At 40.8% G+C, this 72,089-nt stretch overlaps 4 protein-coding genes across 5 annotated transcripts in view; 3 read left to right on the top strand and 1 right to left on the bottom strand.

Annotated features, from left to right (window-relative positions):
• Nucleotides 1-30,662: 30,662 nt before the first annotated feature.
• ccdc43 (coiled-coil domain containing 43) lies at nt 30,663-33,995 on the top strand. The gene is made up of 5 exons (XM_038704396.1): nt 30,663-30,857; nt 31,709-31,802; nt 32,575-32,710; nt 32,909-32,961; nt 33,182-33,995. The coding sequence occupies exons 1-5, from the start codon at nt 30,684-30,686 to the stop codon at nt 33,367-33,369; spliced, it is 645 nt and encodes a 214-aa protein (XP_038560324.1). The 5' UTR covers nt 30,663-30,683; the 3' UTR covers nt 33,370-33,995.
• moto (minamoto) lies at nt 33,991-42,216 on the bottom strand. The gene is made up of 8 exons (XM_038704371.1): nt 42,135-42,216; nt 41,719-41,827; nt 41,206-41,378; nt 39,175-39,279; nt 37,531-39,049; nt 36,429-36,563; nt 35,469-35,646; nt 33,991-35,391 (listed from the first exon to the last, which is right to left on the bottom strand). Exons 2-8 carry the CDS (start codon nt 41,779-41,781, stop codon nt 35,201-35,203), a joined length of 2,364 nt encoding a protein of 787 aa, XP_038560299.1. The 5' UTR covers nt 41,782-41,827; nt 42,135-42,216; the 3' UTR covers nt 33,991-35,200.
• Nucleotides 42,217-43,470: 1,254 nt separating this feature from the next.
• On the top strand, nt 43,471-46,344 carry fzd2 (frizzled class receptor 2). The gene has a single exon (XM_038704384.1). The coding sequence runs from the start codon at nt 43,661-43,663 to the stop codon at nt 45,293-45,295; it is 1,635 nt and encodes a 544-aa protein (XP_038560312.1). The 5' UTR covers nt 43,471-43,660; the 3' UTR covers nt 45,296-46,344.
• Nucleotides 46,345-69,377: 23,033 nt separating this feature from the next.
• Nucleotides 69,378-72,089, top strand: part of mylk5 (myosin, light chain kinase 5) — a 10,261-nt gene continuing 7,549 nt past the window's right edge. Inside the window, exons 1-3 of one of the 2 annotated variants that reach the window (XM_038704407.1) lie at nt 69,378-69,893; nt 71,486-71,635; nt 72,028-72,089. The exon at nt 72,028-72,089 is cut by the window's right edge and continues 91 nt beyond it. In XM_038704407.1, coding sequence (XP_038560335.1) covers nt 69,758-69,893; nt 71,486-71,635; nt 72,028-72,089 — 348 coding nt within the window. In that variant the 5' untranslated portion in view covers nt 69,378-69,757. Of the gene's footprint in view, nt 69,894-71,485; nt 71,636-72,023 lie in introns of those variants that run through there. The other variant, XM_038704414.1, reaches the window with a different exon arrangement.

The following is a 72,089-nucleotide window of genomic DNA, read 5'->3' on the forward strand; positions in this document are numbered from 1 at the left end:
GAGCTGTGTCCAGCAGGGTGGCTGGCTGCTTTCGGGGCCTTTCATCTCACAGAGGTGATGGGTGATGAGGGCTCCTCTTCTCCACATTTAAAGTCTGTCACAATACATCCTGCAGTCCTGGTAACTTCAGGACACTGCTGGGCTGCTTGGACCTCTGGGAAAATGTGCGTCTACTGCTGTGAAACGATAAAGGGCACAGCAGATACTTAATAAGGGACAGCCAGTCCCGCATGTCAGTCTGAGCATAAGGAACCCCCTGTTGTGGCAGCTGTTTGTTCTGTTAAACTCTAAACAACAGCATTTCTTGCACTGGAGAGTTTTAGGATACAAATCAAAGGTGTTGTTTATGTTGCTACTCTGGCGTCAAGTGGTTTCAAACTCTGCGTGTATGTGCATGCACTTGAGCATAAGTGTGTGTGTGTGTGTGTGTGTGTGTGTGTGTGTGTGTGTGTGTGTTTGATTTTGCCTTTTGTGCAAGCAGAACTATCACCGGGGTTACAGGCCTCTCCTAGAGGCAGGAGGAGCAGCTGGACCGATGGTGTGACCAGTTCAGCGCAGAATCACAGCCCTGGATCAGAAACAGAGACAGAGGCACAGACTGAGGTTTAAGAGTTGCAAGAAGTGTCTGGCAGTCAGAGAAACATCCAGACAAAGACACCAGAAAGGAACTCCTGCCTGACCACTGGAGCCGCAGACCAGCAGACTGTGACTGAGTGACAGCGCCACACCAAGCCAACTGGCTCGTTGAAACAAGATCTGTTTTCCGACCCCATGGGGACCCGCTGAAGAACTCACTGCCATCCCTATATCTGAATCCCATTCAGGACTAGTGCAAAGAGAGAATTAGGGACAGGGTTTAGTTTTGGTGGTTTGTGTTTTTGCCACATGTCAGCCAATTGAGTTTCAGGGAGAGTAGTTCTCAGAGGTAGCTCCAGATAGCCTCTTCTTTAACCCCCACCCCCTCCCCTGCTCCCCCATCCCCAAGATAGAGTGTCAGAGGACATATGGTTGAGCCAGAAGCACCTGGCATCCCCTTCAAACCGGCAGGCAGATTGAAATTGTAGCAACAGGGGCTGGGAGCAAGAAGAAAGCTTACAGATATCTCCAAAGAATGGTCTGGAATTCATGGGCTTACTGCCACTGAGAGCACAGGGATGAGAAGGTAATGATGGGGTACTGGGAGGGAAAAGAGGAAAAATGGGGTAGGAAGGTTGGCGGCTTAGAGGATGAGGAACAGAATCTGAGGAATCCTGTTGGACACCACTTTAATAATTACATATATATATATATATATACTTTAACACAGTCTTCACTCAACATAAATGACATATTTTCATCTGAAAAAGTGTTGCAGGGCACACATCTAACATTTTGAAATGTCGTGGGCAACATCAAGTACTGTTGCTCAGTGTGGTTGGATGGTTGCCAGGTTGCCATGGCAATATTTGCCACTTCGTTTAACAATCTAAGCAAAAACCAAACAAGGCAGAAACCAAGGAAAGACTGCAAAAAAAAAAAAATCACCACTTGATTGATCCCTGAATGGAACAGCAGCAGCCAAGCAAAAACCAACACAGGTTCATTCTTTGATCACTACTTATACTATCTTCCTAATACTATCTACACATGCAGGACTTGTTGCAACATGTTTTATGGATGTTACGAACTGTGATTCCACAGTTTTATGTGGCTTCACCCATTCAGGTTGAACCAATGAAATTTTGCCTCTGCAGCAGCACTTTCTGTCTGTGTAACTAAAACTCCTGTCTAGTTTTGACAGATCAATATGCAAATACGTTTGTTTCATTACTTATTTCATTGCAATGTGCAGTCCATTGTGCTCTGACTAATAAGATGGATGCTGACTAAATGGACTTTGTTAGAAGCATTTCCACCATCATGTTTCAATTGAGTACTTGCCATTTTTCTAGTATTCTGAACAGTGACAGTTGTCAATACCGAAACTCACAATGCATATTATTTACTCAGTTCAAAGATTGCAAAATGGAGTGGCTCCTGGAAAGATGAATTTTTTCCTGCAGTGGTTAAAATGAAAAAAATTGATTATCAATATGCACGCCCATAAGTGTGTACTGTATACCCTCTTCTGCCATGCATCATCAGCATCATACCCTGCTGTTTAAAATAGATTACTGTGTGTACTTGTCATAAATGATGGATTGTCATGAACTGAATCCATACTCTCACCAACCATCTTGCCGATGAGCAGGGAGTGACAGAAGGAATAGATAAACACAGTAAAGCTGACAGAGGAGGCAGTTTGGTTTCTCTGTTTTCTCAAACTGGACACGGTGGATCACACTGAGAAAACCATGAACAGAAGGGAAAGATATTGCTGTGCATCCTCCATCTTTTTTGGTTTATTCTTGCAAGGTGATAACTGGTGCCATTCACACTGGATATTATTGGTAGCCTGTTGTTAAAAACACCGAATAGATCAAGTGGTAAAGACTGGTGAATGGAGAAAAGAATGGCTATTAATTACTCTTGGTGGATTAAAAAACACAATTGTCTGAATAGCTATAGGCATAATTGTTTGATCCCACACACAAAGTAATTTTGCAAGATTAGCTTTACTGTAGCAACGAGAAAAGTCTATTTTTCAACACAAAAGACATGTATGTATAAGGTTTTACTATACTGCAGATATGTATCAATACAGTACAATATGTATAAATACAGTACAGATGTTCTCCCATTGAAGGACAGCTATTTCTATAACCTGCTATACAATATACAAATATTAGAAAGTGATAGAATAGAATAACTACTCTAATAATAAATTCTAAATTTAGGTAATCTAAAAGCTGCATTTAAAAAACGTTTTTGTAAATGTGCATCTTAAAATAAATTTTGTTACTCAATTTCAGAAAAAATAAAATAAAAACTGTAGCTTTTAGTAACTGAAGTTTTGTCTCAACCAATTTTATAATTAACACTCAACACATCTTAACAAATGAACAGCTGTAATGCCTCCTCTTCTCTTTCATTCCCTCTTGTAGGCTAACGTTATAGCTACCACTTTCCTACTTTCTCTTGTTTAGTGAGAAATGTGAGTTCTAGCTAGGATTGGAGATATATGAGATATTCTGGTTTTGAACTGCCCGTGGGAAGAATGTACATGTGAAAATCTGTACATTCTTGGTTAAAAGCCATGTGAAGTCTCTTTTCTCTTTCGTCTCCTCTCTTCCTCTGTGTATCTCACTCGCAGACTCGATTTGCAAAGCTGAGGGCCATTAACGGCTCTGGCAATGTTTAACAATGCATAGATTTGATTGGCTGAGCAGCATCACATGAGACAATTAGAGCACATGCGATTGGTCTGTGAGTTTCCTGTGCCGCTGAACGAGGACAGTAAATGCTCGAAAAGCTGCGCATTTTAAAATAGAAAAGCTCCGTCGCGAGGTAGTAATTCTCAATAATAGATCGGCTGTACGTCCGGGTCTGGACAATACGGCCGCTGGGTCCGGATCCGGACCACAGTCCGCCTATCAGTGAACTCTGCACTATACATTCAGACAGCCCTACAAAATGGCAAGCTCACTATATAGCCCACTATATATCTCTTTTTGGCATTCCTCTTCCCCTTAGTCATGTGATGCTTCTTGTCTTCACTCATCTATGACCCGCCTATCCTCCCTTCTGATTATGCTGGATGTTGGATGGAAAAACCAAGCACCCGCATCAACCTATTTTAAGCACTAAAGATGGGGAGGCCCCTTTCCTCCAACCCAAATAGTATTCTTAATATGAAAACCTTCCTATAAAACACATGGCTATCGCCACTCACAGATTGCCTCTGACTGCTTGTTCCTTCCCTGTCCTCAGGGCCACTGTGTCTCTGGACTATGTTTGTGACTGTATTTCTAAACACAGTGACAAAGGCTATGAAAAGCTTGAGACTGAAACTTTTAAAAAAGGAAAACCCTAGTTGCTGAACTCTGTTCTCTATCCCTCATTCCGTTTCTACAAAACGCTTCACTTGTCACCACAGACTCCCAAGCTCCTTTAATAAATGCTCCAAACGAAAATGCATGACTTTGAGTGGCAGAGTGTGACTGTTTAAAACCATTGGGATTTTGGTGTAATCCAACAGAAGACGCAGGCATAACCCGCCTTTAAAGTCGCATTGTCACTCCACATCCAAGTGAAGAACCTGGAGAGAACAGGCTAAGGATTGTGAAGAGAGGCTCTCGCGTCAGAAAAGAATCATGTGTACATGTTGGCTTTCCTGGGAACCAGCCTCTAATTGATACATGTTGAGGGGAGAGACCCATATGTTTTGGTAAGGCCTTACATCTGACATTAAGCTTAAAATAGAGTGAAATGTGGGTTATTTCCACTGAGGGGGTCCCACGGATGAAACTTTGAGGACTGTCAGTGACTAGCTGCTGCTTGCGTCAAGTGAAGAGGTTGCTTAGGAACCGTTCAAGGAGAGTACGCTATTGTTATGTGTTTGTCATCACGGCAATGAAATTCTGTAATACAAACGTATTTTTAAAGAAGGGCAGAGACCCATGCTTCAAGGACTCAGAATGGGTCAAATGGTTAAACTGAATGGAGTTGTAGATAATTCTGCAGTGAATTGCATCAATTTAAGTTGTTTTTCAAGCTAAAGGAGGAAAAACAACTTTCCCAAACTTTCCTTTTCCTCTTTGTTTTTTTCTCTCTCTTTCCTTTGTCTTTTTAGCAGACAGCTGTCTGAGACAAGATGCTGCTTCCACTGGAGACCTCACTCTTTTCACTCATATGCTCACTGGCTCCTAGTTGCCATGGAAAAGCCCAGAAATGGGGCAGATAACAGTTCAATGAGGGAGCAGAGACTTTGGAGAGTCTGGAGGGAGGCAGAAAGTTTCTAAGGCCCGTCCTGTCAAACCATCAAGCTCTTTTGATGCGTGAAAACGGAAAGGAAGACAGAGTGAGAGAAAGATTTAGAAAAACTGAAAATTAGATGAGAGCAGAAAAAAATGGGAGGCAGAAACTAATCTGTTGACTGAAGTCAAATTTGTGTGTGGAGAGTTAACAGCATTTCAAAAACTGATATACTTGACTAAAAAAACAAGATCCATCTATGCTGGGAATATTGTAAGCACCAGGTGTGATTTAAAGTGAGGAAATTGAAACCCAGATGAAATACGATCAAGACAGCCAGAAAAATGACTCAATGAAACAGAAAAATCAGCATGATATACTGTCTCCAATGTAAGAATTAAGTGTCTATTATTTAGGTATTAATAATTTTAAACGTCTGTGTTGACGGTTAATTACTACACACAGTGAGTCAGAGCAAGTGAAAACGAGACAGGCTTGCACCAAAGGCCTATCTATCAAACCAACAAGTCAAAATGTAATCATAAAACTCAGAAAAGGGCTACATTTTCTTAAGAAAATTTGAGTGTGCTCGCTTTAGCTGAGCGATGGTGCTTCAATAAATGTTAGAGGCCTGAGAATCTTTACATAACATAACTAGAGAAATCGAACTTGGGACCTTCTTACTGGGAGTTAAGGCTATTAAGGATGAAATTATATGCATTCCCAAAGAAGCCATCAAGGGAAACGGGTAAAAAAAAATTAAGAATTACACCACCAACATCTGAGAAATTACTTAATACAAGATAAACTGACTGATTATGAATGTTGCCCACAGCTCCAAAGTAGGAAAGAAGACTATGAAATATGCAAACAAACAGATTTGGATGAATAAATAAATACTTAAAAGTTTGAATCTCTGACACACCAGTTGGGACTTGCTGGTGACAGCCCCACCTCTCTTTTTACAGAGGATTTTGAAGTAGCACTGTCAGGAGAGGCCCCTCAGAGGTTCTTGAGTAAAACACCTGTCTGAAATCAAATTCCCTTTTATTTGCCTTCTTCCCAGAGAGTGAGGAGCAAAGACTCCATTGTCTGTTAAAAAACACTCAGCATCACGGCACAAAGTTTAAAATAAAAATATTTCGCCGGCACTTTTGGTGCTAAGTGGTCATTGCTGAGGTGTTTGGGCAATGATTTTCCTAAAGCTCACGCCAACAACAAGTGTGCATTGTTTTCAGATTTTTTGTTAATGCAGCTTTTCTTTTGCCTTTTCAGATTCTGTGGCTACTGCTGGTAATGTCACCCACTGAGTTCTCGTTATTATGACTCTATATGTTTGAAACAAACTGTAGTTGCTGCTGCTGATAATGTAAAATGCATGACTTCCTTTGCACTGCAGGGACTTTCATAAGCTGGGTATAAGATGAAATACTGTTGCCCTATATTTAATGGTCAATACCAAGCATCTAACCAGATATGTACCAATACTGTATTTACAGTGAGTGGGTTTATTAACACTCTGAAAGAAGCCAATCAAATAATCAGATAAATGCAACACTAAGGCTATCATTGTCAATGTCGACATGAAAATTATTAAACTTGATAAAAATAAGAAATATATATGTGTAAGACTAAAAGCTAGGCTTTTGAATTAATTATAATATAATGTAGGTTTAGTATTGATTACAACAAGTCAAAAAAGGCAAAATAGGTCGTTTGTCTATGCCTCCCAAAACAACACATATGAGCATTTCTGGTACCAGTTCAGTGAAAGGCGACTGGACCTTAACTATGTTACATAAGTCACATGACATTGAACAGGTGGTTAATGTTGTGAAACGTTGGCAGTTCGGTTAGGTTTAGGCAACACAACTACTTGGAAACATCCTGGTTTGGTAAAAAATAAGTACAGGTTAGGGTCATGTAATCCTTACATGATGAATATCACGTAACTCGTGATGGAAGTCAGTAAATATTTAACTAAACCCATCCGTCCACCTTTCCCCCTTATGTGGACAATTTATTATATCTATTATATTTATAATATGTCACCCTTGTTCCCCCTTTGTTACCGTTGTACGGTCATTATAGGTCGCTGTCAGAATAAACTAAGGGTGCTCCGATCAATCAGTCACCGATTGTAATCGGCCGATAATGGCTTGAACTAGTTTGATCGGTGGTCGCTAAAAAGGCCGATAAGAAAAGCCAATCTGATGGTGCAATAGGCCTACTCGCGAGACAAATTTTCAACGGCAGCTAAAATGGTTTCACTACACGGTCTGAGCAGTTTTCAAAGCTAGCTAGCACCAAAGTCCTTTTCAGACAGGAAGCATTGAAGCGCCCAGTTAATCATTTACAATGAGAGTTGAGCAGCATTCAGACAAGCGGACAAGCGGAGCAACAAGCAGGAGCGATTATGTGAAACTGTCACGGTCGTGCTCATCTCACACACACGCAGCCCGCAACTGGAGTTTAATAGACACTCAGCTCATCAGGCAAAAGGAGAGAGACTGATCCTTCAGTGTGAGTTTCCTGATGCAAAGAGAGGCGCCATGCACTCAATCAGTTTGACTGCCTATTTCTCTCCGTTTTCGTAATAAAACAGAGACCTTTTGCTATGTTTCCACCTCCCAGATTAAAACAGCGAACCAGAAGATGTTTGTTTGAAAATGTTGCTGACCCGGTGGGCAAAAACAGAGGACTTTATGAAAGGATGACACAGACATTTGGCTTTCTGATTCGATCTTATCAGTCATGCAACACAAAACACGATACTGACAGAGTTTTAGTTTCGGTATATATATCAAAATACATGGACTGTGTAAATAACACTTAGGCCTCTCAGTTAGCCTACTGTGCATGTCGCTGTATTTACTTTGCAACAACTCCGAGTCTGTTTTCCGCCGCTCTTTGTATTCCCTTGTAACAGCAACAGTTCAACTTCATTGTTGATCAATGCATAAAAAATACCTGGTGTGGTTCGTCTGTATTACTTTCTTCTTTCGCCAAATGTTCTGCAACTGCAGAGTAGTCCATCTGCTTCGTGTGTACACCAGCTCGCCATGCCCAGTGTACCTGAACAGCCACTAGATGTGTGTTTTCAGTCGTTTTATTATTGAAAGAGATCAACTTTGATATGCAGCTAAAACGCTGCTGTGGACGGAGATAGTATTCGTTATAAAACTGTTTAAAAAACCATAGTAGTGTGGATGTAACCTCACATTACCCCACTCCTCTCTCTACTCCTCTCATGTCAATCCTTCCGTTTTCCCCGAGATTCTCACGTATGTTTCCGTTCTCACATACAAATAAAAACCTGCTGGCTGTATTTAAAGTGTTTGCTAGTCTCTCCTCTGGTAGTAGGCCCATGTATGTAGACTGTGCTTTTTGCACATGGATTTAATAAATAAAAAACTGAAATGATATAAGGCCTATAGCCTGTAACGATATGAAATTATAATGAATATAGTAACTATAAGTAATTATAAGTAATATTAACAATATTTACTAACATTATATACTAATACTAATATATACTAATGTTAATAATATGGAATTAACATTGCACTTTTATTTTTTTTAAATGTCCATTATTTTCAAATCTCATTGATGACAGTTATGACCAACAGAAATACATGAAATGAACACGACCCCTTAACCCGGATTTACTCTCTACCCCTAAAGCCCACAGAACATGCCTGAGCTTTCCAGAACAAAAAGTGGCTACTTCAGTGTAGTTTATCATCTCCTTTATCTCCTAAATATTTTGGCTGCAGCCTTTTTTGTTGCAGTTTCATAGTTGAAGTAAATTTACAAAGATGCTGTTTGTTCTGTTTTTGTAGTTAATTCCACGGGAAAGCTATATTTGTTAAGCTATAAGATGTTCACAGTAACCACGCAAAGGCTGCTAGACTCTAAGACAGATTGAACGGAATTTGTTGCCCATGTTTCCTGGCAATAAAATAAACAGTTGTCATTTCGTGATACTTTATCATCTGTTAATTTTAATACTTAATACATTGTTTTTAGGAATACTAAAATATACAGTATACTGTTTAATGCTACATGATAAATCGTGCCAAAAAATACTGATCGGAGCACTTCTAGAATAAACATAAATATGGCTGTAATAATGTGCTGAACAATTTGGTCATTTTTCTGGGGTGGACAGGCTGACTGTGCTCTGCCTCCTGGTCTCAACTCTGGGTTGTTTTTGCTGCACTAAAAAACTCAGCGTCAATTCGTCAACGTGAAATTTCAGTGTTGACGCGTCGTTACAAAGATGCCGTTTAAGGGAGAGATAGCAATCTACTTATTAACAACCTTTCAGGTTGTTCATTTCTAACTGCAATGCACTACATGGAATGCTAGGGGCAGTATCGCTTCCACTGTCTGCCATGACTGTTTGTCTGTAAGACTGCTCACGAAGAACAAGCTTTCATGCAAGAAGCGGGAAAGCTGCGGAGAAAGAGGTAACAGCAGAATGGTTTTTGCAAGTTTTGTACTTACGTACTTAAATACACTTTTGAGAGGTTTTGAGGCAAGAATCGAAAATGTGCTCAAACGTTTTCAGGTTTGAGAAGCTCCACAAGCACCTGCGAGGTTAGCTTTGCCTGCCGGCTGGCCGGTCTCCCCCACATAGCCCTCTGGTCCAAGTTATTCAGACCACTGTAGCAGCAACAACAGAGCAGCAACGACAGAGGAAGAGCCACAACTGTAAGATAGTTTTAATGTTCGTACCGCTGTTATTCTGTCGTTACAATGTCAGTAATGGTTGAAGATTTTAAAGTAAATCAAGAAACATCTGGCTTGTGATGTAGCCTACAGAACATTCTCCACTTACAAAACTTATGAGCACTTTGGAAAAATAAACTACAGAAGTAGTATGAAGGGGACTGTTGCTTTATTATTCTACTTAGACATTACATTGTTAGTGTAAAGTTGTGGTTATAGTACTTGCTTTTAATGTGCTTTTATTTTATATAGTTCCAGAGCAAAAATCTTTGTTTAAAAGTTAAAAACTACTTGGCAATAATTCCGATTATCAGCTTATTGTTTTGGGTGATAAAGCCTGGCTGTTATCTTGGAGTAGCCTCTCCATAGTTCTTTTCCTTGGTTCTGAGGTCTCATGGATGATGCTTGCTAAGAGAACGCATTTTTTATTTGTGTTAGCAAACACGTTAAGTGCAATAGTAAATTAATAGGAGTAGCCTACCCTGTCATGTCTTCTTCCCTATTTTCCCCCTGGCGTGTACATTCAGAATAGTAAACCCTGTTCACTTAATAGTAACGTTAACTAGTTAGGCTGTGTGTTAGAGATCAGTAATTCACTTGAAAGATATTTAATTACTTAAATGGTTTGATTAGGGTTAGGGTTAGAGGGTGACAAAAATAATCGTGACTTGACCCACACTACACACACAAAGTCTGCAACTTTGTGGTCCAACTTCTGGCAATGATTAAGATAAGAAGGGGTCAAAGAGGATGTATAGGAGGATAAAGCTGGATGATGAATGATATTAGAAGAGTGAGTGCATTTAAAGCCAGGAGAGATTAATTCTTCCAAGAGACTAAGGAGAAACAGGGTGGCTCCATCTCTGACACTGAAGATCCTTCAATTCAAGCCGTATTCATCCCTCCTTCCTCTACTAGGCCAACAGACACCATGATTGACATCATCCTTCCATCTCTGTGATTACAGCATGTCTCCTTTGCCACCTCTGCACTATCTGTCTTCTATCTAAGCCCAAAACACAGCTGTCTGCCATACCTTCTCTCCTGGCTCTGTCCGAAGAGGGAAGGTAACAAGAGATTGTTAGAAAGAAAGTACATGTGTGATCAGGCAGGCTGTGACATGGAGCCTCTGAATTTGTCAGTTCGTCACAAACACCTACACCGACAACTACTAGGCCGAACACACCAAAACTGCTCATGCAACCACAAAGATCATGTCTAACAAGAAGGATAAACCTTTTAAATAACAACTTCATACTTCAAATCAATTTCCTAGCAAACCCCAAACCTCCTTTGCTATCCTCTTTTTCTCACTGTGTAATACAAGTGGGAGGCCCTGAAGTGATGACAGAGAGCTCTGGGGGGAAAGAAAGAGAGAGAGAAAGATAAAGTTTGATGAAAGACCATGGATGAGAAGAAACGGTAAGACACAGATGAAAGAAAAATGTCACACTGAGTTGTCATGGGACCCTCTCAGAGGCATGCATGTCCAGCAGGCTTGGTGTTCCATGTGTGAATATGATGGAGTACACAACAATGGCCTCTGAGGAGCAGCCATGCTCTGAGGGCACCAACACCAGCAAGAAAGCCAAATCCCAACAGTGCTGAACACCACTGCCCTCTGGCCTTCTGCATTTTCAGGTCATTTGAATGTCCAAATAAAACTTGTGACGGTCTTTCATTTGTAAATACTATTAGGTTTCATGTAGTGACAGGTCATTAATTCTAAATGTACAACCAATCCTAGAGATGCCTTTCCCCCTACAATTACATATTACATATTTTCATGAAAATGATACAGGGTCATAAATGAATAAGAGGTATGTTTGCCTTGATTTCTAGCTCCAAATAACTGACAAAAGAGGACAAAGAGTGTAAATTAAAACTCTAGTCTTCAACATGTTCATTTAGAGACCTATGGGTGATAAAAAATCTTTTCATATATCCACATTTTCCTGAATATGGTTATTGTTCACAAGGAAGCACCAAGCTCAGTACAGCAGGGAGTGGGGAGATACAACATCCTCCTAAGGAGAAGGTGGACAATGACAACCTAGCTTTGAGTGTGTCATATATATGGCATATATATGACATTAGCTCTTTGGAGACCATTTTTTCATTTTAACTTTAACCACCCCTTATCACCAGACAAGAACGTCAATACTGGAGGATTTTGTAAAACCCCAGATTACATTCAATGACTGATGAAATTTTATGTCCATTGCCAACCTTTTTTAGATTCTCGCTTACAATATCAGTTAGGGCTGAAACGATTCATCGATTAAATCGATAAAATCGATTAATAAAATACATCTTTTAATCCATGTAACTTTACAGCACAGTGTTTCCCAGGGACATTTATTACTGTCGCACATCGCGCTTTCGCTGTGAACACGACGTGATTATAATGGCACTGTTTGCAAAGTGGGGGAAGAGAGAGAAAATAGAGAGGGACAAAGAAGAAAGTGTCCAAAGTATGGGATTATTTCAAGCTAAAGAAAACAACAACTCTGTAATGTTGCAGTCCATCCACCGTTGAGTTGAATGCCAGTCAAAGTAAGCCGCAGTCCTCAGCTGAAAATGTACACACGTGCATCTGTTGTTCTCCTGGTTGGGCCGTGAGTTGTAACCTTACAGTCAGGAGTTAACTGGGTGTCGGGAAGCTGCACCTTTTAAGTCCCCTCCAGCTCTATCTGTAGCTCAGACAATCCCTGCTACCTGCGTGTGCTAATCCATCCTTTCACCCATATTCTTTGTCTTTATAATCGCCATCTTTATAATAACAAACAACAGCTGTTTCGTGTGCAGGATCGCTCATTTCCCGTTTCACATTTCACGTGTGTTTTCTTGACAAAATGTGGTTTGGAGACCAGCGTTGGGTGATACAGCCACCGCCAAGCAAAAGTACTTCTTAAGCGACGCATCGAAGAATTGCCGAAATAATCTATCGTGGTCGAACCTTCAAATACTAAAACCATCGTTAGCTGCAACCCTAGTATCTGTGCATGGGAAGGTTAAGGAAAGATTGGGGGTATGGTAAATAAATTATGGTTAAGGTGCGGTCATGTTTGGGTAGGTAAGACCTGCCTTTTTGTGTGTTGTGTGTCTTGTCAATACATTTTGAGTTATAGATTAGTTGTGGTATAATGTTGTACTGTCTTCCCATTTTCCTGTTTCCAACAGCATGGTTCACAGTATTCACAGAATCTCATGGCATGTGTATACAAGGTACCTATGATCCTATTTTGTTAATGTTTTACTCTACATGTCTTTAACTTGCAGGCAAAACTCACCTTTTCCAAGATTTCCAAAGTTACTTTCTTACTATTTTCTTTGAAAGAGAGAAAGTAAAGAATAGTGTGAGCGTTCCAGATGGAAAAAAAAGAAGACATTTTACCTCTGCACCTCCTTCTGTAAACTCAACTAGCATCGACCAATGGGAAATCAATGCACTGACGGCTGCTGTGAGTGTCAATGAAATGTTTGGAGGTGCAATCCAAAAAATGCACCCACATGGCTTCACACTCAGACAAACAGAAGCAAATGAGGACACACACAGGCACACACACCTATACTTACGCAAACACATACACACACACATACACAAGCACAATTAAACAGAAACAAATCAACAGGGTGTCTTTTAGGTTGATTACTTCATTGCCAGGGATTTTTTCAGACCCATGAGATAGCATTCGCTAAGTGTTTCTGCATTAAGGAAAAATTTTTAATCCAGGGATAAAAACTACACGCCATCAGAGCAGGGGCGTCCCTCTCTAACTTCAAGAAGCTCTTGAAAACTCATCTCTTCTGAGAACACTTCCTCTTATAACACCTCTAACTCCTAACCTCTAACATGCACTTCCTGTGCTCTTCCTCTTCTATCCCCTACAATTATCTTGTATTGATTGCACTTTTTTGTTTTGATTGTACTTTTTGTAAACTCTTCCTTCCTTCCCTAGGTATTTACCCCATTGATGAGCTCTTACTAGTACTTATTGCTGCTCTTACTAGTATGTATTGTCAGTTGTAGATCTGTAGTTGATGCTCTGTTGATGCTTGTATGTTGTTCCTCAAATGTGAGTCGCTTTGGATAAAAGCATCTGCCAAATGAGTAAATGTAAATGTAAATGTAAATGTAAATGTACACACGAAAAAAGTTTTAGGGAAAAAGTGATACCTGTTTAACTTGACTTTATAAGGTTTTCTTCACTGTCACACCAGGGTAAATGGAAGATGCAGCTCTGTACTTTAACACATCGACTTAAATATGACTCATATATTTCCTGAACACCATCTGGGTGTTCTTAACTTAACCCCAACCATCTGTGTCAGCACACAAGTCCCTAACAAGAAATTCGACTTACAAAGGCAAATATGATTGAGGAACATTTTAGCCTTAAAACACATTTGCACCGAAGAGAACAGAGACGAATAAGGGAAAGAGAAGAAAAAAGGAGAGGACCAGGATCAGGAACAGTGCAGTAATACACTGAGTAACAAGACAGTTATTAGTTACTATTTTCAATAGTTTTCCGGTAGAGAGTTAGGTGAGAAGATCAATACCACTCTCATATATGTCCATTAAATATGAGGCTACAGCTAACGGCTTAGCTTAGCATAAAGACTGGAAACAGGAGAAAACAGCTAGCCTGGTTATGTCAGAAGCTACCAAAATCTTCCTACATGCAACTGTAAAGCTCACTAATTAACACGTTACATCTTGTTTGTTTAATCCGTAAAAAGACCAAAGAACTGCAGTTTGTCATTTTACTGGGTGTTATGTACTGGACTATTTGTGAGGGTAGTATAGTTATGTTTTATATGTGTAGCATGAAGGGAATACCAACTTTCATTTTGTTGTACAACCCTATGTTGTATGATGACAAATAAACTACCTTGACACCTTGATCTTTGCATCTAGCTCTCCATCAGAAAGCATATTTCCCCAAATGTTGAACTACTTCTTTAACATAAGTACGATGCCCAGGTCACACAGCCTGCATGAGAAGCCAATGTGTGCATCACAGAAACTCTTGCTTTTCATTTTGGTGCCCATGTTAACAGGTTAGAGCAGCCACAGCATGAGCTATGTGTGATTATCATCAACTGCTTATTTATTTCCCTCAGTATATGACCATCAACCTTGCAGATGGTGATAAGATAGACAATATCACACTTGATGAAAATATTATATAAATATTATATATAAATAATATATTATATAAAAATAAATATTATATTCTACACAACTAATGAGGACTAATGAGAAGAGCTGGCGAGCTCTAGGCTGTTTAATGTAATAATAAATACTTTTACTGATGTCATACATTACCCACCAAGCCCCCTCCATTGTGAATAAATAGCATGAAAGCAGACCAATTAACTAAGTAAAGACAATGATAAAGATAAGCCAGGGTCACTAGCTGTGGCCCATTTGCCTGCCTGATGGTCTGCTGAGTTGCTGCCTTCTGTTGTTTCATTCTTCCTCATGCTGTTCAGTTCTTAATTTAGCCTTCACTGAGCCCAGGATGATTACAATGGCCAACAATGGGCCAAGGTGTACTCTGATGCTGTGCTCTACAAGCAGGAAGTGGAAGAGGGACAGGGGAGTAAATCAAGATACATCCCTGGGTTGATAGATGCTGAATGGAACTGATAGAGAACATGTAGCAAGGTCGGCATCCATTAGCCATGCCTTGAAGTCACAAATTGGTAACTCTACAACAGAATGGTCAGTCTGTGCTGTTAACACCACAGTCTCACACTGGATATTTCATGCCAGCATTTATGAAAACACACATTCACAGAAGCACGTAGACATTCAAAAAACATGTCTGTGCATCACATATAAGGTGGCCTGGTTCCCTGTATTGATGCCATATATTTGAACCACTTCACAAAACATACACAGCGGTAAACATGTTGTGCCCCACAAAAGATGCAGTCATCTTCATTGATAATAAGTAATAAATATGCATATATATATATACAATGTTGAGCAAGTCAAGGCAATTCTGAAAAAGCTGCAACATATTGTGGATAAGCTCCACTTCCACACATTCTGTCAAAACACAAAAAACAAAATTGCCATACAACCAAAGAATCCATATTAAACTGCTCAATTTAATTATTCATTAAGTGATGATACCAGTCAAGTGAAAAAAAAAACATGGTGTACAATGTAACCATTTCTTACATAAAATCATAATAATACCAATACTCTATGGTCCATATGCCTATTCCCAACAAACACAAGCATAAATAAATGGCAGAACAAACACACGCATGTAAGAATAACAGTTTGCATACACAGACATGCATCACTGATGCATCACAATGTTTTCACTTTGCACAGACAAAGCTCTTCCCGTCTGCCTGACAGGAGTGGAGGTCTTGCACCAACGAAACAATGGAAGCTCTAACAGCTTCTTAGCTATAAAACCCAGATCTCTTTCACTGCCCTCAGTCCTCCACTATCCGAAACCTGCACGGCAATGACGGCGCCAATGTCATGCTGTCACCTGAGCTGAGCCATTATTACACAGGCATTTTTAATAGCCCTATAGATTAAAGTCCAGAGGAACAAGACACCAACAGATTAAAAAAAGAAAGATAGGAAAGAGGATGATGAATTGCCTCAGATTGCCAGGAAATCATGCATAAATTACTAGGATGTGCTTAGGTATAATAACCAGCGCTGTTTTAAGTGATCGCTCGCTCACTGGGAGCTGTTGTGTAAGGAGGAGTGCGTGGAGATGTAGGGGGAAAGAGATGGGTGGCGGGTAAAGAAAGGAGGCTGTCCACTCAATCACATCACCGTCAAGGGTATTGCCCTGACACTGTCTCCACTCTGCGCCCCAAGCATCCCCACAAATCTCCTGATAGACAGACGCAGCAGTCAAATAGCACCCTCATCCCCGCAGCCGGGGCCCCCAAGGTTCCCTGGGCATGTCTCTGTGGCTCCACAGGCTGCCGCTGGGAGCCCCGGCAACAACTGATTATTCAGGATCTAGGCTAACAAGAATCTGCCATGTGGATTTCAAAACAACATGTTCTGGTTGTGAATACATCATGAAGCCGGAGGAACAGACTGTCTTCTGCTTCGTTTTCTCTGGATGTGCTGCACTTTTAGTTGCTGAGCAGATTCAGAGGGAGCAGCTTCAGGTAGGAGGACTGAAGCCAAACTGTTGACTGTAGCATCTGGGTCCACATAGCACTGGCTTATATTGTAGAGAGCAGTATGTAGACATTTCACAGTATATAGTACGATACAGCTGTTTAAACACCCTCAGACCTCTCCCCCTGTTAATAAAAGCCCTAAAATATCTTAAAGAAATATACCATGTTTTGGGGTGATGAGCCGAATGAGAAAACAGAGACAAATATCAAGACTCGTCCCTGGTAAATCATTTTGATGATCACAAAAAGTAATATGTTGACTCAACTTATGTTATCCAAACTAGCTATAAAAATTTAAATTTGTATTGTTTTTTTTAGGTGGCCACTAAAGTTTAACAAAATCAGTATTGGATGTAATCAAGAATGTTTTTGTGGGGAGCCATGCTTTTGAGATTTTTAACTCATCATGCATAGTCTATATACATATATAATATATAATATCGGTAAAAAAAAAAACAGGGAAACCCTATTATTTTGAGTATGTCATTATTTGTCTGAATGTCATCATCAAATTTCACAAATGTATGATTTCTGAATGTGTAGCTTACTCATCTCTTGAAGGGTAAGCTAACCAATGGCACAGTCTCCAGCAAACTTGAAGGATAACATATGGATAAATATTATTGTTGGTTTCTCTCCCCTTCCATAATGTGTACCCTGCCACATCAGTGCTACTGCCTGTGCCATCTGCAACAACTCAAACAGCCAGCGAGCTTGGCAGGAGTTAAGGCTAGCCACAGTTGACTCTCCACTGCAGGGGGCCTAAGAGGGGCCATCTCTCGGACTGGTACAATACTTCAGGGCCCAGCCATTCGTCTCCCTTCACCACATCCTTCTTCATCAGCATCACTTGGTGTGCTCCTCACTTAAAACATAATACTGCAGTCCCTGTTCTTTTAAATATCTGTATCTTTCTCTCTCTCTCCCTCGTATTGCTTACAGCCCAAGTGGTGTAGCGCAGCAGGGAGCTGGGGAGCAAAACAAACTTGGGCCACTTAACTCAATAGTATTCACAATGGCAAATTAGGCAGAAATACTGAAGTGGTTGCCAACCATCCCACCCAATCAAGCACATGCACACAGGGAGAGCAAGAGTGTGTTTCTCCTCCGTGACTCATTATAGACCTGATAATAAGCAGAAAATGTAGGTGAATGGGCAAAATTGTAAAAGGATACACTGGTTAATATTTACATGGCACTTTGTCTCCATCATATCCTATACTGCACATGGTTGTGAGAGAATGATTAATAGTCCCACTTTTCCTCCCATTAATCCACGAAGAAGCTTTAGAGCATCCCTCCTCCTCTGTTTTTCTTTCTCTCTTTTATATCCCCAATGACCCCGAGTTCAAAATAGAAATACAGAGCTGGGTTTGTGTTTGTACAGATGAGAGCTCTCTCCAGCAGTATCTGAAGGAAATGAGAAGGCAGGGAGTTGAAGTCTGTCAGCCCTCGTCTCTAAATAGCAAGTGGCAAAGAAACAGAGAGAACAATAGAGTATGTGGGAAAGGGATGGAGTGTCGTTATGCTAGGACAGCCGGGGCTTCGGGGATGAGTCGGGGAGATGGGCACCAAATGAAAACATACAGTCACTCCATTCAAACAGCACATGCATGCACACACACAAAAAGGACAGTCAAGCAGATATGGAGAGCTCATCTGGCATTGCCACGCTAAAACTGCAGCCTGAAGTTTAGCTTAGCTTAGCTACATAGCTTAAGTCAGTTAGCTAAGGTTTACTGGATCACACCAAAAGCATCCCACTACACTGTGGAGCACAGAATAGAGGCCACTAACCAAGGAGCCACTTGCCAAATCATGGATGGCTAAAGTGCTGTGGTGTACCATCCAAGCTTGGCACCATATTCATGCAGTACTGCCATCACTGGTCTGTGCAACATCACAAATACACCAGGCATACACACAAAGCATGCAACGTGAAGAGGCTGCTGACCTGAGAGGTTTGAACCCGACTCCAGGGTAAAAGCTGTCAATATCTAATACTCTCATGTACTACTATGATATAGTAAACTTAAGTACACACTCAGTGATCCATAGAGACCCACACAGGGGACAAATTAGATCTCTGTTTTAAGTGGCAGTTTACTTCTGTACCATTAACCTTGGAGAAATGAACTAATAAAAGTGTGCTTTTGTACCCTTTTGTTGACTCCATCTAATTTGTCCTTCAAATGAATTTCCCTAACGTGCTGTGTCAGAGTCGACCTAAGAATAATGCAGGAATAACACATTAATTCCACTGGTGTTGTGTGTAAGTAGATTCTAGCCTTTGAAAAGAAAAACCAAGAAATCAAGTAATAGTGGAAACAAAAAAATCGTGCCTGCAAGTAAACAGCGGTTTGGAAATCCATGTAAAATAAAAAACCTGAGCCCACATACAGATACATTTGTGCCTGAAAACTGCAATTCATTGAATTTCACACAATTGTTTTTTTTTTGTTTAGGCCATGATTTGCATTCATAATTGTCTGCAATGCATGTAGGGTGAGATATCTAAGCACTTACTCACACCCCCCGGTTGCCTTGTACTGTGCCAGCTCACGATTGCCCACCTCTCCACTCCCCCTGGCCTGCGCTCACACTGCATGTAACTTTCCTGGCCCAAGCCCGCTTACGTCATGACGACACGACTTGTTGTGTTGAAGAAAAGCACAATGGAGGTCTCCTCTGCTAGCCAGTTTTACATGTCTTGCTTCTGTCCTACCACAGTGCTGGAAATCAAGACAGCACAAGAGCAACTGTAAAAATAGAATGTGGGTGGGTAAAGAAAAAACGAAGTAGCATAAGCATGTGAGATATTGATATACATCCCTTTGTACTAATTATTATCTGGTCAAATTGGGCAAAATCAATAACAACATGGAACACATATAGCTTCTCCTCACCCAGAATAACAAGTGATAAAGGCAGAGCAAGAGAGAGATATTTGAGAGAAGGGCAACAAGAAGAGCAAAGGGCAGGGAAGAGGGACTCCTGCTGCTAAAGGGTGAGCTTGTTAGTAAAAGGAGAAGAAAACTGAACTGTGCTCAAATACACACAAATGGATATAACACATATATTCGACAAGCATGTGTGTCCCAGAGTAATCTTAAAGAATGTGTCCCTTTGACATCAATACAACTGGAGCAGGCTTTGTTTGCCATTTTGCCTGCCGTCCATTCTGCATGCCAACCAATAGACCGTATACCTTGCACTTGGTGGACGGAAGAATGGGAAGCGGAAAGGAAAGAAAAACAAAAGCGATTGATATAAATGATCTGCCGGTCGAGAGAGGCCCCCAAGCAGGGACAAGCGAAGGTCCGCTCGATAACAATTGATCGTGGGAGGCCCAGGCATTCGTCTTAATTCTGACTAATTAGGGTAGCGGCTGACGAGGAGGGGGTTAGAGGGACAAGTTGTTGGTGTGTGTGTGCATGTGTGTCTGTGCGTCAGTGGGACCTCCCAGATTACAAAATCAAGCCCCCATGTTTACAAAGCGTGGAACAAGTGGAGGATTAAGGAAATCAGTTTAGGAAACAACAACCGTCACCACATTAGTGTTGCTGCCAAAATAATTCCCCTGTCTTCAGTGGGTTGCCTGTCAGGCAGGATGGGAGTAAATCCTCTCACTTTTTTTATCTTGTTTGTGTGAGAACTGCTGATTATCTTCTGCCAGCAAAAGTCTGGCCTTTGCTAGCCAAGAGGCAGCAGAAGAGAGACGCTATTCTTGCCTCATCCATTCCATAGATAGACATCAAAGCCTTTTAATTGGCAAGAAAGAAAAGTTAGACTTTATCACTGGAACGATTGGGAAAAAAGCACGATTTAGGTGCATGGTCCTCAGTGTGAAAAAGGATGGCATGTGAGCTCCTGGTGTGAGGGTGAAAGAGACAAGACTGTGGACACTTGAGGCAAATTGTTTCAGTGTGCAATCCTACAGTAGTAGATAGCAGTGGGAACCTGAGAACGGGAGATGTGGGTTGGGAGGTGTCTCAGAGTTTAGAGGCAAAGCCCTTTTTAAAAATCACAGCATTCTGGAGCAGACATGAGCGTGTGCTGAGCTTCTGAGAGCCCAGCTTAGACCGAGATTTCTATCTGTCACTCCCTGAGGATGTTAGCAGCGTGAAGTGGAAAGTGGCAGGAGGGAGGTATCGCCATGAACGAGGGGCAGCAGCGAGGACAATTCTACCTGACTGGAGATCACAATCTGACGACAGAAGCACACACACAGAGACATTCGTGTGAAGGTACTAGCCACACAGACAAAAGTGACAAAATATCGGTGAGCAAAAGTGACAGACAGGCAGCTTATCTGTATCAGACAAGAGCCCATTGTTGAGGAGAGACAAAGAAGCTCAGACAGGCCCGGCTGACCTTTGCCCTTTGTCACTCACTCTCAAAGGCCAGGAGAGACTGACAGATAAACTTGAATATCAGCTACTCCCTCTTGTTCTTTGACACATAAACTTCCCTGCCCTTTCCACCTACGGCACCCTGTTCCCTGCCAGCTATTCATATCCCGGCCCGCCTCGCTTGAGCCACCAGACCCCATGGGCAGTGCTCTATCAGGAGTTCATGAACAGAAGCACACAAACGGTGTGGTGTCTGGGTATCCACACCCAGACTATAAATACCTCATCAGCTCCAGACGAGGTGTCATTCTACTCACATCAAATTAACCAACCAGGGTGGACATGTCCCCTGAAATCCTTATTCGTCAGCTCAAGTGTGATGTCCTAATGACTGCCTGGCCGTCGATACCAGTCCACATAACAGTGGGCCCTGAGGGGGACAATTAGGCAGAGTAGGAGATGTTTTCCTTGATAAATTTTGTCACTGCTGGTATTGGTACTAATAAGCTGTAATTTACTGTTGTAAACTCTGATGACACACACTGTAACAGCATAACTGTAGACAGATGGGTGAACCCCACAAGGCTTTACATTACAGTGACACAAATGCGTTCATTAACTCAGAAGGGTGGGATCCACAATTATGTGTGCAGTGTTTATGAGATTAGGCCTGTGTGATATATAGTACTGAAAATTCAGAAATAAAAAAAAATAATAACTTGGTGGTGGTGATGAAGAATTTGTAATTCTTTAAAGAACCCATGTCAAATCACAGAACAGTATGATTAAAAGTTTCATTTTGATAAATAATAAATAAAAGCAGAGATAACTTGGGGCTTGACATAACCTGAACTTTTAGGAACCTTTTGAGTCGGTTATATCTATGTTTTATAAACTGGGATGTTTCAGATACACATAATTTAAAACACAGAAGCAAAGAATAAAAAATAAAGACAAAATTGTTATTTTAAGATATTGGGTTACTGATGGGTCACTTTAGATATGTTGCAAATAATCTGCTGAGATTTTAATTGGTGGTCTTTGCCTGAAGTGTACATCTGGCACAAATATTAGTGATCTATTATTCTTTGATTAATCAATTAATCATTTAGAATATAGTGGATTATGGAAGTAATGACAATTACCAATCCCATGTTATCAACACTGAAAACAGTATAAAAAAACACCCACATATTCAGTGTGCAATGAAAGTCTAAACATAAGAACTTCCTCACATTTAAGCAGCTTTAACCAGAAAACATTTGGCACTTTCACTTGATAAATTACTTGATTATGAATGATTAATCTATTATCAAAACTGTCACAGGTAAATTTCCTGCAGATCAAATTATTGATTAATCAACTACTCGTTTCAGCACTGCTTGATGGCTACTGATAGAGAAAAAACAACCTATTGATGGATTTCCTCTTCAACATGCATGAGTGTGTGTTAAGCTTCTCACCCATCAGAACAAAAAAGCTCTTCTTATTGGCTCTGAGTGGAGGGACCAGATGAAGAATAGGAGGCCAGAGAGACAGATCATCATAAAGACGCTGTGAGAACACAGGTGGCGTGAGACTGCGCCGCACTGTCTGATGTGTGGGTGAGTGACGGCTACCAGTAGAGCAGGGCTGACTCAGCCCATCAGCAGACGCGACACCAGCGCCAGTCTGCGGCACTAACCAACATTCAGTATGAACAACTGAGCATGAGCCTCGCTGGACAGCCCTCCCCCTCTCTCCAAAGTTTTACTTTGCCCCTTTGTGTCACCATGAACAGTGCCAGAACAGTTATGTGAGGATGTGTATTGTTGTCAGTGTGGCAACATGGTGTCACCATAAACTGTCATGTGTTGATATACTTGAGTCAATATTTACACTGTGATTTGAGTAGCCTTGTTAGGCAGTCATCTGACAGCCATTCATCTGATTGCAGACTTATTCAAATGTGGCATACAGTCAGCAGGGAGAGTATCCATGGGTATTTGCTTGGATTGGCAGCGCATTTGGTAAATATAGGAAAATATTGGAGCTTGCATTCAAACAACTATAGTACCGTCAAATATCACCCTGACAGTGTTTTGTAAGGAAGATGGGGGAAATTGCATTCAGCTATCAACAGCAAAATAACAATTCATTTTAAAATGAGGTGACTGATGTGTCACAGTGGATAATAAGTGATGACTGTAGGGGTTGGGCTGCTTTCAGTGAGCTGACACAACTCAGTCAGCGTTTCATGCATTCATTTACAGAGACCCTTAAAAGTACAGCTAAATCTACAGTATCTGTTTCCTTTCATCATCTGTCTGAGAAGCCCCCTAAATCCATCCTTTATGCCCCTTACGAAGCCAGGTCTTCAATTTAATTCCCCATCTGTGACCAGCTTGAAATATTATCCAAGAAATGAGATCCGTGACCCTGAATACAGAGTGTGAAGCAGCAGAGGGAGCAGGATGGAGACATGGCCTGATTCTGTGGCTGAGTGGCATGCCTGGATCCCCTCCCCAAGTGGCATGGCTAAATATTTGCCCTCTTCCACTTGGCTGTCTAGACACATCCACTCAGCCCCCTTCCCATCACTCCTCTGTTCTGCTCAGAAGCAGCAAGAGCTGGCACGGTCAGCCAGGCAGGGCGCCAAACTCACGACAAAAAGTTTCTCCTCACTGCCAGAGGTCACGGAAGTTCAACAACCTGGAAAGAATGGGCTTTGCATTTTTAAAACCTCTGGGCCAACATTTGGGGAGTCACACGCACACCAAGCGAGGGACTGGAGGGAAAAAAACGCGGTCTTTGTGCTTCCCAATGATTTGGAGAAAGGAACCCTCAGAACTCGACGAGCAGTCTCTGCAGACTTCTCTAAGTTAGTGTTCCATATTCATTACCATTTTTCCACACTCACATGGCAGGATTTTAATTGCCTACAATTCAGACTAAAAAGCTAGATGAGCGGAGTGAAAGCACCATGCCTCCTGAGAGGGAGATGTGGGTCCACCACCAGCACACTCAACCTGATAAACGCATAACTACTAATAAGAGCCCTCATTACACATAACCAGATTATTCCGTCAGCCATCAGCTCAAGTTAATATTCCTCCTCCAGACACACAGTCACTGGGCGCCAACAAGCTGATGAACCAGCGCGCATCACTGCTATGTAGCCACTAAAGTTGAAATCCAAGCAGCCTGAACAGATCATTAAGCAAGTCAAACAAAACATCTTTAATTTAATGACTGGGCTCCTCTTTATCCATCAGAGGTGTGGACTCGAGTCACATATCCAATAACTTCAGATTGCACTAGACAAAATCAACAGGAACCAGCTATTTTTAATTTGACTTCAACACCACTGACACATCAATCTGAAATGATTCAAAACAGTTAATTAAAATAACTTGACATCATCTCTGAACCAAAAGCAATGGAAAGTAATTTAATACGTGTACTCAGATACTATATTTAAGTATACATTTAAAGTAATTGTACTTTATACTTCTACTCCACTACATTTCAGAAGGAACCACTGTATGTTTTACACTACATGTATCTGACAGCTATCAAAACTAGTAAAGAAAGAAGAAGACGTACATTATTAATTCCTCTATAGGGGAAATTCAATACACGCATGCACAAACATGACCTATACACATGCATTAATGTATGGGGAGATGTCAGAGTGAGGAGGCTACCACATAATCAGGCAGGCACCCCAAGCAGGGGTTCAGCACCTCGGCAGTGCCCAGGAGGTGAAATCTCCACACTCTTACTAGTGACTGGTCTTGAACCGGCCGCCATCCAGTTAGCAAGCCAAGTCCCCAGTGACGGAGCTACTGCTGCCCCTAGTTAAGACTTCACATTAAAAGACATTATAAAATACATGTTAAAAATTAAAACACTGGTTCCCACACTTGTGGGTTTGTGCCCTCTTACAAAAAGCAGTGTCTATCACCTGGTCACATTTCAGATGTCTAGGAGTTATTGATGAGACATTTATTAAAAAAATAAAAACTATAACTAACCTATAAACTATAATATTTTGCACAAATGTTTGACATTTTATAGACCCAAGGATTTATCGATGAATCAAGGACATAAGCTACTGATTAGTCAATAATGGAAATAGCCGATTATTGTAGGGTGCAGGGTGTCTGTGATTGAGGGGGTAGAGCGGGTTGCCTATTAATCGGAAGATAGGCGGTTTGATCTCCCTGCTCCTCGTGTGGGCAAAGATACTGAAACCCAAATTACCACCGTCACCCTACAATTATCTGTGTGTGAATGTTAGTTTCTGTTCTGAGCACTTAGGCTCAGTGTGTTAGTGTGATGTACTGTAAAAATTCTTTGAGTGGTCGGAAGACTATATATGATGATATATCACGGGCACATTTTCTGCAGAACAAGTACTTTTACTTTTGACACTATCTGATGCTTAAATACAGAACTTTTATTTGTAATAGAGTATTCACTGTACATTTGGAGTACTTCTTCCACGACTGAATGTAACAAACAGTTATGCATTAAGTGTGTGCATTAAGGGAAGCTGTGTATTTAGCAACACGACGTTTTAGTATTTACTTCCTGGAGTCTCTGCTCCGCCCGTTACCTAGTAACCCGTTGCCTAGCAACTGCTCCCAATTGTTTGGCACATAAACCCGTGTAAAAATACACTTCAGTGTTTGTGTAGATTAAACAAATGAGATATGTTAATTAATGAGCTTTAGAGGTGCTGGAAGGCAGATTTTGCAGTCTCTAAGCTAACCAAATGATAGCTGTAGCCTTACTTCCCGTATAGACACGAGAGGTATTGATCGCCTAACTCTAGTAGTATATTTCCCAAAATGTTGAACTATTGCTTTAGGCCAGAGGTTTTCAAAGTATGAGGGGAGGGTCCCAAACAGTTTCAGGGGAGGCCAAGTGAATAGAAGTGAAAAGGTATTACATTGGTTATCAAAAGGAAAGAAGAGCCTACCTGTGTGTGATTTGGTTAAAGAGATCAGAGATACAGTAGTTTTGGTAAACTGTTTTCCCACTTTATCAGAGTCAGAAACTAATAAATGCCAAAGGAGAGACCTTTTTTTCCCGTGTTTGGTGTAGTCTGAACTTGTGTCAAACAGCAATATTAGGCTATCTTGGCTAAATTGTTCAGGATCAAATAAAGCTAATCACGAATACTAGGCATCCAGGAAATGAGCAAAACTAAGTTTACTTTTCCCAAATTTTGTCTGAGGGCAGGCCCACAAACCCCTGCTTTAGGCTTATGGGCTTAGTTGTGAAACTACAAAGATCAAATGGCTTTAAGAGCTAAGTAACTTTTCTAATGTGAAATAAGTGAGCCATTCAAACTTTAAATGTGGTGAGGCATCTTGGCTAAAGATTTGATATCCTTAATGTTGTTTTGCAGAATCAATAAGAAATCAGCAATGTTTAATAATAGCAATCTGACACTGATTGACGGACAGCAGTAGCCAAACATTACTTCTGTCCTTAATACCACTGACATTACCGACTACTGTAACAGAAACTATCTCTCTCACTTTGCTTATTATTTCTCTCTACTAACCACAGAAAGACAGAGTTTATGTATCTGTTAAGGTGTGGGTGGGAGGGGGCCAAAAGAAGAGTGAGAGCAAGTAAGAGTGTGTCTGTGTCTCTATGTGTGTCTGAGAGAGAGTGAGTTGTGGGAAGGGAAAGGGAATAAAAATAGAACAATATAAGTACATTGCCATTTAATGCCAATTAACAATTAGAAATGGAACAAACCAATTAATATTATTACAATTACAGATAAAACATTTTAAACAGCACCAGTGACTTGTCCCTCGTCTGGTGTCCACCCATCCGTCATGTCTCACAGGTTAGATCCCTGACGTCATCCACTATGCACTCTGAAATGATGACTTTAACAGGACTATCAATTCTATTAAATGAAATATCACATGCTGTAACACTGCCATTAATTTGATTTCACTCATAATTTTCTGAGATATGTGTGTGAATCCAGGTCTCTGCACTATCGCATACCAAAGAAATCAAACTATTTCAACAGTCTAATTCAATTCAAGTAAGTTATATTTATATAGCTCAATATCACAAATCACAAATTTGTTTACGATCTGTAAAGCATAGCCTATTATTCAACAGTGTATTTTATACACGTCGAGCTACCATGTGTGAAGCAGCAAACTGCTAGAGAAGATGAGGAAACATGCCTGCTACACATGCAGTTTTTCAGTGCTCTGTTCTGCCTGGTAGTTCTGGGCTCTGGTTATATTCTGTCGCATTAACGTTGGGATAGAGGATATGTTGACAGAGAGAGGACATTGCACATTGAGACTGTAGGGCTTTTCCAAGGCTGGTGGCATTGGGACATGATGACAAGTGTGTGTGTGTGTGTGTGTGTGTGTATGTGCAAAAGGGTTGCCTGTGGAGCGGAGCATGTGGATGCCCACCCACTCAGCAGCCTCGCGGCCCTCGTCATTTCGCATCAATCCACAGCCCCTCAATATGAATAGGACAGGCGTCCTAAAGCTATGCAGTACTAAGAGAGGCAATGGCATTATGCATCGACCCTGGGCCCCTCAGCTTGAAATATGACTACGCCAGCCTGTTACAATGGCAGTTTCCCTCTAACTTGTACACCACTCTGTTAACAGGGGCACTATTTTGGCAGTTAAAGTACATGAAATTAATGTACTTTACCATTCTGTACTGCCTATAATAATACAAGCAAGTGAGCGCCAATGGACATCAATGAAAGTACAACTTTGGAAAACTACTTCCACTTTTAAATTTGAAACAAATAAAAATGTTTTTCCAACAGTTTATCACTCTCTTTTTTTAACTCTCTTTTCGCATGTCCGCACACTGTATACAATAAACTCACCTTCATTGCACTTTCATTTTCACTGTGAGCCATTCATGTCCATCAGCTCCTCAAACATCAAACGAAGCACACTGAGAAGAAAAAATGTCAGTAAAAATGTTTAAATTACTTTCCAATGTGGTACTCAATTCAAGGATAGCATTAATACATAATATGCAGCTGTGACACAGAGTCTGTCTTTTTCGGTCCAATTTGAAACATCTGCAAAACACAATTAGCACAGAGGCACAAAAGTAGGAAGTACTGAGCATGGTGCACCAACTTATCCATCTTGTTTCACAAGGGCATTTGATGAAAGTTAGTTTGATTTGGATTTTGCTCGAAGAAAGTACAAAGTGAGCTAAATATGCGAGCAAATGTATCTGGGCTGTAAAGAATTGAAGGTGGTGCACTAAAACTGAGAGTACAGTTCCACACAGTAGCTTCCCTGTGGCATCACAGAAGCTTCACACTTCATTACTGCAAGGCCAGCGATGTGTGAAGCCATTATGTAGGAGCAGTGGGAAGGTGCGTTGGGGGTATAGGGCGTGTGGGATATGTGTGTGTGTGGGGTGGGGTTACTAATAAACTCCCATGCTCAAAGTGGTTTCTGGAAGCAGGATCAAGCCATTCGCATGGAAACATTGTTTAATATATTCAAACAGCTGGGAGGTGTTGTCTGTTGTCCCAGTGTCAAATGAAAGCGGACAAACAAACAGCTGGCAAGGCATTTTCTTGCCCCACAGCTCTCCTTACAACTATATTTTAACAAACTGATGCACATGCATGGAGCAATTTGCAATGAATCACACAGTAAATAAGCTCCAAACTACTGTCATGCAATTAAATCCAAGACGGTGTATCCTCTGTCTCTTGACCATAAGAGAGGACTGAACAAATCTGTGTCCTCTACTTCCACCCAGAGGCCAAAAGCAGAATGTCACACTTGTTTATACTATTCTTGACAGGAACACATCTGTATTTCATCTGCTCCTCCATTTGCACATGAACCAACTAATGCAAAAGGTGGTAGTAACTGTTTTCTACAACACATGTAACCTAAGTGACTTAACATGTTTCACTCAACCTCAGTGCCAATGATCCAGTCAAACCACCTTCTCAAAGGTTTACAATAATACAAATTCATAATCAAAGAAGTCCTCTTGTGACAAATAGTTTTTCAGTATTTTGAATGATTATGTTCTGCCAAAGGCTGTTTGACTGGCAGCTGCCCACTGAATTTGCAAAGAATAGCTGATTATTTTGAAATCAGCATTTCAATTAGACCAGTACTGGCATGCCTAGTGCTCAAAGTACTTCTGTAAAATGTGGGACAATCAAACATTAATTTTCAATCAAGAACTTTGGGATTCATGGCAGTATCCCAGGGCACTTACTGTATGTGAGTGCCAACGCTGAGCATTCAGCACTGATTGAAATTCTGGCTGCTGAAATTAGTCTAATTCAACAAGCCAGGCTAGCAGCATGACAAAGTTATCACAGCCATTTTCATTCAAATGGACATTTGACAAGACCTGTGTTTATGGACTACAAACTTATAACTACAAGTTATAATTTATTTTACATGTGCAACTTCTGAACATTATACAAGCTGCATTAAGGACTTTACAGAAGAGACATGTAGGGGATGATTGCACCATGCTAAAGGATTTTTGTCTATGTCAAGGGGAAATATATATATATGAGGCATATGGCCAAGAGCATTACACTCAGTATTTTTTCCAACTAAATTTAAGTAGTATAGTTCCAAATTAACATTAATTTGTTTTATTGGGGCATTTGTTCTCTATTCATCAATAACAGCTTTCCTTTTAAATGTTATTTGACAGGGAGTATAGGCTATAAAGCTTTGGGTTGAAAATTGAGAAAACTACAGTAGAGGACATTTACCTCGTATTGAGGGACTGTAGTCTCAATGAGAATCTTTACAGAAATATAATTTTGAAACATGGCCTAATGTTTTGAGCGAGTAATGATCTTTTACAAGAAAATTAAAGTGCGTTGAATAATGCATAGACTGATGGAATGACTGGACAAATCAATGTTTCAGAAATGCCAACAATTAAGAAAAAACAAACATGACTCATGGAGACTCATGAGAGATGAAAGTTTCTCTTCAACCTTCTTTGGCACTTGACAGAGACAAATATTTTGTTAAAGCTGGGGTGGGCAATGCTGGAGAACAAGAAAGAGACTTTTTAAAGTATCTAACCTAAAAAAATCGCACATCTCCCATGCCTCTCCACCAAAACGACATTTTCATGCAATCCAATGAAGGTTGAGGTCAAAGGCAACTGTTGTTGAATAACTATGACCTGGATGACTGAGAACCTTCACAGACATTTTCATGTGCATTGTCTGCGTGCAGGTAGGCAGCAACACTCCTGCTATAGCCACAGACACAGATTTTAAATTTTTGTGTCATAGATTGTAAAAGGTCAGAACCAGGTCAGAACATTTGATTTATGGATTGCTATCAGGATGTAGACAGAATAACAAATATAACATAAGGGCTTCTGAAATAAATTGCCAACCTCAGCTTTTATACAGTGAACCCATCATAGCTGCATTTGTATATTAGCTTATTACAAAAGGACTGGCAACCTGAGCTCAGTTACCTGGATCTGAACGTTTTATTTTTATTTTTTACAGGCCATGACAAAGGACAGCCGTCCGCCAACGAAGGACCCCAGAGGGCCAAGATGGCGGCGCCCGTGTCAGACGCCGGCGAGTTTGAAAGCTGGCTGAATGATCGTCTGGACTTATTAGAAGTGGACCGTGAGGTGTATGGGGCGTACATTTTAGGGGTCCTGCAAGAAGAAGAGAGCGACGAGGAAAAAGAAGATGCGCTTCAAGGAATTTTATCCGCATTTCTGGTGAATATCCACAGCGGCATGTCCCGCTCAGCCACCAAGGCTGTGTTTTTTTCATGTGTTGCTGTCTGTCTTGTGCCGGGGTACTACGTGACAGCGCTTATGTTATCTGTCATATATGGAGCAAAATATCGACGTTAGACACAGCAGTATTTCTTCAACTTAGGTCTAGAAAGCACAGGCAGTGACATGAGCTGTTCTCTCCTCGCACGCCAAATCTCATTCAAAAATATGGAACTTTTAGTTAATTGTCTTTCACTGAAAGCACCAAGCAACATACGACTCAATATCTAATTCCTTAGAGTTTTTTGACATATTCGGCTAAGGTAAAGAACCCCCTAATCCACGGTGCTGTTTAGCACAGATACATGTTGGGAATTGGTTAACCATTTGCACACCTGTGTAAGTTAGTTATAGTGAAAGTGGTGCTGTATAATAACGTATTGGGACCGTATTGAAATATCTAACCATAGATGTGTTCATTTAGGATAAGCTGCCATGATGAGCTTTGGCTGTTTTATCAGCTGTTAGTCTGTTATTAGCTTAACAGGTAATAACAGTTCACTGAACTCACATAATGCAAAAACTGTTGATGTGTTGTTTTCATATCCTCCTTGTGAAGTTTAGCTGAATTATATCTTTGCATCAGCCTCTGGTAGACAAACCAGAAATAGGATCACAGTACCACAGCAGTGAATTAATGTTGTTGTCCTGTAGGGGCTTATCTGAAAAGCACATCACTATGCCTCATCTCATACTAACAGGCTGTGTGATGTATTGGGCTTTAATTACCTGGTTGGTTAGCTGTTGAGTATATAACTTGTACATAATTGTTACTTGTCCTTTGTGTGCAGGATGAGGACACTGTGGAAGATGTCTGCAAAGAGATGATCAAACAGTGGACAGAGTGCCACAGCCGATCAGCAGCCAAAAGAGATGCTGATGATGGTATTATGTAACTTTTGATTTATCCACATTGCTAATGTCATTGAAATGTAAAGATATTTTTTTCCTTAAAAGACCTCGTCAGTAAGAATAAAACTTCTGCTCCTCTCGGGGGAACCAGTTATCAAGGTTTGCAGTGTCTTGGCAAATCCACATACAGTACTGTATAGCTATGATGCAACCTTAAACCAATGAAAATAAGAACAACAATGCAGTCCAAACTTGCACAAACATTTTACAGTCATAAGAATTCATATAAGCATTTTTAAGACAGCAGTCCAAAGTCAAACCAGCAGGCTCATCAACTCATCTAAATCTTGATTAAACATCAAAGACAGCTTGCTGCTGAGTCTGTCCTCAATACCAGGTAAACATACAGAGGGAGTAGCTCTTATTTTTATTATTTGTTGAGTTTGGAGCAGAGCGCAAGGCATTTTTGTCTCGGGGAGAGATTACCATTTCCTCCAAAAAAATTAACAAAAACAGATAATGAGACTGCAGAAAGTTTTGTGTTCTGGAAGTGTTTATGGCAAAAAGTAATTTGCACTGATTTTGTTTGTTTTGTCAGTGTTATTACTGGAAAGAGATTGTTTCCTGTGTGTACATAACCATAAGCATGTGTAAACTGTCTGGAGCCTCAGATGGGTACCCTTGTGGCTCCTGTGAAAGTAGCTTCATATTAACAGTAAAACATACTTTTATTGCAAGTAAAGGTACTAATTGTTACTGTGGTTAATTTACAGTTTGGCTGTGTTCTGTCACACCTTTTCTGTAGCTGAAGTCCAGGCCATCGCCAGTATGATCGAAAAACAAGCTCAGATTGTGGTGAAACACAAGGAGGTGTCTGAGGAGTCAAAGAAAAGGAAAGAAGCCCTCCTTGCTCAATACGCTAATGTAACCGACGAAGAGGAATATCCTTGATTTTGCTCATTGTGATGACAGTAATCCTAGAGTGGTCCATATGATTCACTTTAACTACCAATGTTTCTTTGACATCCATGAACATATTCATAAGAAAGCAAATGGTTTATGTTGTCTCATCCAGTGAATATTTCCTTCAGACACATCCAGTCATGATCCTTAAGATGTTATCTCCTTGACTAAAGCACTGAAGCTGAAGAAGAGGAAACAAGCGGAAATAACTTTACTGGAAATGATAAATGTATCCTTTCTAAAGCTGTTTATGACCAGATGCTATTTAAAATCAAATGGATTTCAGTGTTACTAATTGCGATATGAATAGATAATGGAATAGTTTCATAACCCTGACTACACAATTCACTGTTTCTACCATTTAGACCTCCATAGTGGTAAATTGAAGTAAAGGTAAATTAGCAGACTATGTTGGCTTTCATCCAGCTGTCCTTCACTGAAAGTGCCAGCCCTGTTTAAGAACACCAACGTGGAAGAGGTGCTGAACAGACAAAAGCAAAAGCGGGACCAGGCTCGTGAAGATGCTCAGAAGAAGAAGGAAGGGGACAAGATGCAGCGTGAGAAGGACAAACTAGCAAAACAAGACAGAAAAGAGAAGGAGAAGAAGCGTACACAAAAAGGTGAACGCAAAAGATAAAACCAACAGACAGGACAAATTGTAAGTGAAAACCCTTTCACTTACAATTACAGGTTTTGTTACAAATGAAAAGTTATTGCCTCTTTTCAGCTAAACCGCATCGACTCATTCAGTATGTGAACATGTCTTCATCAGACCCCTTCGACCAGATCCTTATTACTTTCTGCAACTCATCATACACATCAAGAACAATGTGATGGATGTTTCTTTTTTCTGGATGCTGATAGGAGTAGAGACAGACAGATGTTGTCTAGGAATAAATATCCAAATCTTTCTATGATGATGACTGAGTCAGTCTTATGTCGTTGATTAAAAAATTGCTTGTTTAAGTTCTGCCAATATGTTGTTTCAGAAACATGCTTTGGCTAAGCCTTGACACATTTATTCCTGAAATGACAAACACAAATTGGATTGATAATACAAATGGAGGAATGCTTGTAAAGCGTCTCAGTCCACAGATCCACTAATATCCTGTTGATACGTTTTAGTTTTACAGTCTATGCATTTTCTGTCTGAAAATAACTACAAAGGAGAGGTTGATAAAATTTTACCTCAGATGTCATGTACCATAATTTGAATGTTTATAATGGGGTTCATCTTTTTAAATTAATAAAAAAACAATCAAATTTGGATTGCTTTATTTTTAAAATTACCATTTACAGAACAAGTAACAAGGGAAAAAAAACAAACATGAACATTAAAATGGCAGCGAATGGAACTGCTCATATTCACAAAGCATAGTCGGGAGTACTGATACAGAAAATGTCTACAGACTGATGCTTCCAAAGAACTGCTGCTCGACTTAGCTTTATAATGGATACAAGCTTTAGTCCCTAGCTGACAAACGGTCACACTGATAAGAATACTGTTTGATAGTATTATCTGAAAATAATCAGATGGAAAAGTGTGATTAATACATTTAAATTCTAAAACGCTGAACTTTCAGAAAGTCAGTTTCTTTTCTTACAGTTCAAACCTTTGACCAAATTACAGATAAAACAGTTTTCTGAATACAGTGTTGAGGCAAAAGGTCTTAAATTAATTGGAACATTTCAGAAAACCTTTTATAATTTAGCATGTGCATATTAAACTGCATCCAGAGAATTACTTTAAGTTAGCTATGTTACATTTCACTGATAGGAATGATATTTGTTAATATACGTTTCTAATGGAAAATGTGATTGATACATTTAAATTTAAAACATTAACTTTTTGCAGAAGTTTGAGTATCTTTGGGATAGTTCAAACTTTACCAAATTACAGACAGATAAAACTTTTTTTTTTTTGATTACAGCATGTGAAGGTTACATAAACTGAAGCTGAAAATTAATTGGAACATTTTAGAAAACATTTCAATATTTAGCATGTTCATTTTAAACTACTGCCCTTATGATTCAATTATTGCTTGGGAATACCCAGAACTGAGGTTCCAATACATTTAAATAAATAAGTAAAACAATGAGGAATTCACTGAAATCTTACACATAAATAGTGCCTTTAAATACAACTGTGATGGAGCAAGATTCACGTTAATTTGGAACCGACACTAATTAAATGAAAAAGTTAAGATGCAGCAGGATAAATTACATTTCATGCAATTCCTACACAACAAAAGTTAGTCAACAGAAGCTCCTGGGTGCCAAAAAGTGCAGCCATCGTCAAGCTTCAAATTGCTCATCTCATATTATGCAGTGATCACTGTGTTGTAGGAAAATGTCACTGTAGACTTGCAGATAACATTTGTTTTTACATCACCCTATTGCCTGTGGGAAATTTATAATCAGGGCATTCTGAAGTGGTTTTAATTAAATCATGCTTGTTGCCTGCTAAATCATAACTTAAAAGAGTATCCCTCAAATGGAGAGAAGCACCTCTCTCTGTTTGTGGCCTCCCTGTTAAAATGGTGGTCCTGCTTATTGACAGGTTTCGGTAGTGTCATCTGGAGAGCACACCACAGGGCTGTGCGGAGCTTCCTAGTGGTAGCAGCAAGGTCCTTCAGTGCAATGACCAACAACAGGGTGTCTATGAAACAGAAGCAAGTTAGCACAGATAGCATTTAAGGGAGAGGATCATTTGTATACCCTTGCAATATGAGTTACCTCTGTCCTCTGTAAAATGAACTCTCTGCCGCTGGTGTTTGGACATGCTGGCAATCTCCTCCTTCCGTCTTGCCTGGGTGATGCAAATAGCCATATGATGTCTGTTCAGTGCAGTGTGGATGTTGATATGGAGGGAAATGTTGTGCAGACACTCCATTCTATCCAGAAGGCTTGCCACCTGCAACACACCAACATAATCACCCTTATATTCCCCCCCTCAATCTTACAAATGGATTTCTTATTAAAACATTCTATATACATCGCTACCATACGTTAGCAATTTTACTTAGTGGATATGCTTTTTCCATGTGTGTGCTTTTAAATTGCTTATTCACTTAATGGGGCGACCTCTTAACAAAAGCTCGGTGGTTCCCGCCTCCTCCAGTCTGCATGTCGAAGTGTCCTTGGGCAAATTGCTCCCGACGGCTGTGCCATCAGTGTGTGAATGTGACATAGTGTAAAGCGCTTTGAGTGGTCGCAAAGACTAGAAAGACGCTATACAAATACAGACCATTTACCATTTAATATTCCAAAACAAACTGAAATACATATAACAAGTTAAAAATAATATAAAATCCTTAAAAAAAGAAGGAATTTAACTTTTAACCTAGCTACAACTAAAAAAAAAACAAAAAAACACAAAGTTGGGACATGTTAGTTCGCATGCCAATTAGTGATATTTGTTTTATTTGAACAACCAAGGCCAACATATGAACCCTGGACCTTCTAACGGCACAGAAATAGTTCATTTATCAACAAGAATCCCCAAAAGATTAACCGTTTCTCTTTAAAATTAAACGAACCTCCAGGAGACTAATGACGGGAAGTCGTTTTCTCTTGATAGAACTCACGGGTGTGCAAAATAAAGCCACAAATATCACCTTCAGAACATGACAAGGCAGCCGTGACAAAATTCACCTGCAGATGGCAGCATGGAAGCAATTAATTCAGTGGTCTCACCCTTGCTTGTTCTCTCATGTGATTAACAATGAGGTGGTCTACTCTTGTGGGGTTTGGTGGAGTTTTGGGTAGGTTAGTGTTGGTCACTGCTGCAGTCTTTTTTCCAGCATGTGTCTTGGTGAGGATGACCTCTGTCTAAAATAGAAAACAAGTGAGAACATTTGCACAGCAGCAAAAATTTAAAAATTATTTATATATTTTTCTTTACTTCAGTCTAGTAGACAACCACATAGCTAACATGAACTAAAATGTTAAACTTTGTAGAGCTCATCTGAAATTAAATGTGTAAAGCACATGAGAAACTTAACATACATTTTCCACTGATCCCAAGCTAATATTGAATATTTTCCAATACCTGGTCCCAAATTGATATTTTTTTCTTATTTCATAAACTGTATAGTGGACTAGAGCCCAGCATTTCTGCCCGAGTCCGAATGGAGCCTGGCAGCCAATTTCCATGTCACAGCTCACACATGGGCCGGGCGTTGGGCCTGTATTTAGCTTCTCCTACTTTTGTTTTAGACATCCATCAATTAAAAGAAACTAGGAGAAGTTAGAGATGGTAAAATAAAAGATAGGAAGATGATATATAACCTATCACATTGACACATGACAAAGTCTGCTCGCACGGACACACACAGACTGTGCTTCTGGCTGTAGTGTTAGGAGGCTGTCTCATTGTTTGGGATAGGCCATGTTTTGTGGTGAAGCCTTCATTTATGATATATAGCCAGGTGTAAGGTAAGACAACCTGTTTTTGTTAGTTATTGTTTGTTTTTCAGCATACTGTTGCAAGCAGCAGCAGCCTGCCTCAGCTAGTCAAAAATGTTTAAATGGCTGCAACAGTAGTATAAGGCTAGTAGTAAAAAAATAAAAACGGGCTCCAGTCGGGCTCGGGCTTCTGAGAAGCTGTCGGACACAGCTCTATAGTGGAGACAGGCCACATTAAAAGTAGTACACGTAAAGTTGATAGATGTGTTTGACTGTTGAATAGCTCAAAGAAAATACTCAGTTTGTGATGTTTTGATAACAAATGAATTAACCATATAGCCATTGCCCAATACTGTTCTAAACTAGACAAAATCAGATTTCAAAAACATACCCTCTTTCTCTCCTTCTCCAAACACCTCCACTGCTCATAACACTCGTCCAGGTATAAGTAAAGCTGGATCACAGGTCCTCCTTGATTCATCACCATTGACATTGTCATGGCTGAGCCCATGCCATGATAAGTGCTCTCTCCTCTGCGGGTCATCATGTCACTGGCATAGGAGTTGAAAGCGGCACACTCATTCGCTGACATCATATCACCCACGTCCATGCCAGGAACACCACTTCCATAGGGCAGCATGGATCTTGAACTGAAGTTAGAGGAGTTGATGGGCGCGCTGGAGTGTCGTCTGTGGTCATTTACAGGATACATGAGCTGCTGTGTATTCCCTGCACTCACCATGGTGGTTTCTTCATCAAATCTCTGAGACTGCATGCTCCCCAGGTGGTCAACATACGGGTTATGTGAGAGGGCCTGTTTCATGTCTCCCCCTCTCATATTAGTGTTGGTTAGGGGTCTTGTAGAGAAACCTTCTCCCAGAAAGCCAGGCATATGCATCCTCATCTTTTCCTTCTGCATCTGTGGCTTGAACTTGCTCTGTATCGGCTCCTGCTGGATGTAATGCTTTGGATACTGGTTCATGCTCATTTTAAAGGGAAGTGAAGGTTTTTCTCTGTGCATGGTCATCTTGCTCTGGTATTGGTTTGGGAGGTTTAAAGATGCAGAGAATGGTTTTGTTGGCTGGAAGTACTCTGTGTTTTGAGGGCCGAAACCAGGTAGATCTTGAAAGGCATCATGCTTAAACGTCTGTTTCCTCACTCCTCCATTTCTTTCCGTCTGCACTGTCCCAAATTCTGTCACCAGCTGTTTTTGGGTCCACACTACAGGAGTACTTTGTGTTGACATTGCAGGACTGGAGATTTTCCATTGTTCAACCATGCTGTCTTCATGGTGCATGCCCACTGTCTGCTTGTGCATGTTTGGAAAGTCACCACGACATAAGCTATCATGCTCACCAGCCATGAACGACTGAAAACTGCTGACCAATTGATTAATGTTTTGTGGCACATACTGCTCATTACTGATGGGCTTTGGGCTGCTCTGGGTGGTGTGGTCTTCATAATATGGATGAAAGCATGGGCTCTTCATTTCTGTTTGAGGTCTAAAGACATCAATGAGGTCAGGAAAATTATTCAAAGGCTGACTATTCCCTCTGTCTCTATCAGCTGACGTGTTGGCATATTTGCTTTGTTGCATCTGTGACAGGCAGGTGTTTCCCATATTGGGTATTGGTAGACCTGGTGGCGGTTTCTGAGGACGAAGGGTGTAGCTGTCCCCGTCTCCGTTAAAAAGCCATTGCTGATTGGTAGCAAAGCCTTTGGACTGTTGACTAAACTCTTCAACATCTTTGTCCACTGACAGTCCCTGCGCTTTACTTAAAGCCTCACAGGATACATAGTGTGGAGGAAAGTTAGGATTTTGTTGCGTTTTATCCTCCGATTGAAAATACTGTAGCAGTTCTTCTCTCAATGTCTTTGGAGACCAGACAGGATTACATGTGGGTAGGCTCCTAGAAAAAGAATTGAAGATCACCTTTAATGTTATAATAAATCTTTTGGGTTGTTAAACTCTTTGGTGTCACAGCAATAAATCATACAATACCATTCAATGTGAATGCCTTAAACCTTGCCATACCGTTCACTGTAGTAGTGGTCTTGTGAATCTGCGTCATCCAAGATATTTGACACTAGACCCTGTAGGTCAGTCTCCCCGTCACAATCAGGATTATCAGTGGGTTTCCTTAAAAGGAAAAGAAAAACCTCTAAATTACTGAACTCTCATTTCTTTTTTCCTGTGAAAACATTCATTAAACAGTATGGCTGACAACTTTTTGAAAACATTTCTTCCACAATAAGACGGGCATCAAGTACATTTAAGTAAATCAGAAACAGCTTTGTTGCCAAGTAGTTTTACACATACAAGGAATTTGCTTTGGTGACAAAGTTTAAGCAAGTACTGAAGGTCAAGAATCATACAATATAGAATTGACAACATAATATAAGAAAATGCACAATATTTGCAGTGGGGCCAAAAAGTATTTAGTCAGCCACTGATTGTGCAAGTTCTCCTACTCAGAAAGATGGAGGTCTGTAATTTTCATCATAGGTACACTTCAACTATGAGAAACGAGAAAAATATATTAAAAAAAAAAATCCAGGAAGTCACATTGTAGGATTTTTAAGTTATTTATTTGTAAATTATTTTGGAAAAATAAGTATTTGGTCAAAAAAAAAAAAGTTCAACTCAATACCTTGTAACATAACGTTTGGTGCAATGACAGAGGTCAAACGTTTCTTGTAAGTCTTCCCCAGGTTTGCACACACCCTAGCTGGTATTTTGGCCCATTCCTCCATGCAGATCTCTAGAGCAGTGATGTTTTGGGGCTGTCGCTGGGCAACATGGACTCTCAACTCCCTCCACAAATTTTCTATGGGGTTGAGGTCTGGAGACTGGCTAGGCCACTCCAGGACCTTGAAATGCTTTTTAACGGAGCCACTCCTTCATTGCCCGAGCGGTGTGTTTGGGATCATTGTAATGCTGGAAAACCCAGCCACGTTCCATCTTCAAGGCTCTCACTGATGGAAGGAGGTTTTGGCTTAAAATCTCACAATACATGGCCCCGTTCATTCTTCACACCGATCAGTTTTCCTGTCCCCTTAGAAGAAAAACAGCCCTAAAGCATGACGTTTCCTCCCCCATGCAACTCTGCATTCTTCTTCCAAACATGACAAGTTGAGTTTTTACCAAAAAGTTCTATTTTGGTTTCATCTGACCACATGATGTTCTCCCAATCCTCTTCTGGATCATCCATATGCTCTCTGGCAAACTTCAGACGGGCCTGGACATGTACTGGCTTAAGCAGGGGGACACACCTGGCACTGCAGGATTTGAGTCCCTCTCAGTGTAGTGTATTACTGATGGTAGCCTTTGTTACTTTGGTCCCAGCTCTCTACAGGTCATTCATCAGGTCCCTCCATGTAGTTCTGGGAATTTTGCTCACCGTTCTCATGATTATTTTGACCCCACGGGATGAGATCTTGTGTGGAGCCTCAGATCGAGGGAGATTATCAATGGTCTTGTAGGTCTTCCATTTTCTTAAAATTGCTCCCACAGTTGATTTGTTCACACCAACCTGCTTGCCTATTGTAGATTCACTCTTCCCAGCCTGGTGCAGGTCTACAATTTTCTTCCTGGTGTCCTTCGACAGCTCTTTGGTCTTGGCCATGGTTGAATTTGGAGTCTGACTGTTTGAGGCTGTGGACAGGTGTCTTTTATACAGATAACGAGTTCAAACAAGAGCTTCTTAAAGAAGTTACAGGTCTGTGAGAGACAGAAATCTTGCTTGTTTGTGGGGGACCAAATACTTATTTTCCACCATAATTTACAAATAAATTCTTTGAAAATTGTACATTTGATTTCCTGGATTTGTTTTTTCTCATTTTGTCTCTCATAGTTGAAGTGTACCTATGATGAAAATTACAGACATCTCTCATCTTTCTAAGTAGGAGAACTTGCACAATCAGTGGCTGACTAAATACTTTTTGGCCCCACTGTATATTGATTGGACAAAAGAGTAGTGCGATTGCCTAACACTACTGAATTACATGTGGGATAGTGCAAAGATGAAGAATCACACACCTGAACATTATAGTTAAAAGTGAATACCTGCTTTTAATGCTGCTCTGGCCACAACTGATAAGGCCAAATGGATCATCATGAGCACTGTGGGACCAGGGCATGTAGGATGCCGTGTCCTGTTCCTGCAATGAGACGCTAGGCATGGAAACGAAAGGCAATGCCACACTACTTTTGTTTCCACCTGCTACATTTACACTAGCCTGAAAGAGAGGGAAGCAAAAGTTAATCAATCTGAAGCTCACATGAGCAGATCATTCACTTATTGAAACAACTGCTGTAGGTACCACACAAGCTTTAAACTATTTAAAAACACAAATGCAGAACTTGAAATTATTAGTTAATTAATCAATTGATCGATAATGACTTAGTGACTATTTTGATAATGAAACAGTGAATTCAATAGTACGAATTTACTGCTCTTTTAGTTATATATATCATTGTAAATTTTATATTTTGGGGTCTTAGACTGTTGGTCAGACAAAACGCAATTTTCAAGACATCGATATACCATAGCTATGACCCTAAAATTATATAGCTTACCTGACGCTGGTATGTGGGAAAGAGTGAATTTGTAAATGTGTTCTGGTGCCCATCAAATGCCATTCTGAACTTCCTTGAACTTTACCTGATTCTTTACTTCATTACTGATCTGGCAAAACACAAAGTACTCATTGTTAATATTTGATATAACCTTGCGTGACAGAGGTTTTAGCTCAAATACAAATTATTTGCTAGCTAACTGCAATTTCAGAGGAAGCAAATCAACTACCTAACTTAACTTAGCCGTTAAGTTAGTAGATTAAGCTAGTAACGTTAGCAAGCTGTCGACTCTGGCTAATTAGGACTAACGTTAAACTTACGCCAGAATTATTACAACTGCTTCCCCGCCAGGCAAATTTGGCTAACTTCGCCTAACATTAAACAAACCAAGTTATATGGTTAAAACACGAACCCACCTGTATAAGTTAAATAACGGGAGCTTTTGGAGTCAACAGTTTTCTTCAGTGTAAGTACATTAGCCTCAAGTGCTCGCGTGCCCCCACAAGTTCGATGTGGCCCTCGCGACCTGAGCGCACATTGGCTGAGAAGATCTATTTTTAGTCCAATCAAGAGAAGAAACAAGCGCCTAGCAACATCTGGTGTCACTCTCTCTGCCGTAGCATGGACACACAGGTGGACCGGAGTTTATCAATATAGTATAAATGGCATAAATTAAATTAAATTTTAATATGCACTCATTGCTGATTATTATTTATGTTTTTTTGTTGTTGTTATTATTGTTACTACATTGTGCTTTCTCTTTTCAAATTAAATTTTTTATTAATTTTACTTTATTGACTTTCCTTTGCAATGTAATTATTGCATTATTGCTATATTAAATATTTATTCAGTTTAGTCCTGTTTAGCTACTTAAATTAGATAATTTAAGTAGATTTTGTTCAAATAAAATGTATTTCAATGCCATTTAATTCAAGAGTTATTTACAAAGTACCAAATTAGTCCCAATTTTGTTGTGGAGTACGAACATTGCATGGACAATAAAGTACACTAGGTGGGAAGTCTACCTCCTCCTCCTCGAAGTGGAACTTGAAAGTCTAGTTGGACGCATCTACTGGGCCACGCAATCCAGCTGTGGAGTCAAGTGTGACAAAATTACCAAAATACTTATGTAGTATACAAGCGACATTACCTTCAAAATAAAAGCATTCACTTGGGCTATACAAAACTTAATAAAACCATTGCCTTTTAACAAAATTGGATAATATCAATGCAGTCCATTCCAATTGAATATGAATCTGATGCTGTATTTAATTTGTCGTATACTGTTTGATATTAATGTAATATGGACGGATGGATGAATGCAATTTATATAATTTTAATACATTATTCTTATTATGTATTATTATTATTATTATTATATTATTATTTATTATTACTACATTATTATTACTATTATTAAACTGAAATTACATAGGCTTAACATAGGCCTACATTTTAATTTTGGTAGCCTGCAACCAATAGTTATTGGTTAGGCCTACATATCAGTCGTTTATTTATTATATTACCTATTTGTGCTATGCTGGTACCTTTCACCAAAGCAAATTCCTTGTATCTGCAAACCTACTTGACAATAAAGCTGCTGACATTGTTGGCTACAAATAAGCTTGTACAAATAACTAATTTTCGTCAAATAGAACTTTATTTTGAAAGGTATTACCGGCAGTGATATTTCTTATTGTGGCTACCTTGACAACTGTGAAAGAATCGGAGTTGAGGAAAAGAAAAAAGTCAGCTATCAGTGTTTTCAATGCAAAGCGGAGACAAGCACTAAGAGAGAAGCGTCCAGGTCTTTACCACTGCAGTTTTTCCTTTTAGTTAGTTTTGCTCGTAATATTGTGCAAATTAGATAATTGATGATACATAACAAAACAAATTTAGAGCTAGTTAATCGGACTAAAATTGTTGTTTTAAACTTGGGAAGATGACTTTGTGGAAGTCCTGCTCTGTTGCACTCCTGCTGCCTCTGCTGATATCAGCCCAGTATCAAGGGGACAGTGGAATAGTCGTCCCGGAGCATGGATTTTGTCAGCCGATTTCAATACCTCTGTGCACGGATATTGCCTATAACCAAACCATCATGCCAAATTTAGTCGGCCATTACAACCAGGAGGACGCAGGGCTCGAGGTGCACCAGTTTTACCCTCTTGTAAAGGTACAGTGCTCGCCGGAGTTGAAATTCTTCCTTTGCTCCATGTATGCGCCTGTGTGCACGGTTTTGGAGAAGGCCATTCCTCCCTGCAGGTCAATCTGCGAGAGAGCCAAGCAGGGCTGCGAGGCTCTCATGAACAAGTTCGGCTTCCAGTGGCCGGACCGACTGCGCTGCGAGAACTTCCCTGTGTTGGGAGACGGACTCTGTGTGGGCCAAAACGATTCCTCCACCGCCACTGTCCCACCCATCATTTCTGTCCCGGGGACCCAGGACATGTCCGCGGTCTCCACACATGAGAGGCCTTTTCGTTGCCCGCCTGTTCTCAAAGTACCCCCATATGTAAATTATAAGTTTTTAGATGAGAAGGATTGTGCAGCTCCATGTGACCCATCAAGGAGCGGTGGGAATATGTTTTTCAGTGACAAAGAGATTCATTTCTCCCGCATATGGATTCTTGTTTGGTCTGTGCTTTGTTGTGCATCTACATTATTCACAGTAACCACCTATTTAGTTGACATGCAGCGCTTCAGATACCCTGAGCGGCCCATCATCTTCCTCTCTGGCTGCTACACAATGGTCTCCATCGCCTACATAGCTGGCTACTTCCTGGGGGACAGAGTGGTGTGCAACGACAGCTTCAGCCCAGATGGCTATAAAACCATCGTCCAAGGCACCAAAAAGGAAGGTTGCACCATCCTATTCATGATGCTCTATTTCTTCAGCATGGCCAGCTCCATCTGGTGGGTGATCCTGTCTCTCACCTGGTTCCTGGCAGCAGGTATGAAGTGGGGCCATGAAGCAATTGAGGCCAACTCTCAGTATTTTCACCTGGCAGCCTGGGCAGTGCCAGCCGTCAAGACCATCAGCATCCTGGCCATCGGGCAGATCGAGGGTGACGTGCTTAGCGGCGTCTGCTTTGTCAGTCTCAGCAACCTGGACCCTCTACGAGGCTTTGTGTTGGCCCCACTCTTCATTTATCTCTTCATCGGTACCTCTTTCTTGCTGGCCGGCTTTGTGTCACTGTTCCGAATCCGCACCATCATGAAACACGATGGCACCAAGACAGAGAAGCTGGAGCGACTGATGGTGCGGATTGGGGTATTCAGCGTACTCTACACCGTCCCTGCAACCATTGTTATTGCCTGCTTCTTCTATGAGCAGGCCTTCCGCCCCCACTGGGAGCGCAGCTGGGTCAGCCATAACTGCAGGGGCTTGGCCATCCCCTGCCCTATACAGAGTGGGCCCCGCATGACTCCAGACTTCACTGTCTACATGATCAAGTACCTGATGACACTGATTGTGGGTATCACTTCTGGTTTCTGGATCTGGTCCGGAAAGACGCTCCACTCCTGGCGTAAGTTCTACAGTAGGCTGACAAATGGCAAACATGGAGAGACCACTGTCTAGAATAAAGGGACATCTAAATGTTGCTGGGACTAATGTTGTGCATTAATACCTGTTTTTCATGTGATAGGTAAGTTGCACAGTTAGCAGCTATATGTTCTTACAGCATTTGTATTCGCCTCAGCTTAATAGCCTGCATGCAAAACTGAGGGTCAGAGTTTGACAAAAGGGCAAGCTGGATAAACAAGAACTGAACCTGACTGTCTGAACAAATAACAAGCATGGCGATGGATGCCATGTGCTGAAATGCTCCCCTCCCCTTCTCTTTTCTTAAAGCCACCTCAAACTCAAAGGAAGTGGTGATCCAGCAGCCAAGAACATAGGGAGTGGGGGAATGAGGTGTGGAAGAATGGCAGTTTATTATTCTATTGTAACATTTCATAAATGAAATTGTAAATAGTATTTGTAAAAACATGAAATTATATATTTGTATTTAAAGAAAGTAAATACTTTTCCTTATCTGCTAGTGTACCTGCTTTACGTTTGCACTGTAAGAAATGCCACCGTAGATGTAGTCATGCGCCTTTTTTATTAATTGTTGGTTTTAAATTTTTTATGGATTAAAAGAATGTTTACAGTTCAGGATATCAAAACAACTTGTTTGGTTTAGCCCACTGCATTGTCACTCCTCTTTAAACAAAAACATGTGCTGAGACAGCAAAATATGCAGATATCGTCAAAAACCTATTAATCAAATGCTTAATTTTAAATGCCTAGTTCAAGGGGGACAAACAGTATTGATTATTTTTTTGCCCTTCCTTATGTTCAGTATTCTTTAACAATTAAATAGTGTCTTCATAGCAAGTTATTTTCTTTGATAAAAGAACCGCCATGTTGTTTTCTCAAGGGCGTGCGGGTTGTGTCACACCTAAACATCTGTTTCCTTAGACTGGCAGGCAACAGTAGAAGATAATTGGATTTTGCTTCTTACACATGACTGTAACCCTCAGGGATATGCAAGGACTGAGTTTATATATGAGACTGAATTGAACACACCTCTCCTGTTAATCTCTTATCCCACAAATTGTCAATATATTCTGAAATATTTCACATCTAAATGTTTTGTGTCTTGAGAATCTGCTGCCAACCTGTAAGAATGCGGAGGCCTTCCTCATACACGTACACTAACATCGACTTCAAGTGCAAAACAAAACAAGAAACTTTTTTTTTGCCTGTTGTTGGAGAGGGCTCGGTTAAATCAACAGGATTCATCTGGCATGAAAAGTCAGTACTGTTGTAAGGTGTGAAAATGTTCCTGCCTGCCTGTTTGGCGAAGGGAAAACAAGGTGTTCAGCTTTGCTATATAGTGTTACTTCTCTGGAGCCACTGTGCTCCGTGCCAAGTTGGAATCCCCCAAGCCATGCATGGCTGAAACTGAACCTCGTCTGCGGTGATGTCATGAAGTAGATGGGTGTGTTGGAGAAAACCGATCCTCTTGCCTCAGAGCAGAGGCTCTGGGCTAGAAGCAGGCGTTTGAGAATTGCACGCACATACAGTGCTTTGTGTGTGTTCATATTTTTACTGCAAAGTTTTAGAGGGGCACATAATATAGAACCCATAATCACTATATAAAGCTGTATGTCTGTAGGTTACAGTACAATTACTGACATGAGTTTACCATGAGCAGAGCCTTACAAATGGACCTCTCTTATATCTCATGACCTGTTGGACAAGTTGAAGTTTGTCGTTTTTATGTCCTTATCTGGAATTGAATAAAGAAGGGTTGTAATAACAGACAGGTGAGAGTGATTAAAGGTAGGAACAGATACTCTGAGGGGGGAAAACCATAAATCTACCCTCTAACACCCCCTCAGCCTCTACCCTTCTTCCCTCTCTCTGCTCAGATGAATGGGGGGAATGCGGGTGAGTCAGTGGAGCGGTGCTGGGCCTTTGCCTAGTGACAGACAGTCTCCTGTGTGCTGCTCACTTCAAAGCACCGCTGAAACCTGACTAGCTCCTTGTAAACATTGCCGCCTGGCCCGAAGGCCCACTTCCTGCGCTTAACTCAACTTAATGGCTGGCTTGTTTGGCTTTGCAGTGAGGCAGAGAAACGAACGAAGAGAGAAGAGAAGCGGCATGGGGCGGGGTGCTGGTGGTAGACACTGAGCTTGTTTTAGGGTATAGGGGAGGAGGGGTTTGGAGAGCGTGATGGAAAATTCAGTATGATTTGGTTGCTTTTGTCTTACTCCAGGGGAGAACAACAAAGAAAGGAAGAAAAGGAAGATTCAAATGAGGATAGACGTGACTGATTTTGTGAATATTTCAGAACGTGAAAACTAAATGTAATCAGATTCTGTGCATTTAACTCATGCCAGAGGGGAAAAAGCTTTTTAGTAATCTTTTCTAAGTAAATCTTGATGTGTATGTTGCACGACCCATCTCGGGAACTTTTACATAGACTTTACCAGGTAGACCTTTTCTATACATGCAGAAAAATGTTGGGAATGAAGGACGTTCAGTTTTATTATAAAACACTGTGACAAACTTGATGTATCAAACTTGTTTATATTAACTGCACAAGAGGTGGTAGGCTCTATAGTGTGGATTCTTTTGTCTTCAAAGCTGGTGCCCATTTTTTCAGCAGCAACCATCTCCCATGTTAGTCTTGCATGCAGACGTTTTCTGCTCGCTTGAAGGCAAGAAGGGACAAGCCAAGGATTGGGGGTAAGACAGGAAGAATGCTCCTTGAGTTGATATTATGATGTCGCTCTTATTGGAAGAAGGCCTTGACATGTCAGAAAAGGATCATGTTGTTAGTCACAAGCACCAGTGTTCTCACTGTAAGTGGGGAGCTATTGTTCATGTTTGTGCAAATGTACCAGTAACTTATTTTTACTGTATACGAATTATATCAGTCATGAAGGGGCTTAAAATCAGACAAAGGAAATCAGGACTGATGAAAAGAGAAAAATGTGGGAGAAGGGAAAAAGAAAAAAAACCTACCCAGACATGTAGTAGGACTGTTTCTAATCAAATCTTGGCACAAACTCAAGAACTCGTGGTCTCAAGGCTAACACTAGATCAGTTGCAGTCATACATTATCCGAAACCATAGGAGAGCAGCTGAGAGTTACCAGAGCACATACTATATCTATCTGTCTTGCTGTCCCTTGAAATCTCAACAGGAAGTGCAATATGTTCTTTCTCCTCCTATCATTGCTTTCAGAGGCAGCCACTGTGAGTGGGATGGAGCGTAACAAGTTGGCAGGAGACTGAAGGCTTAAATGTGCATTTCAGTTTCTGACTTTGATTCAGGGCCTCCAGCCATAAATACAGGTCCTGACAGTCACCAAGAGGAGGCGTCCTGCTTTTTTGTCCATTTATCTCATGTCCACTAAAATAATTTTTTTAACATGACATCCGCCTTACTCTTGTTAAATTCAGAGCCGTGTTTTTCACTGAAAGATATGATGCCTGAAAAATGTTTGACTGTTTAATTTATCAGAACATATAAAAGTACTGCTCCTCAGCAGCCATTGTTGTTTGTGCTGTTTAAGAACTGCATTGTTCGGCAAAAACTAACATCACTGGTACAAAAAAAATATATCTTTTGGATTTTTTTGTTTAAATATAAGTATGATGATTTGTCCTCCTGGTCCCTTATAGGTTTGCATCATGCTGTACATGATGTCCAGACATTCTTAAACCACTGAACACAGCATATCATACATTATTGCTTAAGTAATCAGATCAACATCTGGGCTACATCGTTGCAGCATTTGTAAATAAAGTAGAAATTGTGACAAGGTGTTTGGCCCACCAAGATTTATATCTTTACATTCTTAGTGGCTCACTTTCATGCCTCATGCATAGCATTTGCCTGGGATTTTATTGCTCTTAAGTGCATAGACCACTCGGGTGGCTTTGACAAGAATACAAACACAACAGACCAGTCAATGCTGACTGATGTTAGGGGTGTTTTTGTCCCCATGACCTTCAGGGCGAGGGTGCTCTGAATATGGTATTAGGGTTGGAAGTGAGAGAGTGCCTCAGAGCCTCTCCAGCTGCTGAGCAGAGGTGCCGACAGCTGCGTGACAGATATTTTGGGAGCCTGCAGCACGCCTGGGATAATAATGGGCTTGATTGGGAGGAGTGTGTGAGGAGGGAAGGGAATGGTTAATGTGTATCCAGACACCACAGTGTGTACATAGCCATGCCACTGTCATAAACTTTCGGGTGATGGTGCAAGTAGCAAAAGATCACACAATGAGGGATGAAGTGCTTCAGGCTACTATTTTATGTCCTTGTATTTTAACTTTTCAGTTTAATACATTGATTGAAAGTTTTTTTGTCGCAGTGTTTATCGGTTAAAATGTTATTATCTGGGTATATTTTCATCCAAACCCCCTGCACAAGAGTTTAGTGTAACAATATCTGTGGTTCTGAGACATGAAGCTACAGAGATAGATCACCTTTAAGAGTATGTCTACAGTGGTAGCCCAAAGCATTCTGGTGGATGTGTCATTTTTCATAGTGTCCATGTGTCTTGTAATGAATCTAGAGTATGTTGTCCACCACTGAGTACATACCTTTACAATGAATTACACATATTGTGCCATATTTTGAGTTGTGACGTGCATTATCAGCAGATATAATGGCATCTTTTTTTGATTTCAAAACAGTTGGACCTGCAACCTGACCAGTCTTCCCCTTCCTATACACTGTTGCTATGAAATACTGCAATAATAATTTGAGTTGTTAGATGCTATTTTGGCTTGTGAAAAAAAAGGATTTTCTGATCCAAATGATGAGTAGTTGGAAGTAAGAGATTATAATTTCTTGAAATAACAATGGGCCAAAGGAAGGTTTGTTCCTATGTAGCAGGGGCTAAAAAGTTAGTCTTAAAAGCCACACAGTTAAGCAGCTGTGGAAGTAATCACTGAGCTTGTAATTGATGAATCAATCAATCCCCTGCAGATACATTACAAGCCAGTAAAATCTTTCTTATTGGCGCATTATTGCAATAGTGCAACACTCTGAGCACCTGCATCTTCAGGTAAACAAGTTGTATTAAACAGGATGAGAGAGCTCTAATCTCATCTATGGCTAAACTCCCGTGGGCCCCAGCAAGGCCTCAGGCTTCAACGATGACTTATTGAGTCGGCTCCTCTCTGGCGAGCACCGGCCCTCACCGTTTTAATGGAGGCGCTCTTAACAGCTCTTTTTGAGGAATTTACAGCCCTGGCCCCGTCCCACTCATAGGGTAGGCAGGGAGGGAAGCACAGTGCAGCCTTGTCCCAACAGAGCCAGCAGTGGAAATGAACAGCTTCAGGCAAGGTGGCTGCAGAGCTCCCGTGTGAGCGAGTGTGTGCCCATCTGTCTCTCTGTGTGTTCACTTGGCTGTATGTGCCTCTGAGCTTGTGTTCATGTGTGTAAAACCAAGTGAATAAGTGAGTTATAGGAGGGCTCCATTTCTGTAGGTTCTCTCTGTAATTTCACTCTCTGCACAGTGTAATCGCTTCCATGTGGGCCCTCACTAACAACAGAGTGGTGGAGGGGCCTCATCGCAAAGGTGGGAGTAGAAGTGTAATACATGGACGCACAAATGCTCAAAAATGCTCTCTCTCATGGAAAAAGAACTACCAAGCCTGTTCACTAATGTAACAGAAGTAAAGATAAAAGGGGTTATTAAAAATTGTATCTGGCTGGGTGGTACTTTAATCCTGTGTAATGTATTTTTTGAAGGATCTTTACAGTTCAATTTAAAAACAGGAACTACTGTACAACTGTTTTGCCACTGGCATATCAAACCCCGAATGTGTAGTGTCTCAGACCTGTGTGCAAACAAGATAAAATTGTATTATTCCAGTCTCTCAATTTATGAAATAGCAGGAAGGCCAGCATGCCTCATTTATGCACATTAGTTACTTCCTTTAGATATTCAGGAGTTTTGTGGTTTTCCTTTGCATCCTGTGTTTTTTTTCAGTTGTAGTGGCTCCCACCACACGTTGAACCGTCAGCCTGGAATGCCCCGAGGACTGCTGGGCCAGACAGTCATGGTCAATGTGTGAAACCAACAGAGCGAAAAACAACAGGACCTTTTGCGCAACGGGGTCAGCATTTAAAGACACCTCTACAGAGCTGGTTTGCTATTTAAGCCGCAGGGAAGACAAATTATAAGGTACAAGAAATCCTGATGGGAGGGATGGTATTTATGCAACTTTATGTACAAGTCAGGAAATATAAAAACACTCACAGTGTAATGTGATCTGAACTAAGATTTTATTCTAAAATCAACATTTGGAGTTTTAAACTTGACATTCAAAGATCTGATTACAGAAATAGCTGATGTTAATATTGTTATGGTAAACAACGCCCCCTGCTGTTTTGGCACATATAGGATACTACACTACAGTAGCCTACACACCTTTTGTGAACACACAAATTAATCACACAAATAAAATATAATGAAATGGTCCCTCAACAGTAAAATACTCAGTTATTTGGTGTCCTGTTAGTGACCATGCGTAAGTTCTTTGTATAAAAGCTGGATGAGTTTTACTTTGACAGTCCATTATTTCCCAAAGGAAGGCCCTTGTGTGCAGAAACACATCCACTTCTGTGGGAATAGTGAGTGGTGGTATGGCCAGCAGGCCACACAGCAGCTATGGCCTCTCAATACTACAGCCAGAGGCAATGTATGACCTGCCAGATGAGAGCTGCTGTGGGAGAAGTCCGGGGTCACTGGTTACATTGTGTAACTTGTGTACAAGTGTTACATTTTTCACGGCGCCTTGTAGGCTTCATAATATTCTCACTGAAAAGTTGCATTTGTGTATTGCTTTATAAAGTAAGCACAAAATGTCAGTAGGTTCTTAAAACCACAACTCTGCTAGCGGTGAAAGCAGTGAGTAGAAAATGTATATGGTGAAGTGGTGGGAGAAGTACCGATCTTTTGCTTAAGTACACTGTAAACCCGAATAAGTTCAGAATACTCGAAATATTTGTGGAAACTGATTACCTCAAACAAAGTAGTGGTAATATTTTTGAGTAAACCTTAATTAAATTTAATACATTTTTAAAAACATTGTTAAAATTAAATTCCACTTATTCTTTACTCAATAAATGTAATTGTGCACAACTTATATTCTGAGGGAAATCTACTCAAAAAGATTAATTGTGCTAGACTCAAATACTAATGGAAACTCACTCAACAAAATTACAAAATGCCCATTTTCAGATGATAGTCCTCAAAAATACAAATACAACTCCATTATTACAATTCAAGTTCTCTTTATTAGTATCATCTTCTCACAACATCTTCCGTCATTTTTACATTTAACAGACATAAAATAAGGCACATCTTGCATAAAGCTGAATAGACCAATTAATTGACTGCTTGATCAGATAATTAACCAGCAACAATTTTGATAATCTGTTTGTTTTCATTCTTTTTTGCAATAATGTTGAACATTCTCTATTTCTAGATTCTTAATGAGATTTTTGGTGTTAAGTTATAATACTTAACTTTAATCTTAAGCTAAATAAAATTTCCTTTTACTACTTACTTTACTGTGTTTTGTGGAAAAAGCAACTATGCATAATTTTATTCCATCAGCAGCACTTTTACTTAAATAATATAAAAGGAAGCTTTAAATGTGGAGTTTTATAGAATCATAAGCAAATAAAGATAGATAATAAAGATTGTTTAAAATAAGAAGGTATCAGACAATGTCAACAATGAAACACCGGGATGGAAGATGACATTGATAAACTTAACGTAATTAACAAGCTGGCATGCGGTGGACCTGCTGACGTGAAAAATGGATCACTGGTGGGGGAAAAAAAGAAGAGTTCTGTGTCTTTTCGGTGACTTTATAAAACATAACCTACTGCTGATGGAAAAACTCAGGGGAGCAGACAGGGAGACAGAGAGAAGCAGGGAAAGCCGGTGTGTTTGCAGTGACAGACCAGAGGTAAAAGGTGTGTGTGTGAGTGAGTGGAGGGAGAAGTCGAGGTAGGCGCAAGGCAGGTAGGCTACATTTACAAATAATAATAATAGAAGTAATGTCCATGGGGATTAAAACATGCTCTCACAGGGCAGTATAATTCAAAATTAAGATGGTATGTTTGTGTGGGGCATTGGGGGTCCTTCCCCAAGAAAATTATGTTTTCCAATAAAGAAATATACAATTCCACATAATTTTGGAACATTTTATTACCCGTATCTATTACTTGTATCTGTGAATAAGTAGGAAAATCTAGAGCACCCCAAAAGCTAAACTTGCTAAATAAGTCTACTGGGGTTGAATTATAACCAATAGATCTGGGAAAATTTATTTGGTTAGTTTTGATGCTCTCCACAATGATTTTACATTCATTGCCTAGCACCAAGCTGTTTTTGTGTCTGAATTTACTGCTTTATACATTTGTAGAAATTAACATAAATAGGCAACATGAGAGCCACCTCCCTTCTGTATTATTACAAGCATTTCATTTGTACATCCAAATCCAAAAGAATAATCTCCTCATTATCTTAAAAGGACTAACATTAGTTTGCATCCCTAATTTGCTTTTAATTTGTTACTAAGCTCAGCTCCTCCGTGGTCAACACCATCCTTTTTTAATTTAACTATCAAGATGTACAGTAGAGGACAGAGCTGTAACCTGACAACTTAATGCTGATCTTATCCTCCGCTAACTTTCACCGTCACTTTCTGCCGCTCTCTCCCTCACATTCGCTCATCATTTGAAGAACGAGGAGAGAGAGTGTTACCGTATCTTACTGATAACCATTAACGATCGTGTGAAATTTTAATAGCGGCGCTCATTCATTAAGCAGCAACAGTAGGTTCCAAATACGTTGCTAGAGACTCGTTTTAAGCCATAGGATCCGTTTTTTCCATCCAAGAACCGATAAGGTTGCACTTCCCCATAGCTGAAGAATAAATCTGTTTTATATCTGTGGCACAACCTGAAAGACTTGCGGCAATAACACGAAAGCTGCCTGTTAGTCTTTGTAGTCCTAATAGAGCGATTTATATTTGGACCGATTCGGACTAGCGACAGAAAGAAATCCACCCCCACGGGAGGAAAAAACATTCTTGAGCGCTGCGAGGCCATTTCAATGAGCATTAGAGGTAGCGTTACATGGATGTTGGAAAATAAATACCCGTTATTAGTTATTTAAGACCTAGAACACAAACTTCAGGAAATTTAAGACTTTTTAAGGCCATTCATTTTGATTTTGAAATTTTAGACTTTTTAAGGCCTGGCAGAAACCCTGCAGGACGTGTACCTGACAGGTGCTGTTATCAGAGCAGCTCCTTTAATCTGGAGGTCCCAGAGTGTTTGATTGTCTGACTTAACATCCATGGGGTATCATATTTGGATCACACATAGCGACTTGACAATCACAATGTAGCCCCACCCTAAAGCCTCCACTGCTTTCTGGTCTATTTTCCTCTAAATGGGACCATAATTTACTAAATGAACATCATTCTATGTTGAAGGAGACTAGCGCCTGAGATCATAAACTCATTAGGAAAGTGTTTACTGAGCCAATGAATCAGCTGAAAAGTAGCCACATTTTCTCATAGACTTCTATACGATCCAGTGGAGTCGCCCCAGTGCTGGCAGTTAAGAGAGAATGCAGGTTTGAGGCTTAACCTTTCAAACCTGGAGGTTCCTTCTTGGTGAAGACACAAAGCTGCTTCCTGGTTTCACAAATAAGACACATTAAATATCAAATTTTCCGTTGTAGTTTTGAAACGGACCAATCAAAGAACAAAATGCAGATTCAGGTTGCCCTCACACAGAGGAGCAGGAGGAGGTGGGGTTATGTACCAAGGCGCTACTGGAGGCGCTCTCCTTCTCGTTGATGGTGAGGAGGCCGGGAGGCCGGAGCCTTCCGGTGGGACTTGGGCGGCTTGGTCTGGGAATCCTCGTACTCCTCTGCCCGGGTGAACAGGTCACTGAACCTACAGGAGGAGGAAGTGATATCCGCAGTGATGTCACTAGTGCATGAGTACCTCATTTGTGGACCTTGTCACAGCTGGCCTGAACGGCCAGTTCAGAAGTGCTTTCAGGACTTTGTGCATGAGTTACATTAATATTTACATTTAAGTGACGCTTTTATTCAAAGCTACCTACAATAGTTATATATGTCAGAGGTCGCACACCCCTGGAGCAACTAGGGGTAAAGTGTCCTGCTCAGGGACGCACTGGTGGACGTATCACAATGGGGAATTAAACCTGTGTCTCTCACACCAAAGGCACGTGTCTTATCCAGTGTTCCATCACCACCCCCAGAGAAACAGACAAATCCATCCACAGCCACCTTTCACTTTGGCTGAAGCGGATTGCATCAGGAGTGTCAGTGTCAGTGACCACAGTGCTCCTCACTGTGGTCACTGACACTGACACTCCTGATGCAATCCGTCAGCAATGTCTGGTTCATCTTTGCACTGCAAAATACAAACAATCCAATTATGAGGATAATTATAAAACAAAGCTAGCACCGCATGCTCATCAGTGCCCCCCACACACTTAAAAGCATATTTTTTATTTTTTTCCAAGCCTGTCTTGATATAATACTCACATGCCAACATGTTAAGTTGTTACTGGTGGTTGTTATGATTCCTTCTGTCTATACTGACTCTATAAGGCTTTCTTAATCTGACTCAACTGTAAGAGAATGAGGACAAAATTCTAAAGTTCATTAGAGTTATGAGACTTCAGAAGTCTGACAAGCCACAAAACATATTGTAAGTATTTTCAGAAGTTAGTCTTTGTGTGTTTACTTGCTGAGCTGCAGCAGTGGGATACTTCCTTCCAACAGTAAACCAACACAGTGACAACAACAATATCAGGGCTCAACGTTAAACTTTTTTGCAAACTTACTGGCCCAAAGACAATTTTTACCGGCCCTCCTTCCAAAAGTTATTTATCAGTGTTACAACAAAACCAAAGACTTATAAGTTATGTTATCCTGTTATCATGTTTTATCGGTTATTAAATACATCCTGGATATAAAAAAACCTAAAATGTAATTAGTTAAAATTATAAAAAATAGAAAGGTTAACAAAACAATTTACTTTTAAAACAAAACATATTAACAGACTCAAACATGACATGCTCTTTCTCCTGCTGACAGCCATTTAATAAAAAATGTACACAAAGCAGCAGACACAAGTCGCCTCAATCCTGATAGGTCACCATGGTAGCGACCAGTCAATCACAAGGTATTCCTGCCCAAAAGCATTATCATCTATTTCCCCCTAAATAGGACCATCATTTACTCAATGAACTATTAACTATGAAAATACTTGAAACTAGCGACTGAGACCATAAACTCATTATGAAAGTGTTTACTGAGGTAATAATTCAGCTGAGAAGTAGCAACATTTTACCATTATTTCTAATGGAACCGGACTTATTTTTGCAACCAGGGACTTGTCTGCGTTCAGAAACCGCTTTTTAACTTATATTAAGCCAGAGCTTGGCTGTGTCCACAGTAACGTAAGGACTAACGTTAAAAGAACGGTAACTAAGTTACAGCAGTTTAGTGCACATTAGTGAACATTAATGTTACCTCATTCTGTTAGCCAGCTAATTTCAAGTTAAATTAATGTTAGCCTTTCTGTTCACATTACTGCGCCTGAAAACAGACCTTTTTCACTTACCAGACCAAAGCGTATGTAACAAGGAGCAGCCCCAGGCAGACCTCCTCTGTCAGGCCGGTCAGGAAAGGAAATACACGCAAAAACTACAAAATAAAAGCATGCGATTTGACAGGAAATGCATTCAAAAATTATAAAGTTTAATCACATAGACATAAGGGGAGGGTTTTTGTCATTGATTTATATTTAATTATTTAGTCAACATTGTAACGGGAAACTAGCAGGCTAATTCCTTAAATATAGCATATTGATTTGAGCCTATTCTACTTAGCACTTTACCTGTCAATGTAGCAACAAAGCTGACTGTATATCGCTTCAATCATTCAACTAGTAACAGTATTTTACAGGCACTATTTATTTATTCTGTCAAAATATGACATTAATTCCGTCCATACAGCTAGCCACATCCATTCACAGAAAAACATCGTCGTTGTTTAGGAGTGTAACTTGTGCCTCTCTTCCAGTCATCTTAAAAGAAACACACACTCACTTCTCATTCATAATTTACCTTTGAAGAGTAATATACGATGGCATTTTACCGCAATCAGCTGAATTTAATAGGAAAAACGGACAACTGTGGAAACTGGACTACAATTACACGTTACAGGTGTCACACCAAAATGTGTGACCTATCAGATTCTGTGAACCAAATGGCAAGTTAAGCACCAGAGGCTTTGTTGACAATGTGAAGCTGTTGCAGTTTGTTTGGGTTTAGGCACCAAAAGTACTTGGTTGAGTTTAGGCACCAAAAGTACTTGGTTATGGTTAGGAAAACATCGTCGTTTGGGTGTAGTCACATAATCTGATAGGTCACAGATTTTGGTGTTATACCGGCTGGGATTAATAAATAAGTAATAGAAGCCTGGACAGACTTTGCTCATTACGTGGTCAGCACTTTCTCTCACACACAGCATCCCACTACTTGCCCCAGATGTGTGTGATACTGCAACAGAGTTTAAGTTTTAAAAGCCTGAAATAAACCAACAAAGACTACTGCTCAAGGAGAGACGCAAATCTGCCCTTTATGGTATCATATTAATTATTAATCATGTCATAATGACATTCATGCAGTGCGCAGCATAGTTCGTTTAGAAAACGTTTATTTTAGTGTGTTTATTTTATTAATATAATGTACACAATTATGGCGGATTATGTGTAAAGTGAAATACGCATGCTTATTCTCTCTGTTTACAGATGGCTGAAAAAGTTGCACATTCCAGAAACAAATATTTATTGATGTGCAATTGTTTACATGTTCACTTTGAGACTGTAAATCTATTTTATTAACATAATCCATTTAAGAAAAGGTTTTATAGCCCACATACATACCAGCTTTCAATATCAACCTGTTCTAAGTGTAGTTTATACAGTAAAGGGGTCTACTATCCAAATCATTCTCTAAATCTAAATATCGGCTCATAAATCGGCTCTTTTTCACTTTAATATCAGCATCGGCCCCCAAAAACCCATATCGGTCGGGCTCTAACATATACTACATGTTTTCCCCACCATTTATCCAACAAATATCATTTGAAGAACACACATTTTGCCTCCTATCCTGCCCCCTACTCTGGCTCTGATTGACAAAGGAAAGGAGTACTAACCAATCAGAGGGAGAGTTGTCAAAAGGCTGCAAGGCTAGAGGCCTGTACCACGAAGCAGGATTTGAGCTTATCTAGCTTATCTAGGTAACTTCGGGGTTAACCCTGGGTTTTCAGTACCACAAAGGTAGTTCACTTCTTACCGGGGTAGATAGCCATGGTAACTTATGCTGAACGGCTAACCTTCTCCGGAGCAGGTTATGTTCCAGATAAGAGATCAACTCTCTTGGAAAATGACATCACCATCTGTAGGAAATCCCACAGACTGTTTTAGCCAATAGGCTGCTTTATGTTTGCAGCTGTGATGTGGAGAAACTCTTGACTATAGCGATATAATCCTACAGAGATTGATTAAAAGACTTAGCTTTTGTTGCCTACATGTTTTTACAGTAGACCTACAGCAGTAGATAAGCCTACTTACTGCTTTGAAATTTTTTATTTGCTCCCAGTCCGTTTCACACAGCCTGACGCAGCCGTTAAAATAAATGGGTTTTATTTTTCTTATTTTAGGCTGGATATTATGAGCAGTTTGGTAGGGATATTAAAATACTAAATTTTAATATGAACGTAGGCTATCTATTTTAGGTTAATATAGCTTTCTTAGGCCTACTACAGAGACTGTAGTCATGTTTCTCCCCACCTTTTGCGCCCACATCGCAAACAGTTTATGTTTATGTGAGTTTTCAGTAGCCTAAATGTTGAGATTCAGTCTTTCAACCACTATTTGAGCACATTTTATGGCATGAATGGAGTTTTCATTTCATTGCTTTATGAAGTTAATTTAATGTGGAAATTAAATGTTTGGACCAGCGGCTCAGCAGGCACTAGAGCCCAGTGTGCAGGCAGATCAAGCCAGGCAGCGGTTTGCTGGCCTGAGGCGGGCCCCCAGTTCAGTTCCGCGACAGAGAGCTCTTGTGTCCTCTAGTCCCAGTTACACTCATCCGCCTGCTCACCCAGGTGGATACCCTAGAGCGTCTCGCCACTTTGGGCACTATGATCAGTGTACTCAGTGGGTTCTATTCAGTGTATTTTTTAATTCCGAAGAAGGATGGCTTTTTAAGGGTGCTTCCATTCCGAATGTTACGGATGGTGTATGTCATCCAGTCGGTGACACGGGGTTTATGGTGAACTTCACAAAGAGCAATCTTACACCCAGTCAGAGGATGAATTAACTGGGTATGGCACTCGACTCTCAGTTAATGAGAGCCTTCCTTACCCCAAAGAGAGTGCTGGATATCCGGCAGCTTCTAAGTTGCTTTCAGAGAGGCAGAGTTTTAAAATATGGCCTCTTTCTCCGGCTGCTGGCCATGCTGGCAGCAGCGTCCATGGTCATCCCTCTGGGTCTTCTGTTTTTGCGTCCCCTTCAAATCTGGGTCAACGGTCTCCACTTGGATCCCAAGTGGCACAGGGGCAGGGGCGTCTGAGTGTCCAGCCTTTTTTGCCGGGCCTTGGAACCCTGGCGGCGAAAAATGTATCTTGCCGGGGGGGGGGGGAGACTCCTCTGGGAGTGATCCCCTCCCGCAGGGAGGTTGTGGAGACAGACGCCTCCTTATCAGGTTGGGGTGCGGTCTGGCAACACAGGACCATCAAGGGCCGATGGGGCAGCCAGCAGCAGTTAGAGCTGCTGGCTGCCCCACCGGCCCATGGCTGCTGTGCTCGAGCTCAGGGCAATACATCTGGCACTGCGGCACTTTCTCCCAGCGCTGAAAGGCCGGCATGTTCTCATCCGGACGGACAGCACCTCCGCAGTGTATCATGTCAATCATCAGGGGGGCACCAGATCCAAGCAGGGTCTGAGAGTATCACAGCAGCTCTTGACGTGGGCTTTTCCCCACTTTCTGAGCCTCAGGGCCATACATCTCCCGGGCGCACAAAACAGTGCGGCGGATGTGCTGTCCCGCCAGGGGCCACCACAGGGAGACTGGAGACTCCACTCAGAGGTGGTGGAAATGATTTGGAGCCACTATGGCAAGGCAGAAGTGGATGTCTTTGCGTCAGAACTACCGAGACATTGTCCCCTCTGGTACTCTCTAAGGGAGAGCACCTGTCCTTTAGGGCAGGACGCCTTAGCTAATGCGTGGCCAGCATGCCTTCTGTATGCATTTCCTCCAATTCCACTCATTCACGTGACACTGGAGAGGGTCCGACAGGGAAGCCACTGTTGCTAGTGGCCCCCCAAGGCCATGGGTCCCAGTGCTTCTGAGGTTGCTCAGTGGGGAGCCATGGCGCCTCCCAAAGAGACCAGACCTTCTCTCTCAGCTGGGGGGTCGCATATGGCAATCCGGACCGCCTTCAGCTGTGTGTCTGGCCGTTGGAAGCCAGGACCCGCTCCTGGCTACTTGTGACCGGTCAGTGATCCACACTGTGTTGAGTTCGATGGCTCCTTCTACTCAGTCACTGTATGCTAATCGGTGGAAGCTTTTTTCCCAGTGGTGCAGGGAAAAGGGTGAGGTACCGGAGAACTGCTCGGTAACCAGCATTCTGTGTTTCCTGCAGTCGTTGTTAGACGTCGGCAGGTGCAGACCGCACAGTGGGGTCACACTATCTGGTTAGTCAGTTCTTGAAGGGCACGTGGAGGCTTAGACCATCTGGCGTCACTGTAGTGCCACCATGGGACTTGAAGGTGATACTGAGATCCTTGGGTCTGCCCCCATTTGAACCGTTAGGCCAGACGGAGTTGAGGTGGTTGTCTGCTAAGACAGCATTTCTGCTGGCTGTCACATCAGCAAAGCGAGTGGGAGAACTGCATGCCCTATTGGATAAGCCCGAGGTGCCTGCGCTGGTACCCGGATGGGTCAGGAGTTACACTCCTTCCAAATCCATACTTCCTGCCAAAGCGGGGGCCTTCCTCACATGTAAATCAAGCCATCGAGTTGGCTGCATTCAGTCCACCAAGCTCGTCTGAAGGGGCGGACGAATTGTCACAGCTACTGTGTCCAGTTCGGGCCTTAAAGGCTTATGTGGAGGCCACTGCCAAGGTACGCAAGTCTGACAACCTTTTTGTTTGCTACAGGGGTTGTAGAAAGGGTGACACTCTATCAAAGTAGAGACTTTCAAATTGGATTGTTGATGTGATTCTGCCGCTTATAGGTCGCAGGGCCTGCCGGTACCTAGTAAGGTAAAGTGTCATTCTACTCCGAGTATGTCCACATGCTGGGCGGCCCTGAGAGGGGTCTCTCTGCATGACATCTGTAATGCCGCAAGCTGGGAGTCTTCATGTACATTTGCTCGCTATTACCGGGTAAATGTGGCTGCTCCCCATGCGGTGGCAGCAGCCGTCCTGTCAACTGCTTCCACTCCTTAGCACGGTGAGCATTCCTCCAACCTTGCTGTTATTTACTAGCACAGCAAATGTTAACGTGGCAATTACCCAAATGTTGAAAACAAGCTAAATAGAAAGATGTCTGTCTGCAGCCTTAAAATTTAGCACATTGTGGAGGAATGACACAGACTGAGTTTTTATTCTTTCTAAACGTCATTCAGTATTAAACAAATAAACAAAATGATGTAAACATTAATGTTGCTGCTCTACAAACAGCATTTAGCTGTTTAAAATATTAGATTCTAATCCTACACATTTTAAAAACACCAGGCAGGTTAATATGCACACTTTTTTATATATACAGGTGCTAGTCATATAATTAGAATATCATCAAAAAGTTGATTTATTTCAGTAATTCCATTCAAAAAGTGAAACTTGTATAATGTATACATTCATTCCACACAGACTGATATATTTCAAGTGTTCATTCCTTTTAATTTTGATGATTATAACTGACAACTAATGAAAACCTCAAAATCAGTATCTCAGAAAATTAGAATATTGTGAAAAGGTTCAATATTGAAGACACCTGGTGCCACACTCTAATCAGCTAATTAACTCAAAACACCTGCAAAGGCCTTTAAATGGTCTCTCAGTCTAGTTCTGTAGGCTACACAATCATGGGGAAGACTGCTGACAGCTGTCCAAAAGACGACCATTGACACCTTGCCCAAGGAGGGCAAGACACAAAAGGTCATTGCTAAAGAGGCTGGCTGTTCACAGAGCTGTGTCCAAGCACATTAATAGAGAGGCAAAGGGAAGGAAAAGATGTGGTAGAAAAAAGTGTACAAGCAATAGGGATGGCCGCAACCTGGAGAGGATTGTGAAACAAAACCCATTAAAAAATGTGGGTGAGATTCACAAAGAGTGGACTGCAGCTGGAGTCAGTGCTTCAAGAACCACCACGCATAGACGTATGCAAGGGACATGGACATGGGTTTCAGCTGTCGCATGCCTTGTGTCAAGCCACTCTTGAACAAGACACAGCGTCAGAAGCGTCTTGCCTGGGCCAAAGACAAAAAGGACTGGACTTCTTCTGAGTGGTCCAAAGTTATGTTCTCTGATGAAAGTAAATTTTGCATTTCCTTTGGAAATCAAGGTCCCAGAGTCTGGAGGAAGAGAGGAGAGGCACAGAATCCACGTTGTTTGAAGTCCAGTGTAAAGTTTCCACAGTCTGTGATGGTTTGGGGTGCCATGTCATCTGCTGGTGTCGTCCACTGTGTTTTCTGAGGTCCAAGGTCAACGCAGCCGTCTACCAGGAAGTTTTAGAGCACTTCATGCTTCCTGCTGCTGACCAACTTTATGGAGATGCAGATTTCATTTTCCAACAGGACTTGGCACCTGCACACAGTGCCAAAGCTACCAGTACCTGGTTTAAGGACCATGGTATCCCTGTTCTTAATTGGCCAGCAAACTCGCCTGACCTTAACCCTATAGAAAATCTATGGGGTATTGTGAAGAGTAAGATGCGATACGCCAGACTCAACAATGCAGAAGAGCTGAAGGCCACTATCAGAGCAACCTGGGCTCTCATAACACCTGAGCGGTGTCACATACTGATCGACTCCATGCCACGCCGCATTGCTGCAGTAATTCTGACAAAAGGAGCCCCAACTAAGTATTGAGTGCTGTACATGCTCATGCTTTTTATTTTCATACTTTTCAGTTGGCCAACTTTTCTAAAAATCCTTTTTTTGTATTGGTCTTAAGTAATATTCTAATTTTCGGAGATACTGAATTTGGGATTTTCATTAGTTGTCAGTTTTAATCATCACAATTAAATAAAATAAACATTTGAAATATATCAGTCTGTGTGTAATGAATGAATATAATATCCAAGTTTCACTTTTTGATGATATTCTAATTATATGACCAGCACGTGTATATGTGTGTGTGTGTGTGTGTGTATGTATATATATATATATATGTGTGTGTGTGTATGTATGTGTATGTGTTTCGACTGTCAATCTCACAGTCGAAGCTTTGCAGTGAAACAAGGATCATGCCATTTTGCCGATATGGGGGTGCTCAGCATCTGATTTTACATAGAATACGTAGGGTGTAAAAGCATGGCGTGTCAGGAGGACGACGTCTGGCTGCTCTGCTACCTCACCCCCTCCATCTACACTGAAACACACACGGATCCAGATCTGAATGTTTTTATCTCTGTTCAGTTCCCAGATGAGACGCTGCGAAGCGTTTAGCTGCTCAACATGATTGTAGCTGTCATCGACTCCACACAGGTAACAGCTGATCAGGACTCTCCTCTGCAGAACCTTCTGGTTCTGCTGATTCTGATCCAGGTTGTGTTCAGTAAGCAGGTCGCTCTGTGTTGCAGCTGCAGAAGCTGATGTTTCACATGATGATGGGGAGCCTGGTGATGTTCAGAAAGGACTCTGTGCTCAACATCCTCAGTGAGACACTCTCAAAGGACACCTGTCCTCACGTCTTCCACCTGTGTCCACCTGTCCTCGCATCGTCTTCTTCGTGTGTCCACAGTTTAGTCCCTAGACTAGGACACCGTCAAGCAGTACAGCACCTGGCAGCTGTTCCTGGCTCACAGCATCCCCCTGGAGACCATCATCCCCATCCTGCAGCACCTTAAATATAAAGGTGAGTGGTGTCCAGGAAAGGTTCCCTGTCCTCCAGTCTGATCAGTCCTCTGACTCCTTTGTCTTTGTGTTCTCAGAACACACAGAGGCCTTGTCCTGCCTGCTGCTGCTGCTGCGGTGTTATAATAATGGAGTTGTATTCGTATTTTTCAGGACTACTATTTGAAAATGGGCATTTTATAAATTTCAGGTTTACTAGTAGTCATTTTGTTGAGTGAGTTTCCATTAGTATTTGAGTCTAGCACAATACTTTTTTTTTTTTTTTAGTAGATTTCTCTCAGAGTACAAGTTGTGCACAATTACATTTTACATTTACATTTACCCAAATTTATTGAGTAAAGAATTAGAATTAGTGGAATTTAATTTTAATAAGCATCAGTGAATCAATGTAATTAAGTATGCAGAAATTAAATGGACAGTTTTAAAAAAAATGTATTATATTAAAGTTTACTCAAAAATGTTATTACCACTACCATAAAAGTTTGAGGTAATCGGTTTCCACAAAGAGTATTCTGAACTTATTTTGGGTTTACAGTGAATAGTTATACTGCAGGGTATCAATACATTGTTACAAGTAAAAGCCATGCATTCAGATATTTTTAGTTAAGTAAAAGTACTCATTTTGAAGAATGGCCCATTTCAAAATAATGGATTATAATTATTAATGCACCAATGTTTAGGCATCACTTTAGCTGGGGGGTTCAATAAAGTCTTAATCTATAACAAGATATTATATTAGTCAGAATTTAAAGTTATCCATTAAATGTAGTGGAGTAAAATGATATTGTTTGCCCCTGACATATAGTGGAGTAGAAGGAGAAGGTGGCTTGAAATGGAATTACTTAAGACAAGTAAAAGAACCTCATAAGATTAGTATTCAGATGCCAAAAAAGAAGGCATAATTACTGAAAACTGAGCACAGCATGAATCACCAATCTTACTTAACTTTTGCCTATGGTTTGAAGTGGCCTGTGTGCAACAAATATTTTCACATGCCACATGGGGGTGTTATAATGCCATTTTTGGTTGCCCTCAAAGTTTTTCTGTACACTGCTGAAATTCGAAGTTGACAATAATGGGTCCATGAGTTGGTATACAGTGTTTACACTTTTAGAGTTTGTAAGATTTCATCTAAAGTCACAGAGACTAAAGAGCATTTATTAAACCAGGCAATCACAGGATGTAGGTGAAAAGATTGATGGATTGATAAGCATGGGATGGCCGGCATTCTAGACATATTTATCTGCTATAAAACACATCAAATATATCTTTACTGCTGCAGGTAAGGGTAACAAATGCAAGACACCAAAATAACACTTTAAAGAGCACATCACAAGCTAAATGCTGACAAATTAAAGAGAGATTATATTAACTGTGAATATAGTTGATGTTTCATAACACTTTTCCAATGCAGAATCAAAGAATTACATCAAGATTCCTGCAATAGCAAAGTGTTCCTTTTTCTGGAAAAACCAAACTGACGCCACCTGATTGTCACAGTAAAATAGCATCACTTGTAGTAGCACGTTTTGCAAAAATGCAAACAAAGATATGTAATGCACTGCAGTTCACTTGCACAAACTTGTTCATGTAAAGGCATTTGCATGTTGTTTGATTCATGTACTTTTAGATATGTCATGATATTAGAGACATATGGTTTGTTATGACACTAAAATATTTTGATATAGAGACAGTTAACATTGGCAATGTCATAGATTTTAGCATTATATATTTGTTTATTGACTTTGTTCACCATTAACATTAGAAGATGTCACGGATGTACAAATATAAGGATAAAAATGAACAGTTCATATACTGTAACTGCAATCATCATATGTGATGGACAAGGAAACAGCACAACTTTATAACATCACAGGAAAATAATGATATGATACCAATAACATGTTTTTATTTAGTATACAGTGCATTGTTAATGAGTTTTCTGTGGCTTACCATCTATTTTACCCGTTGTGTGTCTATTTGTTTAACACTTTTTTATTTTTATACCATTTCTATTAATACTTACTATTACTTTGCAATATATAAATGTAAAAACTGAGGTGCAAACTTGCACTGTTTGAGAGTGTGAGCTGCACTTTTGTCGGAGGTGCTAGTGCTTCAACACTGCCAGGACCGGCCCTGGCTAAAGGTACTGCATAAGTGTAAACATGCTTTATTTTAGCAAAATGAAGCACATGTGTGGCCTAAATCTATGTATGGGTGTGCAGAGCAATAGCAGTCTTGACCTTTTTTGGCAACATAGTAATATATTATTACATACTAAATATTCAATACAAATACTATCTCCCTTTTTTGGAACCATTGGCCCCACCCACAAGCTGTATAAACAACAGCAAAGTGCATAAATCAATCAATTCTAATTAGCACATGTAGGAAAGAATGCAAGTCTGTGTGCATGAAATGTAATTATTTTACAACTGCCGGCTCAGAAATGACCCTAAGACAACCTTTGTACCTCGATGGTGTACAGCTTTCACGGAAATATTCTGTAAATTTCCTAATCCTTTCTTCACTTTGCTGTGACCATTTACAGTCTATCAATCTATCCCCTTGATTTAAATTCACCATGGATAGTTCTGGAAAGATAGGGACCTTTCAGTTTTATCGCAGTATACCCATTCCAAGAGAGAGAGAGTAGACTTACCTGCCCGCATACAATCAACTGGTACAAGCTGCAGCATGTAGAGTGGGGAGGTTAATGGGTCAGTCAACAAGTCTCCCTCCAGCTTTAAACTCTATTGTGTGTAGTAAGCAGCCCTGTGCCTAAATTACATTAATTATGCTCCTACGGCCCAAGGGTCTTGGAGAAATGCGGCCTTATCACTCTGTTCCCTTTTAATGAGCAGCTCTGCAGCTTTAGAGTCTCTGCTAACCTTCTCTGCATGTGTTTTCTTTTCCCCAGGAAGCTGTCAAGTCTCATTTAAATTTTTGAGTCAGAACTTATTAGATATTGTGTCTATCATAAGATGCAACATGTACAAAATGTTTTGTTTTTGTAGTGTGACACTCTCTTAATATCACAAGATCTATGAGCTTCACCTATAGGTCCCATTAACTCCATTCCAATCAAATTGGAGCCCTTAATGGAATCACCCATGGGGTGTCGTGCAATGTGTACTATAGAAGCTTCCTTAGCATGTGGTGTATGGTGCCATGTTTTTTTAACAGGTTAATTTTTGGACTCATCAGTCAATCTTACCTTTGCTAATTGGAGTTTTTGGCAAGGAATGGCGGATATCCAGCAAATGCAGCTTGAGATGGGAAAAGGGTATCCACTGTCTTATCTGCTGTTTTATATGAGCTAGTGAATTCCAGTGGTATCACTCCATCTCTGGGTTGATTTGTTATCTCAGAACAATGACATGGGAGATATGATATTTAGCAGGGCCTGTCACTGGGCTAAAGCAGCACTTATTGTACTGAAATATGTGTTACAACCTTTGCTATTTAAGAACACATACATTTGTGATGCATTTCGCAAATGTATGCAATTGTTTATAAAAATCTACATCATACAAACATCCTTACAATTGTGTCTCTCTCTGTGTGCAGCCTTTTGGTAAATGTTTGATTTGGGAATTCTTTTCTCACAGAAACTAAAACAAGCCCCTCACAGTGCTGTTCTGTGTGATCACTGATGTGGAATGTAGGAAGCTGTGGTGGGAGTGGAGTAGACAAAGTTATAATCACCTGTGGGCTTCTGTTGTGTTCACTGAGGTGGAAAAGGTTGATAATTGCTGCACATTTGTTCCCACATACAATCCATAGATAGATAGATAGATTGTATCCCATAAACATATATATGGGATGGGATGTAGATGGGATATGTATGTACAGTATATATGTGTGTATGTCCTCTACCAGAGGCCTGGGAGTTTGAGGGTTCTGCGCAGTATCTTAGCTGTTCCTAGGACTGCACTCTTCTGGACAGAGACCTCTGATGTTTTACCTGGAATCGGCTGTAGCCACTCTCTCAGTTTAGGGTTCACAGCCCCCAGTGCTCCGATCACCACTGGCACCACTGTTGCTCTTACTTTCCACATCTTTTCTAGCTCCTCTTTCAGCCCTTGGTATTTCTCAAGCTTCTCGTGTTCCTTCTTCTTGATGTTGCTATGGCTTGGGATTGCCACATCTATCACTGCAGCCTTCTTCTTCTGCTATTTGTCGATCAACACGACGTCTGGTTGGTTAGCTATTATCAGTTTGTCACTCTGGATCTTGAAGTCCCACAGGATCTTAGCTCGGTCCTCAACTAGACCCCAGCCTCTATTGATCTTGTACTGAGTGCTTGTTCTTATGCCGCCATGATTAATGCTTATGTGCTGTCCTTTAGTCCAGCCTTTTCCCGCCACTGCTATAGCTACCCACTAGTTATAGCTCCTAGATAGCTCAGTGGTTAATGCAACTGACTTTGGTACAGGTCATTGTGGGTTTGATTCCCAGTCAGGGGGGGGGGTTGCATGTGGACCCATAGGCAAGGTCCCTAATGCTACTTGCCTACTTCAGGCATGAGTGAAACCGCAAATACAAGAGCCATACCGGCTTGGACGTCGCCCGGGTCAACAAGGTCTGTGTCAGGTGCTAGGGAACCAGGGCTGGTTACCACAGCAGCAGGTGGCTCTGTTGTGTGCTGGGATATACTGTACCAGCCCACATAGGATTTACGAGGCTGTTGATCACAATCACAGCTTTACAGTCCACAGGCGTAAAATTAACCTTTGCAATGTCGCTGTCACCGGCATTACAAAGTTCAGTTGCAGCATTGATAAGTGAGAGGGCAAACAGGGAAATCGATAAACGGCAGCACATTCAACAAACAGCACACAATTCGACCTTTGGCTGGGTGGTTAGATAAGTCCACCCTTCCACCCACTCTCCCTTTTTCTGTCTTTCCTTGTTTGTGTGTAGCGTGTGTCCATTAGCCATGATAATAAAGACAGGGGTTTGAGTAGTGGGAGGGGGATCTGGCATTAGAGTGACTTTAGAGAGATAAGATGCTTGCCCTGCCCAAGAACCCCTAAGTAAAACTTAAAGATTTGCGATGTAGGTGGAGTTAGTGTAGATCAGGGGAGGGTGAGAAAAGAGGGCTTGAACATGTGCAGAGAAGTGTGAGGAGTGACGGCAGAGCTGCACTGGCTTGGCAGGGAGTTTTGGTTTTACAGCAGAGTGAGATGAGCTGCAGGGGCCCATGCAGCACTGAAGAAAGAGAGGAAGTATGATAAATAGTGTGGGAAATGACTGTGTAAATTTATTTGTTGTTGTTCCGGTCAGAGACACAGTCGTTCAGAAATGAATGCTGATGGCAGCAAACAGCGTTATGTGTCAACCTTCAGGCTGCACATCAAGCCACCCTGTGTATCGTCTTCACCAGGGATCAAGCTGGGAACTAGTGACACCCATACTTCAGACAGATGTACTGACACAGGTAAGGGCTGCATGAGAGAGGGAGAGGAGGATCTAAGGATATGTATTTGTGTTGAAAAGAGCTCAACTGGTGGCATTTTGCACGTTATTAATGTTGGATAGACATAATCTTGAATAGACAAATCTGAACATGGTGATGCTTCCTGATAACAGTTTAGTGCACTGCAAAAACAGCTACAACAAATGCGCTTTAATTTTCTCCTGGTGTAAAAGAATTTTTTTCCCCAGAGAAATACTCTCCTAAGTTTGTTGCTGTTATAGTTAATACCCGTTGTTATGTTTGTCCTAAATTGTATGTTTATTGTGTTGGGGGCATTTGACTTCCATGTCAGCCCACACAGCACCAAATTTCTTATACAGTCTTATCTTCTATCTTGTAAAATGTGAGAGCACACTTGTGGCTTTTGCTGTGAAACTGAAACTGTAAGGGTTCATTTGAAAACACAGCTAGGTTTAATCTTCTGGCTAGTTAGATATGATGTCAACAAGTCAAGTTTATCTACCTTACTAAATAATTTCAGTGCAAACTCTCATCATGCAGACATAACACAACTGTCTGTCAGATGTATCTTTTACATGTCAAAATATCAGGAACTTATATCTATTTTGTCAGCTTGACCACGGAGCAAGTGTATTGAAAGTGTCATTTTCAACAGCAATAGTAGGTATTTAGAGCAACCTGTAAGTTTTCAGTTAAAAGCTTCTGCATAAAAAAAAGCGGTCAGAGAGTCACGATGTGAGAAAGGTGTGAAAATCCACCTCTTAGTGTCCCTGTGTGCAGAGGTGCAACACAAAATAGTTGCCCTGAATGAACACTCACTGCATTGTAAATACTAAGGCTAAAGGTTGATGGTTAAACACCCATTTAGTTAAACCATAACGAGTATACTGTATATGATTTTGCATGGCATTACACGTAATAAGATTTGTCCACATTGAGACAAAGTTTTGTTAAAGTACTGCACTACATTTGACAGACCTCTGCAATTAGGGGGTTGACCATCAACAAACACAAAAAGACACTGTCCAATTACCATGAACTGTGTATTTTATCTATATATTATAAGGCAGATGATTGATATGCTAGTACTGTGGTTTTCTGGTCAGTGATGACCTGAATTCACTTGACTTTTAATAAGAAAGAAAATGAAGAACAAAAAGAAAGAGAAGAAGTGGTGTGATCAGTTATGTTAGATGAGGGGATGGAACATTTTCTGTAGCAGGTGTTGCTTCACTTCAAATGTGAGACAAGGCCACAGAGTATTGGTGTGACAGTTCAGTGGTGAATTACTGTAAAACACTGTAAAATATTAAAACATTTAAATTTATTATAAATTAATAAAAATATTATATGCCAAAATAAATTTAAATATATACTGAAGAGCTAAATGAGGGAAAGGCTAAAATGAGAACCCTAGATTATTCTTTGTAAAAATAGGGACTTAATAGATGCAGTTAATGAGGTTTTGTGTTTGCACCTCTGTATAATCAGGAAACGGTCACTGATAACATGTTCACTATAAACCCTTGATGTGCATGTGTTGTTATTATTTTCTGTATCTGCCTCCTCACTTCTTTCTCTCTTCCAACCAGGGTCTCTTAACCGCTCCTCTCTTAAACTTTTGGATCCACCCGTCTTCGTAGAGCCCCTGGAGGACTGCTGTGTGGACGAAGGATGTGGCATCACACTGCGTGGGATTGTCACCGGAACTCAGCCAATCAAAGTGTCATGGTTGCACAATGGTGAGCAGGGACAAGTTACACTGCTGTATCTCGATGTTTGCTTGGGTTAAATGTTGACCCAAAGGCCCAGATACAGTCATTGAAAATAAACATAGTATACAGTAACATAGTGTCTGGTTTTTTTTTGTTGTTGTTTTTTGTACATTTAATTAACAAAAGCACAAGATAGAAAATCTTGATGTCCTCATTAACGTTCCCCATTTTTTGGAGACTTCGGGATGTTTATTATAATTCAACATTGCCTGGCCATGCAACAGGCTTTTGTCCTGTATCTGGCATCATTGTCTGTCTTTCTTTTCTCTTCTCTTCATTGCTATTGTTTGCACGTTTTCTTGCACATTACACTATTGGGAGAGAGCGTTTCTAGTTTTTGTGTTTGCTCCTATGGGCAGGTGAAGTGGCCCGTTTTGGGACTCCTTCCTTCAATGGCAGGGAGGTTAGTTTTGTGGTGAGG

Source organism: Micropterus salmoides, unplaced genomic scaffold (assembly GCF_014851395.1).
Source record: "Micropterus salmoides isolate LMB-PRFRI ecotype aquatic unplaced genomic scaffold, ASM1485139v1 Ms_hic_scaffold_10, whole genome shotgun sequence".
In the NCBI taxonomy this organism is placed as follows: domain Eukaryota; kingdom Metazoa; phylum Chordata; class Actinopteri; order Centrarchiformes; family Centrarchidae; genus Micropterus; species Micropterus salmoides.

What these genes read in the sequence shown, in the direction of transcription:
- ccdc43 (XM_038704396.1), top strand. Translation starts at nt 30,684, where the DNA reads ATGGCGGCGCCCGTGTCAGACGCCGGCGAGTTTGAAAGCTGGCTGAAT. An exon ending in CAAAAGAGATGCTGATGATG is followed by an intron (nt 31,803 to 32,574) that starts GTATTATGTAAC and finishes CCTTTTCTGTAG; the next exon opens with CTGAAGTCCAGGCCATCGCC. An exon ending in AATGTAACCGACGAAGAGGA is followed by an intron (nt 32,711 to 32,908) that starts ATATCCTTGATT and finishes TGACTAAAGCAC; the next exon opens with TGAAGCTGAAGAAGAGGAAA.
- moto (XM_038704371.1), bottom strand. Translation starts at nt 41,781, where the DNA reads ATGGCATTTGATGGGCACCAGAACACATTTACAAATTCACTCTTTCCC. An exon ending in TTCCCACATACCAGCGTCAG is followed by an intron (nt 41,379 to 41,718) that starts GTAAGCTATATA and finishes CCTCTCTTTCAG; the next exon opens with GCTAGTGTAAATGTAGCAGG. An exon ending in GACCACTACTACAGTGAACG is followed by an intron (nt 39,050 to 39,174) that starts GTATGGCAAGGT and finishes TTCTTTTTCTAG; the next exon opens with GAGCCTACCCACATGTAATC.
- fzd2 (XM_038704384.1), top strand. Translation starts at nt 43,661, where the DNA reads ATGACTTTGTGGAAGTCCTGCTCTGTTGCACTCCTGCTGCCTCTGCTG.